This window comes from Stylophora pistillata, chromosome 10 (assembly GCF_964205215.1).
Source record: "Stylophora pistillata chromosome 10, jaStyPist1.2, whole genome shotgun sequence".
Classification (NCBI taxonomy): Eukaryota; Metazoa; Cnidaria; class Anthozoa; order Scleractinia; family Pocilloporidae; genus Stylophora; species Stylophora pistillata.
The window spans coordinates 17266156-17319000 of record NC_142528.1 but is presented as its reverse complement, the minus strand read 5'-3'; the positions used below and the strand labels follow the sequence as shown (position 1 = coordinate 17319000).

Genomic DNA, 52845 nt, shown 5'->3' with positions numbered 1-52845 from the left:
CAACTTCAGCTTGTGTTACAGGTATGAGACAGTCAGTAGCTCCTGAATACTCAGGTGAAAAGAACACGACATCTTGCACTCCTGAGACTGTGTCATGCCTTGAATGCCATAATTATAGGATGGCTACTATAGTGATCTTTAACATAATCAAGATCAGCAATGGAAAATCAAACACTTCTAGTTAAAAGTGTCACCCAAGTTGAGCAACCCAGACTCTGACATATCTGAGAAAAGGAAATCTACTAGCTAGAATTGCTACCTTTAATGAAAGACCACCAAACTTCAACCTGTTGGTTTGCTGGAGACAAGCCATACCTGTCAGCCTTTTCTACAGGATATTCGTCTCAATGTGTTGCCCTAGGACTACATACATTGTATTGCTGCGAAAGTCACATTTTCTCTTCCACAAATTGATCTTACAATCCTTGGACAACATTTCAAACTTTGAACTGTGTCTAAATAAAGCTAGTAAAAATTTGGTCCTGTGGACACATAGTTGACAGTAGTTTCATCAAACTACTGGATCTTCTTTCTTGCAAGTCATCAGGAACAACTTTTCTTTCGTCAAACAGGCAACCAAAAATTGAGGAAAATGCACATGCCAGATATTTCTGCAACCTGCGAGTCTTCCTGCACCTTCAACTGCTCTTCTACTTGGTGTCCTTTTCTGTTCGGTACTAGATCAATCAGCCTTCTTTTTGCAAGTGTTCTCAGGTGCATCTTGTAGGCATTCTTCTCGAGTAAAAGGATCAGTAACATAATGATAACCACAATGGAACATTTCTGTTATAAAATCACTTACTAGTACTCCAAACAAATCATCCCTCATCTCAGATTTTGGCTCATCCACTTTTACGTTAAGCTCTTTAACACAAGAATAACAAATGTTTGCAGTGCTGGAAAAAGCTTTAGCAGCCCAATTGGTACAAAATATCTTCACCTGTGCTAGTTATTACAGCATCGCCATTCCCACCATTTTGGACATTGAATGGCTAGTACCAGTCTCTCCTGATTCCTGCATACAACTCTTACTTATTTTTATGCAACTTTTACTTATTTGCAGCAACTTTTACTTTTAATTGTTTTCAAGAAGCAGGAACATTTATTTGTTTCCAGCAGCCATCATTAATTTTCCATAATATCTGCTATTTTATGTTGGAGCTTTTACTAATTTTAAGCAACATTTATTCATCTTCCATAATGTTCTATTCTTTTTGCATCAATATCTACTTGTTTTCATCTACATACATTCATTTGCACCAATATGCATTTGTTTGGAGCTGTCCCCTGTGGACCACCATACTTTTCAATTGGATTAGTACATCACATGTTTAAAGGCCACAACATTTCTAGAGTCAGTAACAAGAAGTGGCCAACTCCCAAAGAAACAGAGAAGATAAGATGGGAATATGCAGGCCACTAACAAAATTTCCTTTGTTTCATTCCTTGAAAAACTTATCGCTTACACAAATAGCATAATGGGAGATTGCAAGTCATGCAGTGTTTCCCAGCTTTTGGAAAATTGCCCTACACTGCACAATATGGAATCTCTGCATACTGGTCATTACTGAGCATAACAAAAACCTATGGTTCACTTTGCCACACCCACAACTTCAACACCTAGCTGTATTGGAATCAACTTTTGAAATAAAGGAAGCAATGACACCAAATAATATCAAGCTCGTGATTTTCAAAGAAAACAAAGAAACCATTGATCAAATATCTTGGCATATTCATTTGCATCAATATATATTTGTTTGGGGCTGTCCCCTGTGGGCCACCATTCTTTGCAGTTCAATTAGTACAACACATGTTCCAACCCTAAATGTACACGTATGAGCTCAAAGGCTGCAACATTTGTGGAGTCAGCAACCAGAAGTCGCCAACTCCAGAAGAAAGAGGGAAGATAAGAGAGCTTGTATTCCTTATGTTGATATTGAAACACGACTTGCAGTGCTTTGTTTACTACATGGAACATCATGCTTGAGATGTGTCACTCGTCCACCACTTAATGGATTAAGAATTACAAAGTAATGCATTCCTTAGATTTTACGCTCAATTTGATATCATTTTGAACCAAACTATGACAAGATTACACTATAGGTAAGTTTGTTTACAATAATTATGTAGCTTCATGCTGGTCGAGTTTGAGTGATTAATCCAACAAAAGCTAATTAAAGTTTATCTATTGAGCTAAGAAATACATTACATAAAAAAATAATTGCTTTTTAACCATGAGCTAGTTTTGTTGGAAAAGGAGGTGAAACAAGCGACTGAACTACAAACACACTAGCTGCACGAAATAGGCAATACCCAGCGTGCTCTGCTGGAGTTTGACCCATGTTCAAAATGGTAGATTTTACCACAACAGTATGTAACGACCGTTTTTATTTTTTAAATTGAGGTTAATTCTTTACCAAAGTAAACCTGGCAACTTCTTGCCATTTTCTGTCCTTTGTTACCGTATGTACATCACTGTCACTGTGTGGCAGGTATTAACTACCGCTGTATTCAAACTAGCTTCAAACTAATAAATTATCTTTAGCAGTGAACCAAACAACAGACTGTCAAAACTTTTTATGCATCTTTCTCAAAGGTTGATCTGAATAGTGTACTTGAAAAACAGTAGGTGTTTAACTTTAACACCACTAACGTAACGAAAGTGGTTCGCAAACCTTTAGGAAGGATTCATCCTGTAAAGCGTGATCAGGTGTGACTAATATGCGTCCCGACCGCGAGCATTCGATCGAATATCTTCCTTCCATGACTCCAGGAACCTTAAGTCTGCAATATTAGGACAAACAAGTTGGAAAAGAGTTAGAAATAGTCGTTACACAGAGATTCCGAAAGCCACTGAGATCATGTTTGAAGTCCAAAACGATATTCTATCACACCTACGTGTTGCCACCGCATCATCGTGTAAGCGAGCTATGAACTGAGCAACGGAATTTCCCTTTACAAAATCTAACTTACCCGGCCATCTTGAAGTTAAGAACTACTGGCAGATTGCAATTACTCAATGAAAGAAACGCTCCTCCAACAAGGTTAACTGGACTGAACTATTCATGCTAGCGAGATGTGGTCAAATGTATCACCTTAACACAATCACGTGTCTCCCTCCGGTGTAGGCGACGAAACCACAGTCTACAGTCAGCGGTTTTTGTTCTCATTTCATTTTATGGAGAATATATTGTTATCATTATGACTATCTTTAGTTTAATTGTTATTATTATTTCATCACCATCATGATAATTTTCTTCCTCGTAAATCGGCCTGGGAACGCATACTTATCTGTGGTTTTCGATTCTCGATTCCCGAGATCTCAGAGTGATCAGGCTGATTTTCTCAGTCGTGTTTATGCGCAGACGATTGGTACCTTTCACATCTCGATTCACCGGATTGACTCAGTTTGGGGCCCTCATTAAATAGATCGCTTCGCAAATCAAACGAATGTTAAATTTCCTCTTTTCAATTCAAGATTTTGCCGTCCAGGATCTAAAGGCATTGATGCCTTTGTTATGAGTTGGGCCGGAGAAAATCACCCTGCTTGTCCACCTATCTGCCTCATTTTCCGCGTTTTATTACATAGGGTAATTGTAAGGCGTCAGGGTCTCTTATTGTTCCATTGGGGCATTCTGCATCTTTTTGGTCGATGATTTGTCCACAAGGAAATCGTTTCGCTGAATTTATTTAAAAAATTTATTAATTTTTATTTATATATCAATTACTATTTGATACAATGAATATATGAAAGTTCATATATTTTGAACTGCGGTTATAGATACGTATGATGCACGATTCTCGCAGTAGAGAGCGCTATTTATGCAATAGCGAAAATCAGACCTGAAAAAAATCAGGCCTGTACGGGATTCGAACCACTGACCTCTGCGATACTAGTGCAGCGCTCTACCAATTGAGCTAACAAGCCAACTGGGAGCAGGCCTGGTGGGTTCACTCTTTTGTTATTAGGTGGATGTTTTCTCTTGTCTGTTCTTTGTCTGTTAGCATTATTTATTTTCCGATGCGTTCCAGTCGGAAATGTTGATGGAGTTCTTCTCGTCGGTCCCTGCGCACTCGATAACCACAGCCTCTTTAGCAAAGAGCACCGTTCTGGCTTCAAAAGCGGGTGGCACCGTACGCACCTTCCATGTAAGGTTCAAACGATGGAAACGATGGGCTTTGTCAAATTACGTCTGCTGTTTTCCTATTAATTCCTTTCAAGTCGCAGTTTACTCACAGTGTCTGCTTAATGAAGCTCCTTCTCTAGCTCCAATTCTTAGCGCTGTTTACAGCATTGATTGGGCGCAGCAGATGGCTGGTTTATCAAAAATGTCCACACACCCTCTGGTTTCTTCGATGTTTAACGCATCTCAGAGAATTTTGGGTAGGCCAAAGGTCAAAAAGTATCCCGTGACCCACGAGATGTTACAAGTGTTCGTGAAATCAAAGATAACAGATAAGTCTCCGTCTCTTCCTGATCTCAGATCAGTCGCCCTCTGCTTAATTGTACATATATAAATGTTGTGCCGCGTAGCACTAAGAACACAAATGATGGAACAGAGAATTAACTCTGAAGCGTAAATAAAAGTGCTAAGAGAAACCCATGAGAAACCCACACGAGGTAAAGAAAAAATTCTTGTGACCGCGGTGGGAATCGAACCCACGACCGAAGGGTGGTTCCCTGATACCCTTTGCTAGAGCTAACGCTCAGTGGATTTTTCGTGGGTTCACTCAGCACTTTAATTTACGCTTCAGAGTTAATTCTCTGTTCCATCATTTGTGTTCTTAGTGCTACGCAGCACAACATTTATATATGTACCCTTACTTTCTCTTCGCCGCGATTCACCATCTTAATCGACCTTGACTTTCTCTGTCCAACCTCATGGCTTAGTCGGCAGAGCAACGGTAGATCTAATCCGGAGGTCGTGGATTCGATTCCCACCGAGGTCACTAAAATTGTTTCTTTACCTCGTGTGGCTCCCCGATACGCTTTCCTAGGGCTAACGCTCAGTGGGTTTTTCGTGGGTTTCACTCAGCACTTTAATTTACGCTTCAGAGTTAGTTCTCTGTTCTATCATCTATGCTTAATTGGTTACGCGAAGTTTTCCGTTTAAGTGAATTATGTCACATAAAGGCCTGCGATGTAAATTTTTTCCCCTCGTGCGTTTCTGTTTCCCTCGAATCTTCCAAGACAGATCAATTCCGAGATGGGTCGTGGCTTATTCTCGCAAGGTCAGACCTTCAGACTTCCAAACGACTGCACATCCTCAAGGTTTTGAAGCGCGTTGGAGTCCCTCCAATGGATCTTGTCACCGTCTATAGCGCTCTGGTTCGCTCTGTTCTAGAGCACTCTTCTGTTGTCCGGGCTACCTGCCTTCCTCGCTTCCTCATTGAGCAGCTCGAGGCTATTCAGAAGAGGGCCCTGCGAATCGTATATCCTGACCTCCACTATTAACAGGCCCTTGTGCAAGCCAACATTACCAGTTTAGAGGATAGACGCGCCCACCTGTGTCTCAAAGTGTGGCACAATATCAAAAATAATCCGGCCGCCAGCTGCACCGTCTCCTCCCTCCCATGCGATCCGAGTGTCACTATTACCCAAAACGCTTTGGTTCTAGTTTTTTTCCCAGCAATGGCGAAAATCAACTTATGAGTTTGGTTATCTCTATTATAGAATTCTATCTATATCTGAATTGTAAATAATTTATAAATAGCCTCAAGAGCCATAATTGGGACAGAGAGCGAATCTGAAGGCGTGGCAGGGAGATGTGAATTTCACAAAAGTTATTTTTAGAGTTACAATTAAACGGAAGTCTAATTCCTGGGACGTCCGCACATCTTAATTGAAGCGCGCCAACCCTTTTATTTATAATATGCATTGTAATGGCGACTGTTGAATATTCACTAGCGACTAAATACAGGAATGGCTCCGACCTGTAATTGGATGATAAAATAGTAAAAGTTAATAAGTTACATCTTAACTCCTTGCACGTGAGTATTGTTTAACCGTGTGTCTCCAAGCGGAACAGTGAAATAACAATGCGAGCGAAAACACCGATGTGTCAAACAAGAAATGGTTACTTACATAGCGAGGGAGGGCCTTTCATGTTCTGCGAGGTCGTTCAGCGGTGATCCGGCGATGACTAAGTTATCCGCTGACAAATTCCTCTGACTAAACTCCATTGGTCAGTCTGGGCTCAGTTCAGGCGAACGATCAGAGACTGGAGCCATTCCTGTATTTAGTCGCTCCAATTGGAGCGACTAAATACAGGAATGGCTCCAACCTGTAATTGGATGATAAAAATAGTAAAAGTTAATAAGTTATATCTTAACTCCTTGCACGTGAGTATTTCCTTTTTTCAGGTATAGTAGAGTTGTTAAAAATTGCCAAGCGAAATTAAAGTAATCCGCGACTTTCTTCATTTCTGTGTTGTGCAAAAATAGACGAGGAGCCCGATGAATGGATTTGTCTTTCATGTGAATAATTTTCCCAGAAAGTCAATGTGGAAAGAGCACCATATAACCCCACGCAATAATTATGCATTCCACTTCTTTGTCTTTCTCAACAAAACTTTAAAAACAAAGTCTACTAGTCTGAATGCATAATTAATGTATGGGTTGATATGGTACTCTTACCAGTCAATATTCTACGAAGAAAACTCCCCCGATTGCGGTCAAGCCACATTTCCCCAGCAGAGCATACTGTAAATTAAAAATATCGGTCGGAGCGTCACATAACATTGCGTGATTTTCGAAACGTGACATGCAGTTGCAGCATTAAACTTTAGACATCACATGGCCTTGTATTAATTTATGAGGGCTCCATTCACAAGCATTGTAATGTTCAACTTAGGAAGAACTTGATAAAAAGCTCTTTCGATTCTATTTCAGTTTAAGATTTATTTCGCCAAAAAGAAATAAAAAGAAAATTAATAAACGCATGAGTCGGAGCCATTCCTGCCAGCGGTGAAATACAGGAATGGCTCCAGTCTCCAGTTGTCCACCTGAACTGAGTCTGCACTGAATAAATGAGTTTAGTCAGCAGAACGAGTCAGCAGATGACTTAGTCCTCTCCCGAATATCGCTCAACGAGAAAGGTCTCCCCTTCGTTATGTAAGTAACCACCTCTTGTTTGACACATCGGAGTTTTCAGTCGCATTGATATTTCCCTGTTCCGCTTGGAGACACACGGTTAAATAATACTCACGTGCAAGGAGTTAAGATGTAACTTATTAACTTTTACAAACTTTTACTATTTTTATCATCCAATTACAGGTCGGAGCCATTCCTGTATTTAGTCGCTAGTCACCTCCACGCGCGACGCCATTTTTTTCTCACATCTTTTCTTGGATGATGACTCTTGACATCACCGATTAAAGTTTGCGGACCTCTCGGAAAACCATCCCCCGACAAATGCAAGGGTCTAAATAACTTTAGTGAAATTCACATATCCCAAGGGCCTGACTGGGCGTTTCCGTCTCTGTCCCAATTATGGCTCTTGATAGCCTGTAATCCCAGTCCCTTTTAAACAAATTTTATTTCATTTCTTGTTGTAACTTATGTAAGCACGTTGTAATTCATAGTCTTTGTGCCACTATGTGTATTTTAATAAACCATCATCATTATTATTATAAGACTGAATAGTACCTCTTGTTTGGCCAGGTACACCGGCTGAGGATGCTGGGTTGGTGTAACGATTATAAGGTTGTACCAGAGGCACTCTCCCGGGGATAAGTGCCCTCGCTTGTTGATGAAAGTGATTTCAATCCCAGCAGCGGCTAGGCAGACTTGATGCCTTTCGACCTGTAATAGTTTCCATATGAACTCGAGAAGGTAAATGTAAAGGTGGTTTAAAGTGTCTATACGGCCAACGGGGTTTTTATTGTTTTGATATCTTTAATCTGTAAGAAAGTATTCTCAGAAAAAAAAAGTTCATTCTGACGCCTCTTCACCCTAAAATCGAGCCTTAAAGTTCCCGCTTCGGCCACGCTCAATGAAGTTGACCGCGTAAGGGAAGATTGGCGATGAGTGACGTCACTCCAGGAGCGTCTCGAGCGTCGTGTTGTTACTTTGCTTGACAAACGCTGTACTTTTACAACACATCTATCGGACATATCCATGTCGCCGAAAACTCTTTACCTTACTGAAAAAAACAGTGAAATGAACCACTGGCGGGATTTGGCGCGTTCCTGACTTGACGTCACGACCCATTCTGAACCCAATCTCTTTTTTTGCCCCGACTCACGGTCACCTTCAATGGGCGTGGTCAAAGCGGGAAGTTTAAAGCTCGATTTCAGGGTGAAGACTCGTCAGAATCCAATTTTTATTCAAGAATACTTTTTTACATGTTAGATACATACCAAAACTATGAAAACCCTGTTGGCCGTATAGACACTTTAAAATGGTCCCTGTCTGTTTGATCTGTGTTGTGCTCCTATAAAAAAAAAAATGGAAAAATTTTCAATTGAAATTTCGTACACGAGAAACTCTTGCAAACCATTATATTGGTCGAGTTAGGTCTCGGAAATCTATAATTAAGTGATTCATTCAAAAATTATGTTAAGCTTTGTTTACGAGTTGGAGATTTGCGTTCGGTAACTTGGAACGTTTTATTTGTGAAATGAAATATAAAATAATAAATAATAATAAAAACTTTATTTAAGTGTCAAATGTAATTAACTGTACAAGCACAGGCTAATTGGGGACACTAATCTAATCAACGATCGTTAATCAATTAACAATATAAATTCTAAAATCTAAAAAAAAAAAAATAATAACATTAATATCACGACCTGCAGAGATCGCAGCAGTCACTATTATTAACTAGACTGATACTCGCAACATCTAACTTACGTAGGGTGGTTTTCAACGACTGGAGGCTAGGTGATTGTTTGACCAGGTTGTTAAGTCTTCCATAGCGAAGGTCCGAAATAACGTATTGAGTGTTTCCCATTGTTAACAGTATTGAATCGAGGTAGATTGAAGTCTTTCTTTCTCAGATTGTAACTTGAACTATTTAAGCTAAAAATTTCGGCCACATTGGTGGGGGAATGCTTATGCTTAACTTTATACAGAAGGATAGCAATGTCTTGAAGTCTACGATTATACAGTGTAGGTAATTGTGATCTTTTGAGCAGTGTCTCATAGGTATCTGACTTTGTTCTATACACTGCTCTTAACACGCGTTCTTGAAGACGTTCAATTTTCCTGCAGTCAGAAGCTTTGCAAAAATGCCATATTAAGTGACAATAACTGAGTAAGGTAGGGTAGGATAGAAGACTTAAAGATGGTAAGCCAAGCTGGACAAGGAATAAGATTGCGCAGGCGCATAAAGACTCCCACTTTCTTGCTTGCTCTCTTACACAATTCACTGATATGATCACTAAAGTTTATTCTGTTGTGGATGCGGACGCCGAGTATTTTGATATGATCTGTGTTAGTTATGACCTTTCCATCTATGCAAATATCGTTAAATTGTCGGTAAACTGTTGTTTAAGGCTGGTCTTTCTCTGTTTGCTGTGTAACGATCGGTCTCAACACTGATACTACCTTGGTGGAGCACGAAGAAACAGTAACAATGTCAAGTAACCAACGTAAAGATGATAAATAAAAATAGAATGGTGTTATCGTTGTCACTTAATTCTATCGGACATTTCCATGCAGAACGTGGCCGAACTAAGTATCTGTGGCGTGACTTGAAAACGTTTCATAGGAATATGAATTATTCAAGTGCGTTGTTCACGCTGTCTACCAAAGAACAACTTTAGAAAATTCTGCATGTAGGCGAAATGTTGATCGGAGAGTCGTACCGTTTCTCCCTTCTGTCGTTTATGTTGGAGATTTGCTAACTTAGACAAACATGGCTTTCTTAGGGCAAAAAACATTTATTTGTCTTTGATTTGATTTGTTATCATCACAGTTTACAATCAAGAGACTGTAACAGGAGAGGAGATTTTACAGTCAAACTAAGTGATGCGTACCCCTTAAGATTACATTAATGTAATGATCATTTGGATTTTGAACCCGCCAGTCGTTTCAAGAATGCAGTAAGAAATTGATTATTTGATTATTGAACCCGCTAGCCGTTTCACGAATGCAATAATGGATTGATTATTCGAACATTGAACCCGATAGCCGTATCCGTTTTGAAAAGGCGCGGATCATTGCTCAAATTAGAAGTCCATTTCTGAAGTCCAACAACATTGTTCTATTTGACGAGGAGTCCTGAATATGAACAAACTGCACTGTAAAAACAATGCGAAAACAGTCTATCGCAAATATTAACGAGATAAAAAAAAGTCTTGCGATGGCTTCACTCGTAAGCTATTTTTTTCGACCATGAATACACACAAGAACTTCTAAAAGTTCGTCAAGATGTAAATAGGCGAAAAAGCTCTCGATAACATTCCATTTACAACATTTACAAGAAGTTCTACACAACACTCGAACTCACCTTTCCCGCCAAGTCTGACGCCATGTTGAAATAGTTCCGATCCATCATCACGTGTTCGCATAATCCAATCAGAAATGGACTTCTGATCTGAACCATGATCCGCGCCTTTTCAAAACGAATACGGCCATCGGGTTCAATATTCAAATAATCAATCCATTATTGCATTCTTGAAACAGTTGATGGGTTCCATGTTCAAATATTCAATTCGTTATTGCGCTCCTGAAATGATTAGCGGGTTCAATATTCAAATAATCAAATCATCAATGTAATCCTGAGGGGTACGCTTCACTTACTTTGACTGTAAAGGGGTGTTACGAAAACCGTGAAGACCCTTTGTGTTTAAGTTGTAATTTCTACGGTTTTCTGTTTATTGGATCTTCGTTTTCGTACTACGAAGACCGGGTCTTAGGTCTTAAGTCTTCGTTTTCGAGGGTCTTCGTTTTCGTAACACCCGATTTTAAAGTCAAATACCGTGCGCTTGTTGACGTGCAAGTTCTCGAGTAAATCAACTTCGGCTTTTACATTATATACTGGATGACGAGAAACTCTGCTCTCTCGCTTGAAATGAGATAGCAATAGCTTTATCGAGTTCATAAATTGTGTTTTTTCTTCAAAAAATAAGACCGGGAGGTGTTGTTGTTGCCACTTAACACCATAATGAAATTTCCACGCAAAAATTAGCAAATGGTAAACACCACAGCGTACACTATTAAGTTATGGATACATGCGGGAGGTTGCTAAGCACGAAAGAAGCGTAAGAGTCGCTCGAGGCGATAGCCGAGGGCGACTTTAGCTTCTTGAGTGCTTAGCAAACCTCCCAAGTGCATCCATAACTCAATAGTGTACGCTGTGGTGTTTACCATTTGTTTTATAACATAACATTGATACATTGTAGCTAAAGAGTTCCCTTTTATTTAACAAATCTTACGCGACCAGAAAAAACAAGCGTGCGCGGAAAAATAGTCTTTGCATTTGCTCACGTGAGCAGCGTACACCCATGGGCAAATGGGGGACGCTAAATTGACCAATCAGAGCGCGCGCTTTACTTTGGTTGTGTTATAATGGTATTTATAGCGTGACCACGTGACCTTTCCTAATTATCAAGCCCATTTTCAAGGTAACACCACCAGAATGTTCTAAAAATATTTATCATTACAATTGCCTGACTTTTGCCAGCAAATTTCATCTCCATCTGCCATTATTTTCCCAGAATGTTATGGCTTTTCCTGCGTGAATGTGCAAGCCAGATGTTACATGGCACTACTGGGGGTTTTGTTGCGCAGTGTCTGACTCAGGTGTCTAGGTCTCGTTTAAAACATTTCTGTATGCTGCAAATGGGCCAGCAACATACGTTCCCGCTGCTTTCTTTATCACCATGATTCAACCAAAATGTTTTTTTGCCGGAAACTTTTGTAAATGATAAACTAGACTCGTTACATGTACGAGTACGTGATGTGTTTGAGGGATAAAGATATTCTACACGTACATGTAACGGCCGAAGAATGTCACGCACGTGCAACACCAAAGGCACACCTTGCGTCGTTGCAGATGCCTTCCGTTTGCCTCACCAAGTCTGTGACCCCCAAACACATCAAGTACTCATGCATGTAACGTCCAAAAAATGTCACCGATGCACAACATCCTGGGGACACCCGCCTTAACGCTTGCTTCACATTATGCGTACATGTCGAAAAGAGATATTTATATAACTAAGATTTACCATACTTGTAAAACTCCTTGGGGAAGTCTTCTAATGTCAGACAAAACGCGTAGGAGATCAAGTATGCTCACTAATTTATCACTAAAAAGGAAAAGGTCTCGATTGAAAAAACAAAACAAAACAATACTGTCATCTTGCTAAGCCAGGTGGAGTCAAGGGCTGCTAAACCGAAGTGTGTGAAGTTTAGCCATCCGCATAAACAGTGACCAAACATATCATGACCGGCGTACAGGTATTGAATAACTTCTCGTACGAGAATAGAAGATTGAGAATGTGGCGTGCTTATGACATTTATGATTCGTAGATATTGGAGGTGGAAAGTTTTATAGCGCAGACCAGCTGGCACGGTTTGGAACACCCCAAGGCCCCACCGGGCTCGTCACGATGGAAACCTCTAGCAACCCAAATGTAGAAGCAGGTAGTTCTCTGCATCTTAGGCAGATATCTGAACCTGGGTCATCACGAAAGCTACCCATTCCGTCACAGACAGAAGAAGAAAGCTAGATATTTTCTTGTTAAGAGGAAGGGTGTATCAAGGTCTTTCAGTAGTTCGCTGCCCTCCAGTCCAAAAGCACCTTGACATCGGCAAACACTTGGTGAAGCTGGAAAAAGAGTCCGCCTACGACAAGGTCAAGAGAAAATGGATGGAGGCTGTCCATTCCGTAGGTGTTTGCTACGTTCATTGTCAGACCTCACTCACAGATCCGGAAGAACAATCCCAGGTAGACCTTGGAAGGGTCCTTCGGAAAACACGGAAAATAGTTGCCTTCTCTCAGAAAGCAATGAATTATCTCGTAAACGTGTTTTGGACAAGGGAGGAAACTGGTAAGAAGGTAACAGCTTCAGATGTGGCTTCCCAAATAAAGAATTTAAGAGACGACACTGGCCAGAAAATGTTCTCCAAGACTGACTGGTTGACAGAGCAGCAGATCGCTCGATACTTCAGCCGATTATCTGCCCTAACCAGAACTTGTTTACAGCAGAGGTCCCCCGCTGTAAGCATGACTGAGGACGAAGAGGCTGATGTGGATGATCTGGCCTCAGATGTCGAAACTAATCGAACAAGGCAGAAGATAGGGAGGGACCGTGAACTTTGCATTATTAATCTGACCTCTTTCAGTTGCCAGCTGCCGGAGGTAGATTTTTTGTTAACTGCACATAATAATTCGTCGTTTAATTTGTAAGTAAAAAGAGCTCAGCTAATCGTGAGAATTTCCAGCCATTTTTTAGTTTACAGTTAGCCCCATTCAGACTCTCTAGAAGTCCATGTCTGATTCAACTTTCGTAACTTTTTAGCATATGTGAAGTGGCAAAATGTAGACGAAGACCGCATGGTAGGGCACACTGAGCTATCATTGGGTTACTAAACATATAGACCTTTGCCCCTCGCTTTTTGTTCAAATTTATTGTCATTCTTCTGAAAACAACTGGATATTTTTCGGAATTTTTTCATCATTACCTAACTTAAATGGAAACTAGGACGGAGCCAACTGATCAAAATATTGCAGGCAACGTAAGATCGAGCTCGAGAGAAATGCATATTTTATTCATGTAGTTACAGCATGTTTAAAAGAAATGCAGATATTTTTATTGATCAATAAGCAAGCTAATAGCAAAGAGATCTGGAGAATATTCTAAAGTTGTTCTTTGGCAGACAGCGTGAACAACGTCTTGAATAATTCACATCCCTAGGAAACGTTTACAAGTAACGCCACAGATACTTAGTTCGGCCAAGTTCTGCATGGAAATGGACGATAGTAGTAAGTGAAAAGGATAACACCATTCTATTTTTATTTTCTGGAATAATGGGGTAGTTTATTGATTTAACATAGCTACTGAAATTTCCTTTCAAGCGAGAAGGCAGAGCTTCTTGTCTGTACTGCAAACGGAAACCTGTATGTCAACAAGAATGCAGCATGTGACTTTAAAATCTCCTCTCCTGTTACAATCTCTTGATTGTAAACTGTGATAATACACAGTCAAATTAAAGACAAATAAATGTTTATTGCCGTAAGAAAGCCACATTTGCCTTTTTTTAGCAAATCTCCAAAATAAATGACAGAGGGGAGAAATGTTCCGATTCTCCCATCAATATTTCGCCAACATGCTCCTCTTTAAACACAAAATTTCCAATTTCTACCAAGAATCTGGAAAGTTTCATACATTTCTCAGCTTCCTTGATTACTTATCTTGTTTAACGAGCTACAAAATGATGGTTTACTTGCCTGAAAAACGGCTTACAGCTACAATTGCGTGACAGGTACAATTGAGAGAAGCTTTCACAGTCGCAGATTTCAAAAGGCATTCCACACAAAAATATGGCAGTTCCCAAAGATTTTTTTAATGATTTTCAGAGATGAAATAATGGACTAGGAATGGGAATTCAAATTAGTGTTGTAGCTTTCTGGCAAGGGGAGATATTTGACCGCATAGTTACCAAATATTTGAGTGATTCGAAAAGTTTAAAAACACACTAATTTATTCACCCCTGTTGATTGACAAGCTGTCAATCAAATCAATTGAAACTTGTCCTGTACGTTTATTAAGGATGTACCAATATGTATGCAAATCGTCACAGTAATTTTCTTGATACAATTGCAGTAAGAGCTTCTTACATTTTACCTATTTTGAGGCAATTTTTAAGTGAGAACCTAAAAAATCGAGGGATGGTCTATCTCCCCTCGGAAATAACCAAAGCAGAAACCAGTTTGTCATTTTGAGTTTTGGGTAGATCCTCTAAACTGGCAAAGTCTCAATGAAATTTGTGAGATGGCATGTATCACGACTGCCTGGTGCTCTCGTGGACACGTTCTTAATATGTTTTTTAATAGTATTTCAGCATTTCAGTAGTTACGCATGCTTTATGAAAACCCTGTTAAATGTTTACCAAAATGCATTTCTTCTCCTGGGTGGAGAGAGGCACTGTGAGAGTGAAGAGTCTTGCCCAAGAACACAACACAAATGTCCTGCTCCCATGAGTAAGGGGAATAAGACTCAACTCTGAGACTTTTTGCAAAAAATTTACCAGGATCTTCAATAATTGTTCTGCTCACACTCAATGATTCTGACACTGTATGCAGGATGCGTTTCTCATAAGTACCTTGGGATCACCTGGTTTAATTTACAGTCTCTGTTGCTTAATGATAGAGCATGGGGCTGCAGAATCCAAAACTCTACCACTCAACTACTCATGAGGGCTCAGAATTTTTTTTATTTTTCCCACACTCGTGACAAAATAAAAAAGAACATCTTTCTCTAACATTTACTTTGTCTGATTTCAGAACGAAAACGCTCATGGGGAGATGCACGTCATAGAGTATCCAGTTTGGTGATTTCACCCAGACCTTCGTCCTCTTGGTTCCTAATTAAATTGAAAAAAAGAAAAATAAAATTGGCGCAAGACTCAATTACTCCATGTAATATGCATAATTTAAGGGAACTAGCTTTCATTCAATAATTAATTTTGTATGTTATCAATAATATTTTTTTGCATGCAAGCTTGTTGATACCTAACCCGACTGAGAGTTTTAAGAAAGTTGTTTGTTTTAATTTATAGTCGTTTGTGAAAGATTAGGAGGAGAATAATTAAAAAGATCTTTTTGTCGCATGATCTTGAATGTAGTTAACTACGAAGAAAGAAAGCCTCTTGTCCTTGAGAAGTTGGCAGAAAAGGTTAAGGGGAAGAGAGGGTGAAAATTCTCCTTCAAAACAATGGAAGAAGAATAACAAAGGAGAGAAGAAAGAGACAACAATTATAGGCAACAATGCAGAGATTCAGAGAGCACCAAAGTATGCTAGAGCTATCTAAGGCCATGCTCTACGTTAGGGCAAACTGGTAAAGGTTGCATTGGGGCCAAGTCGCTTTACCTCAGGTGGTGAACTCGTATGAGCGATAGGAGTGCAAACTTGCAGTTTGTCAAAACCTCCACGAACCCTAGAGGGCCATGCTCTACTTTGTTTCAGTACCCAACTGGTTGTATTCAAAGATAATCTTGATTTGTCGTATCATTGAGACACCTTGAAAATATACTAAATGGAAATCATTTTGCAAACAATATTTGTACCAATTCAGATATCAAAATAAAAAAGGTGGAAAAAAAGTTTTAAAATATTAGTTTGAATTGTGCCGAAAAGAGAGCATGTTTTGTAAAATAACTGAAATCTCATCGCCGTTCTAGTGTAGCAGAAGGAATTTTTATGACAAACTTATGCAAAAAAACTATTTGTGCTACATAAAAATTATGAGTACTTCAGATAATTACTTGATCAATAGATTTAGGAAGATGGTAAATTTTGAGCTTGGTTGCCAAACAGCAAAGAAAATTTAACAGTACAGTATAGCAAATTTCACAGTGGTAATAAATCCTTCCTTAAAAATAGACCCCAATTTATTAATGCTATTTGCACCAGAGATAATATAATTTATGAAGCCAGTAACATTTCACGTAGAACTTAACTCCCTTTTTTCAGAGGCAGCTGAGCCAAATGCCCTTTGTGTTGTTTGTTGCCACAAGCAAACCTCTTTGCACTCTTTACAGTTTTATGTGTGTCCATAATGGATTTGTGACCTACTTTCATTACTTCTGGCACAGCGTGATATCTTTCAGCCCAGCATTTGATTGGGTTCCCACAGACAAAATCAAATAGTGTCTAGTTTCCTAGACACAAAGAGAATTTTGGTAGTTGATAAACTTTTCTAAACAGGTGGAGGCTGTTCAAAAGAAGTCTTACTGACAACATATTATTTTGCCAATCATGATGCTGGTATAAAGATTTGTGGAAAGATCACAAGAATGAAAATGTTACCAATTTTTAAGCTGTGCTAGCAATATTTTCGGCACAATATTTTCATGGGGGTGGGGGCTGTGACCCCTAAATTTTTGTTTTAAAGGGCTCCTGCTCCGCTGCCTAGGGTTCTAGTAACCTCCCTGACTTAATGGTATGGTAGTCCTACATAGAATTGTTACAAAATCGAAGAAGAGCCTTGAATAAAGAGCACTATGTATTACCTCTATTTTCAGAATTGAAGTAATAGGTTCTATTTCTTGTGACCTTTACCCAAAAATCTTTTGTTGGCAAATCTAACAATAAAAAAACCAAAACCCAGCTTATTAAATACATTCCTAATCCTCCCAGCTTGACAAAAAGTTTTGGTTTCTTTCAGAAGACAGAGTACGATAGCAGAGTAATGTTCCTGGTCCAAGGTGCCAACAAATGAACATCAATATGGAGACAACATCAGTCAGTTTTGCCGCCAATGTTTGATATCGTCCAGTTTCTCACATGAACCATCTTATCTGCAAAAACGGGTTTGAGTGAATCAATTATTTGCTATCTTAGGAGTGAAGGGCTTTTACTCAAACAGTCTCCTTTCGTTTAAATACCTTGGCATTTTTAAATCCTACGTATTTTTCTATTTAATGTTTAGATTTTCACATATGCATTCCTGTTCACTTATACATTCACTAAAAGATGCCAATCTCATCTTCGTATAACAATGATGACATAAAGTCATTGAAAAGTTACGTGACATTTTTTAGATACTTTTCTAGTTGAAATGTTTAACGAAATCAATCCGATCAGACAAAACATTAACATTTTATATGCAAGAAAGATCTTACTCGCCCTTGAAGTCGTTTTTCATTCGTTGTGCGACCTACGTTAGCCTAAAGTTGTTGTTGCCTGCTGAAGGCAGAAAGGATCGGATCGGGTTTGTCCGCGGAACAATCAATCAATACTTTCCAAGTAGATTTTTACTTGGAAAGTATTGATTGAAGTTACTTTTACTTTCAAAATTACCTCGTATCAATGAAAACAAGTTTCTTCGCGGGATCCCTTGTTTTATTCAGGACGTAAAAAATTACATTCCAGACCCTATTCAAACTCATTTTATCACTTTTTTGAAAATTTGACTTTAGTAGAAATGTTCTAAAAAGGTTCATTACAAGCATCATTCAAAATTGACAAAGTGTGGGACATCGTTAGGATCAGCAGTGCTCTGCACAGACCTTGGAAAACCCTTTTCCAGTTTAAATGACCACAAGAAAATAAAATCTCCTGGTGGAGACGCTTTACAGCTCAAAATACTGTTCTGGTAATTACTTGACAAGATTCGATTAAAACTAAAATAGCGGCACTACAAGGTTACACGTTGAATGCCAGACCTTCATGGCCTTGTTTCCTTCTTTGAGAACAAGTTGTCTTCACTATATATCTGTTACTTTTAAATCTTAAATACGTATCCAAAGATATGAATATCTGTCGCAGATGGATGTTACATAGTTCTGTTTGAAACGTCCTCGCGCTAATTTTGGCAGGCGCTTTATGGATGTGTTTTCAAACATCCACACCGCAAGCGCCAATCTTTGTGGAGCATACGAAGACCAGACTGATTCAACCGTGGCTAAGCTGTCGTAAGCTTTTGGCTCCCGCTGCCATCAACGCCGACATCGGAATTTGAGGCTGTGGTTTTCGGCTTATCACAGCTCGCCCAACTTGTGGCCGCTGCACCAGCGGATAATTGTAAGTGTGAAAAGAACCTTGTGCATTGCGTGAAAAACCTGCCTGCTGATTTGGAATAGTGTTTCTGTAGTAAACCTGTCCGGAGAAACTTGCTGCTTTGGGTGGAGTATTAACAACACGTGGGAAAACAGGAAAGCGAGCGCGGGAAACCGCAACGCTGTGAGGATTGTATTGAAAACGAGAGTAAATAACACCTCTAGTTTGGCCAGGTACACCGGCTGGGGATGCTGGGTAGGGGTAACGATTATAAGGTTGTGCCAGAGGTACCCTCCCGGGAATAAGTGCCCTCACTTGTTGATGAAAGTGATTTCGTTGTCTTTGTGGCTGACCATATGCATTTTCCTGCAGTGGCTCGGCAGACTTGATCCCTTTCGCCCTGTAATAGTCTTGATATGAGTTCGGGAAGGTAAATGTAAAGGTGGTGTAAAATGGTCCTTGTATGTTTGATCTGTGTGGTGCTCCTGTTAAAAAAAGACGGACAAAAAATATTTATAGAGATTTGTACACGAGAAATCTTGCTAAGCACTGCACTGGTCCAGTTCTATTTGTTGTGACCAGGGATCGAGGATTTGGGGTAGTTTTGGTCTCGGAAATTTATAATTACATGATCCATAGAGAAATAACGTTATGCTTTGTTTACAAATTGCAGATTTCCGGTTTGTAACTTGAAAAATTTTATTCGTGAAATAAAATAGAACATGGTGTTTATGACTGATTTTTCTCTGTTTGTTTTGTAAGGATCAGTGACTTCACTGCTACCAACTTGGCGGAGCACGAAGAAACGGCAACAATGTCAAGTAACCAACGTGGAGTTGATAAAAAGAAGCGTTTCAAAATCTGCCGTGCCCTGTCAAAAATTGTTTCCACAAAGGAGGAACTGAAGCCTTTACCAAAAATGTTTAACACAGATCTAGGGACCAGTCATCATTAATGACCGGTCCGTCATGTTGGATAGGATGCTATTTATCAGGGATTTAAAACAGACCATGAATTAGATTCTGTGGCCTTAAAGACTGCGTTCGTAATCCTTGACTCGCGGAGACTTGACTTCGCACAGGAATAGCCGGTGGTCGCCTGCTTGACGCTGCATCACCATATAACTGTGCTCGCTGACCGGCAACCGAGTAGCCAGTTGTTTTTCTTTGATTGCCATACGTGGTTCGAGAGTAAGAAGAAACGTTTGGTGAATCTGATCCGAAGAAGAAAGAAAAGAAATCATAATTAATTTAGGACATGTATTAGCAAACTTCATGAGAATTTTGTACTCTGAGCTCGTACATTTTACATTCTGAAGCCCTGGATTAGCTAGATATCCTGTTTTTTGTTGTGGTACTGTAATTGTCTGCAATCCTTGTCGATTTGAAGCTGCAAACTGTCTCTGGAGATTTGAAATGCTAGCATAAGAATCTTTTTTACGCCCGTTTATTGAAGTCTGGCCTTCATTTACTCCATGTCCCAAGGCTTCTGTTTTCTTTTGTAGAGAGTTACCAGAGTTTGTTGTCTTCTCCTTTTTGGTTCTTGCATGACCATCGACTCCAGCAGACTGCTTTCCTTTCAAGCCAGCTGAACTAACGAGTTGATCGGTAGCCATAATGACGCGGCCATCAGCAGATCCCTCGCCACTTCCACTTCCACTTTCCTGTATTGCAGAATCTAGAAAGTTAAACAACCTCTTCACGCCATCTTTCCTCTTAGGAGGAATTTCAGATTTCTTGGTATGGAGTTCAGTGGTTGCATGTTGGTTACCATTATCTGGAAGCGCGTGGATTTGTTGATAGAGCCACTGAGGTGAGGGTCCAGCTGAGACTAAGGGAAGACGTTCAAATTAGTGGTTTCAATAAGATTAATGTAGGATCATGCATACAGCTGTTTCGAGAGAGGTAGTTGCACAAAAGTGCACGTGATCATGTTGAAAGGTAATCAGGGAATCCGGTAATCAGTGAATTTTAAGAAGTAAAATTCTTAAACAAACTCATCAAAGTCGCGATAGTTCATCTATTTTGTCAGATTTTCCTGAAAACAGGTCAAAGAACCTTGATAGCGTGACCTAAAACTATCCACAATACATTTCGGGGTAATTGCATATACATTTACGCTTTTTTTTTTTTATGAGAACCTTTCTCGAAACAGCTGTAGAAATAACCATAGCCGCCAAACTATCGAGTTCGTTCTCTACCATCTCTACCATAATCTGTTCGATACTGACCCGTAATCAACATCTATAGACTACTTTCATAAATGGCTGCCGAATTAATATTCTTTTGTTTAAATTTCAATTAGCCTTGGTGACCTCGTTCTCCAGTACAAAATTCAATAGAATACATTATCTCAAGCGAGACCGGAAGAGCTAATTTCAATTTAAACTAAAGAATATTAATCCGGCGGCCAATTATGAAAGTGGTCAATATTTATGCAATTTCAGCATAAATTACTTTGGGTTAAACACCAGGCCCTGGTTGTTCGAAGGGTGGATGACGCCATCTACTGAAGAGATCTCTATCTGGGTCCAGTTGTATAGAGGGCGGATAGCACTATCCAACGGATATTTCGCTACCCAGCGGATAAGTGATAGCAAAAAGCACTACGCTATCCACTGGATTGAGATTTATCCAGTGGATAGCGTTACCGAATCTTTGAACAACTGGGGATAGGTGGTTAACACAGTACATTTTGTTTTTCTATGAACAACAGGGCCCAGATGATCAACCTATGACTCTTCGGCGAAGACACAGAAAAACGATTTTAAGCACCACGGAGCTTCCTAGTTTTGCTCTTGTTATTTTGATTCGTTTCGTATGTTTGTTTGTATTCTTTGTTCACCTATCCTCACACGATAACCGATTACATCCCTAAGATTAGAAACTGTCAATGAATTTACCACTAATTTAATTTTGAAAAATTCGATGCTCGCTCACTCACCCAATCTACATAATGATCCAAACAAGAGGAGAAACGAGATCAGGAGATGCATCCCAATGAGTGTGGCTAAATCCAAGCTTCTTTTGAATAGATCTGTGTGAGGAAATATAACGAGGGTGCACAACAAAATAAGTGAAGAAATTTTGTTTTTTTTTTTTATAAGAATTAACTCAATAGTGAGTATGTTATGTAGAATGCAAAACTTTCTGCTTCCTTGTTAGATCTTTTGCTTAAGAGAGAACTTTGATCGGCGATCTACCCTCAACAGTCATACCTAATATCGGCTCCTATACCCAAATTGAAGACGTACTAAGAAAGAGAAATTCCTTAAAATAATGAGGCATTTTGAAGAACAAAAAACAAAGGCGGTGAAAGAAAACTCAAGTTGAGGATGTAACTTGACGATCGCACGCTTAAGAGGCAGGATTTTTCCGTAAAGCCTCGGGCCTTACATCGCTGGCATACTGATATGATTCTGCCTGGATAACTCCAAAAGTTTTGTTTTGTGTTTGTTGAACCGACTTAAAATAATTCAGTAAAGTTCCCGGCTTTATAAACATTCTGTTCACTGGTCAAAAATAAAGATCTTCCTTGAGAGTCATTTTGAATCTGTACCCACATCTTTTTTCTGTCAGTGTTGTTTCTCGGTCACGGAAATTTGTCTTCGAGGTGCAAGCTGTCAAATACTTTATACATAAAGTTCATGCAAGTGATTTTTACGACATGCAAACCTACTTTTACATTTTCTGATACAGCAGGGTGTGGCACATAATATTAAAACAACACCCGCGAAAATAATTACCCCCTAAATGAACGGCTCTCAGAAACACCTGTAAGATAATTAAAACAATTTTTAAAACAGAGATTTAGACGTGAAGAGTATTTCTTACTTTTGTAAATCCTTGGAAAAGTGACTTAAACTGATTCCCTGTAAGAGCCTCCTGCGATAACAGCGATCTAAATGTTATGTCTGGGATGAATAAGTCGATGAATATAGCCGACAGTAAATTGCGGGGGTAACCAAAGTTCCGTAAACATCAAATGACAACATTTCAGCTCTTGGGGTTATCTGGTGGCCTGCTTGTTCGACAAATAAGCAAAACCTAACCTGCCAAATTTACCTGTCATCGTTAATTGTCTCCACAGGTCACATGATCGTCGATACGTTCTTAAGTGCTTTTAAGACTTTTTAGTATGATAGAAAACAAAATTTGGCGGGTTTAAATATACGTTTTTCCAATATTGACTCATAGCATTAGAAAAACAGGCTGTTTAGGATACATTTATGGATTAAAAATCAGTGATGGACCAATCAAACTTGTATTCATGTCATCTCTTTAACGTTTTAGGTGTATGTTACTGTTTTCAGATGAAATTGTGTCGATTTCTTTGACGACCCTCCGGGCCATATTGAAGGAGACCGGAAAAGCGTTCAGTCAGGCCCCCCCCCCCGAGTGATGCATTCTGGAATAATGTTACTTTGACAATGGTCCGCTGTCAACCAATTAGATATTCGTACCTATGGTAACAGGGCGCGGATAGTATCATCAATATAAAGCAAAAGTCTCGCCAACAAGCAGATCGAAGACATGTTTACAATCCTTGACGTTTCAAAAATGAACATCTTTTAATTTTTTAATTTAGAAATGAAACTTGAATTCACCCACTTCTAACCTTCTGATAAAGCTTTACGTCAGTGGTAAATCTGAAGCAAAAAGCAGAATTTAAGGAATATTTCAATATCTTAAAATTCGAAAACTGGAAGAACAATACGAGTGAGTGTCGCATTTTGTGCAAACCTACTGACTAATCGGGTTGGTACTATGAATATCAAACACTCTTTGTAATTTTCTGGAGACGAACAAATGTCGAAGCTACTGAGGAAACCTACATCCGCTAAATGCAATGGATTCTAACAAAGTGCTAGTAAGGTATCACTTTCGCAAAGTTGTTCTCTTTTTTAAATCATAAATTTCTTTCGTAGCTCAAAACGTAGGCGCGATAATTGATATATTACAAAAATCCGAAAAGGCCGGAAATTGAGAAAAGATACTAAGAAAATTAAGTTTACATGACTCGGTTTGGTCCTTGCACAAATATTTGTGAAAATTGCCCAGTATGAGGCTTAAATTGTTCCATTCATTACAGATACGAACCAAAACCTTAAGTGGCCTTTGGCATAAGATAACGGTAAACTACGTGATAAGACTCGTCGGAGTTTTTCAGTCGTAGGCGGTATTGTAAAGTTTCAGTAGATTGTGAAGTTGCTTGGCAACCTTTTAAGCTGAGAGGCTATCCGATCTTACAAGTCGCCGTCTGATTTGTTGACCAATCGACTATGGCCACGCAGAACTCACAACTACCTCGCAACTAATTGCTCGATTCAAAAATCTATTTCTCTCCCTTTGCGTACTAATAAAATGGTTAATGCGGAACATGGAAATCCGAACATTACATTGACCATATGCCAATAATAATGGCCACGTATCAATGGCAGTTAGGCTCAGAGTGATTCTTTTGTAAATAATGACTAGTAATGTTGGTGATGAGCATTATTAAAAATTAAATATTTAGTTTGTGTTTAGATGAATGCGGATTTTTCGTGAGAAAGAAAACAATACAGTGACATATTTCTGCCTAAGCAGAGATTAGTTAAGTCAGTGACGTTTCCTCGAATAAAAAGATTTCTCTCCGTAGCAAATGTAGATGTAATGCTGCTCAGTTGTTGCTAACTGCTGAACATCACGTCTCTTCTTTACTGTTTTGACAGTCTTATTTCATTTTGTACTTGTTACAGGTACCAGTACAGCTTAATTACACCAATGTATGGGAAATTGAACATTCCGGCACGTAGAAGCGTTTTCACAATCATTTGGAATTGACTTCATATGTCTACATTTTTCAATTTAAGCTTAATGTTTTGTAGATGTAAACCATCAGAAATCACTTTTTCCACACAGATATTTTAAGTATAGATAGTAAAAGTAGCAAGTGGCCAAATGCTAAAATTCAGTCTCCCGTCCTGGCTACCACCCAATTCAAAGTAATAGACATGATAAATAATCGATTGATTGCATAAAATGTTGTTTACAAATAGCAGGTAGCTCTTTGTGGAAAACTTTAGTAGAGTTTATGGTGCCTTTGCGAGCTCAGCAAACTGATCAGTAAACATCTTCACAGGAAACGGTTAAAATCGAGGAAACAAAACATTGTTTTCAAAGGTTAGAGAGAGTGCTTTCAGTTTATAGACTCTAGAGTTCAGTTTTTGTCGTTTTCTTTTCCAAAAAAAAAAAACAACAATTTTGAGCTTCCGGTGTGAAACGTGATCAGCTTTTTACAAACATTTAAAGTTTTTTTCAATTTGAATCCTGTCCAGTCATGTCAATCAGTTTTGTTCCTTTGGATGAGTTGTTGGCAGAAATTACTCACGTAGTTGTCTCACAGAGTATATAATCAGCTCGAGTCGATCGAGTTGTAATGGTTTGAAATGTGCTTTATACAGCAACTGGCCAGGCATCTGAAGAAAGTGATGGGGAACCTTTTTTCTGCAGGAAATACAGATTGCGAACTGGTTCCAAAAAATAAAAGACCAATTATAGGTGAGGTAGAATTATTTATTCTCATCGAATTTCAATGTACAGGACATACATCTGAATCAATCAATACCCTAACATGAAAATGGGTTTATCTTCTTTGAAGCTCAGGATGTTTAAAATAAAGAGACATTGCATCGTATTTCTAACAAAAGTTACAAGGGATGTGTTTAATTTGACGTTCCACGAAGTTTCAATTTTCGTATAATGGGATGCTCTTATGAAGTAATTAGCAAAGCCTGGCGATTCAGACAAAATGATGGGTAAACTGGAATATTTCGTATATGTTTCTTTACAAAACGGTAACCTCCATAAGAAAGTTGTGAACTTATTTTCACCTGCAGCCAAATTGATCTTATTTTTTTAACTAAATATATATATCAGGCAATAATATACGTCTTACTATTTCATAAAATTATTTCTAGCTTAAAAATCATATTGGATCGGCAAATCTTGTTTTCCCAGCGATCATTTATGCTAAAATATCTCCCAGTAAGGGCCCATTTGGCGATTGTTTCAATACATTCGAATCTTTTACCGTTCTAGCTTAGCATCCAAATATTGTAATAATTTCTGTCATGAGACATAACTTGATGACGCTGAAAGACGACCTTTTTCAGTCATAGACATCGACAGGCTCCTCAGGTGTACTACTTATGAGCTTATTTTGGTTGACATGACCTCACTTTTTGCTTTCCTAGGAATTCTGTCAGTGGATTGTGATGGTCACTTTGCCGATTATGGAAAGTCATACATAGCTGCGTCATACGTCAAGTTTATCGAGAGCGGTGGTGCCCGCGTTGTTCCAATCCGGTATCTTTTTGAGAGACCAACACTGTAACAACATTAAGGACTAAATCTGTAGCAATATCAATGCAAATTTTTACTTTTGAGGTTGCGCAAACTGGCTGGTTTCCAAGAGAAAAACTCTTGTCGATTGCTTGTTATTCCTTCCAGCTGGACCGGAGTATCTAAGGTTGTGGGATCATACTGATTTTATGAGCTTGATAGTTTTGACATTCTATTTTTGTTTTAATCTCAACGGATAGTTTATAGTTAGAAGATACTTTTTGAAAAGTTCAGCTGTATATTGGTTTCCCCTGACAACCACACATGACTGGCGCAAAATTCGCACCACCTCCTCGGCCCATCATGTGAAAGTATAAAGTAACCGGCGGTTGAAAACTTGCGTTTCCCCGTTCCTCAGCCTGGCTACGCTTATTTATTTTGAAATCTGATTGTGGGTTAAATTTTATTTTGATTCAAATTCTATGGGCTACATGGTTTTTACCACACTTAACCAGTGATTGCTATCTTCTTTTATTGTCACATTCAAAGTTCACTTCCTTAATCCATTCAAAAGTAACGATTTACCAGAAGAAGAGCTGCAATCTCTCATTAATAGCATCAATGGGTAAGTTGCAGCGGGAAGGCCATTAACTTGTACCATTGCATAAATGAAGGTTCCTTAAATCAATGTCTTCAGTGTCGCGCTCATCTTCTTTCCAATAGGGTCATATTTCCAGGTGGGGGAGCCAGTCTATCTGACTCCGCTTACTTCAGGGCAGGCAAGATGATTTATGATTTGGTGATACAGGTGAGTGGGCTCTTTGCTGGCCAGGTTAATAGGTTAAAGCAACCGGTCATTATTGATCGCCTAGGAGGGGAGGTGGGAAGGGGGATTTTGGTTGTCTCACAAAAAAATTTACCGGATCCCCTTAAGGCTTTGTATTATCATAATGATGACAGTCATTATTCTACACACTCCTCCCCTATAAACTCTGTTAACGACGACTGATCCACCCCAGTGTAGCCCTTGAAAACCATGTGATCCTTTCAGAATCCTCCGGCCCCTCTCTGAGGTCTCTGAGCTCTAAGGTTGGACTCCTTACGGGGACTCCAATTTCTGACTATTGCTTTTACCAGGTTACCCTTAAAAATGAAAATGTACTTAAATTTGGAAAAACCGTTGATTGTAATAACAATAATAATAATAATAATAATAATAACAATCTTTGATTAGGAAGTAATTTGGATATATCAACAAAGTTGAAGTGGTAAATTGGCCACCGTAACGATTACAAAAGCTGACGTTTCGAGCGTTAGCCATTCGTCGGAGCGAAGAGGAATGGCTAACGACGAAGGGCTAACGCTCGAAACGTCAGCTTTTGTAATCGTTACGGTGGCCAATTTACCACTTCAACTTTGTTGATATGTCCAAACTATTTCGTTACTCTCACCGACGCAGCCCCAAACAGTTTCTTTAGAAACTATCAGCTTTTATTAGGAAGCTCCATCACAATAGTGATTTACATAGAGGTCCTAAATACTAGATGTGTATTATATAAAAATGCAATTAAAATATAGAAATTTGAACTAAATATAAATATTAAAATGATTACAACGTATACAATACAAAAATTAATTTAAAAAAATTCTTAGTTATAAAAAGCAGTAAAAAGACACTTCTTAAAAATTGGAAAACTTGCTGAGTTTCTTACAGTTCTCTGTAACTCCTTAAAGTCTTTGAAACAGTGATACCGCGAACGATGTTTTCCCCAATTGTATTTGATTTTGGGGAGCTTTATAGTATCGTTATTGCGCGTATTGTAGGAGTGCATATCACTCTTTCTTACAATGTCCAAAGAATGATTAATTTCGCCATTAATACACTTGTATGCATATATACATCGATGACAATTCCTACGTTCTTCAAGATTCAGCCATTGAGAGACAGTTATGCGACAGTTATAGATTCAGCCGTTCTCCAAGATTCAGCCATTGAGAGACAGTTATACGGCTTGCGTGCGTAAGCAACGGTTATGTGGACAAGATATTCTCACTCCTTGGATATTTGGATGTTTTCTGTAATTTTGTTTGATGTCTGTAACAGGATAATCACAGTGATCGGGAGAATGAGAAGGATCCGTTATTCGTGTGGGGAGCCTGCCTTGGTTTTGAGATGCTGCATGTCATTATCTCAGAGTTGACAAACGATGAAATGTTGGAGTCATGTGACGCTGAGAATTATTCCATTCCTCTGGAATTCACTGCAGGTAAGAAAATGTTAGCAGACGTAGAAGAGATTGTGTGATCAGCCAATTGTTGCCAAAATCTAGCACTGGAAGGCGAACTGCCTGTTAACTGAAAAAAAAAAATTAGATAAGTGCGATTAATTCTGCTCAAGAGGGAGTTAGTGTTATGGCAAATTACTGTAATAATCAGTAACTTTAGAGGGACTGACCTCTGGTTAAAAAATGTGATAATATGAGAGATTTTTTAAATAATAGGAAAAATCTTCTTATTGCTTCGCGCAATACCACAGCTGGATCTATCTACATTTAGAATATGTCTTTGTTTACGTAAATTCTCTCGCAGTCAGAGACTCATATTTTCCAAGCTTATGCAGGCTTCTATTATGTAAATGAACAAGGCTTAAAACCAATTCAACGGATGAGTTTTGTGCTTGAGTCTGAGGGGGGACAAGGTAGCTTGAAAACGACTGGCTGTTTGTTTCGGTCAATTATTATGTGAAAGTGTATTGTGATCGTTCGGGTGAGTGTAGTCCTGAGAAGGACTGTTGTCGGTGGTTGTGACTGACGTTTCGACAACCTGTGCGGAAGTCATCATTAGAGTCAAGTGAATAGTTGTTGTCAGTGGAATGTTCTTATTTCAGTTCGTGTAAAATGATTGGTCAGTTTTGCTGTGATGTTATTGGCTGTAAGACTCAAGTGGCGTAAGTCGGTCGTGACTGGTCTCTTTCGATCCGTCAGTAAAGTTAGGTCATTCTGTTCGGTTCGTTTGTAATGTTTATTTCGTGTATGAGGCGTTTGTATGGAGCCGGTAGTAGTTGACACCTGATTAGGGGAGTCTGTTCTAAGTTAGTAAACCAGCTTTCCAGAGTCAGTCGTCGAAAGTAGTCAGTGCTGTAGGTTAGGCATTGCGCAGTCCCAGTCAATATTGTGGTTCGTAAGTCGATGATGTTCAGCAATGTGATTGTTGACGTCACCTTTCCTCGTCGCCCGTCTGTGTTCATTCACTGAGTCTTGTTGCGAGGTTTCTGCCGGTCTCTCCGATGTAGGATGCTTGCCAGTCGGCTTGACAGTTAGTTTAAAATAAAGACGTGTTCCACGTCTGGTATATAGAATTGTCTGGCCTGCTTCTGTTCTTACTTCCTTTAAATCTCTGCAGTTTACCACAAGTGGTTTAAATTTCTGTGCAATGACAATTTTAGTTACTAATTATAGTAATAATTTAATAATATTTTATTTACTTATGTAGCGCCCTTTAACATTATAGGATGATCAAAGGCGCGATAATAATAATTAAATTAGTTATTACGAATCTATTTGATAGATGTCAATCAGAGGCAACAAAAGACAACAAAAACTTCGTTTCCTCTTTCTTTTACATACAGAGGCATATAAAAGTCGAATGTTTGGTTCTTCTCGAGATAGGGACAGAGTAATGAAAATTCTTAAAGAACAAGCTGTAACAATTAACATGCATCAGAAATGCGTGACACCTCAGGTAGGTTCTAAGTAAAATTATTGATAAATTGTTCCATCGAATCTTGTTCGGTATTTTCCGTGTTTTTTTTTTCTGCCCACTTTGTCTGCCACCCCACACACGAGTTGCCAGTTTCATGCTGTTAACTGGAAAAAGCTGAATATCTTTTTTATGCTCACAATCAAGAGAGCCTCCTATTTCCCCTTATTATCAATTTCCTTAGTTAAAACTTGCTCCTGATTCATAGAAATTCTATGCAAACAAGAACACTGTCGGATTCTTCGATATCCTGTCAACCAACGAGGACCGGAAGGGAGTGGAATTTATCTCCACCGTTGAAGGTACCGTATTTTCATATCAGAACCTTGAGTAAATGTTTTTTTTTTCTAAATGCTATAAATCGCATACTTTGGTACACATTGGCTTTACCCTGACACAACCAAAAGGAGAGGCAAGAATAGGCTATACCCGTGTCAAATGATATACCTTAACACACTCGAGCCTACCCTTATAATCTGATTCAAAGCTAAACAAGAGATGGAATAAAAGTTTAACTTGACTTAGATTCTTACATTTAGAGAGGCAGACATAAAATGGTGCATTAGGGATGAAGTACAGGTTATACATGCTCTATCTTCTTTGGGGTTGGGAGTAGCAGTTGGATATGGTAAGGCTGGAGAATCGTCAGCTCTCAGAATAGGAATTTATTACAAGTAAATTTTACAGGACAGCCACCCTTACCTTCGGCGTTTTTTATTGCTGCAGGGAAGGAAATACGAAAAGAAAAAAAAACAGGGCTCAGGGTAATATCTTAACAGAGAAATAACAGGAATTATTATAGAGATACTGATGAAATACCAGGATTTTTCTTTTTACTAAAAAATCATATCTTCATCGCGCGCTGTGAAGATACTATTTTTATCTTTCACGTGTGAGGATATTGGTGTCGCCATGGTTACTAACATGATAAGCCAATTACAAGAGAGCTTCCAGCTCAGGCGGGAATAAAAAAAGTTGTGTTTTATGTGGAAATTTGATCAGTGTCTATGAAATAAACAGAGACTTACATGGCCCCTTGGGTATACGAGTTTTATCTTCTCGTGCTGAAAGTATTTCTCACTCGTTCGAAGATAAAATTCGTATTCCCGCGCGGTGGATAAAACAGTGGATAGCGTTGAAGGCGCGCTCTGATTGGCTAGTCAAACTCCAAATATCCTTTGCTATTTACCTCCGAGCAACACGGGAAAAAATGGCGTCCCGGTTTGCATCCGTGACAAGCGAAGAAATCACTCAAGTTAATTTTTGGTGGTGTATATTATCTCACTGTTTTAGTATATGCTAAAACAACTATTCACCTCAGTGTTGGTGGTTGGCGGTTGATATTTACCTCGCCGCTTCGCGGCTCGGTAACTATCCATCACTAACCACCTCCACTTCGGTGAATAGTTGTTAATTATAATAGGGGCAGTTTTGAATTGTCATGGACAGCTGATATTTTATAAAAACCACAGGCAAGAAGTACCCTGTATACGGAACACAGTGGCATCCGGAAAAATGTCAGTTTGAGTGGACACCAAAAGAAGAGATTGACCATTCACCAGACGCTGTTTTTGTTGCACAGTATATGGCAAATTTTTTTGTTAATCAAGGTATGGTACTTGGTAAAACTTTCTGTTTGTCAAATGCAGTTTAAAACATTGATTAAGCAACGTATAGTTAATCATTTGCGTTAACAGATAAAAGAAAGAAAAAGGCCTCTTCCGAAATTTCCTGTTCCTCAAAAGAGCGTTCCCTTCCAAAACGACCTTTTGATAATACAATCTCCTCCTAAATTGGGTTTTGAAGTTTCTCGAAAATTAAGATATTTCAGCCTCAGCACATTTCTGCATCAGGGTTGCACGGCTTGCATTCGGTCCTAGTGGTGAATAAATTAATTTGTTTGAATCAAGTTTTGTAATGACTTTTAGTCAATAACGTTACGTTTCTCAAACACCAGCTAGCCGGCAAATGAGCCAATCAATTAAATCTTTAAACTCAAAAAAACTACTCAATTTTGTTTCTTGTGATTATTTTTGATTGGGTATTATGTGTCAATTCGTCAATGGTTATTCAACAGAGAGCAGTACTAGATAGGAAAATCTGCGCACAAGTGAAAATGAGTTGTTGGGGAGGAGAGGGTAACGATTTCTGCCTCAAACGACTTCAGGCGAGGCTAGATAAGGCCACACTTAGTCTCTGTATGTAGTCTTCGTCTCTTAAAATTTTCCCTGTATTATTATGTTTGCAGCTCGACGGAACACCAATCACTTTCCAAGCGAGGAAGCAGAAGAAAAGGCCTTGATTTACAATTATAAACCGGTTGATACTTCAAAGATATCTTCATTTGAACAGTGTTATTTCTTTTAAGTAGCTTCATTTTACACCGGCTGCGATTTCCTTTGCTCATTTCTGCACGTTAAATAAAGTTTTAGGTCTTTTCCCTGAAAGTTTTAAAGAAATTGTAGTTAGTAACCCAAGTAAGCTCAGTCAATGACTACATCGATAAGGTTAGTTGTGATACGACTCAGACACAAATGAACGGTGTTAACAGTTTGTCTCCTAACAGTAATTAGCATCTAATTTCTCCTTACAATATCAGCCTTAAATTACACATCAAGGTCACGAGAATAAAGAAAATGATCATTAACTTGATTGTTAAACACATTCTCTATGTCAGCACCTAAAGAAAATTTACGGAGGACAGCATAGAGAATGTGCATACAGATGTTAGGATGTGAGGGGTTAAAGGAAGTGTTAGTTTATTCCCTAGTTGAAAGTACTTGCATTGTATGATGATACATGTGTAGGGAGAATTAAATTGAGGCAATCTTCCGAATGAATTCGAAACAATACTGTACTTTCTCCCTTTAGGCGCACACTATGGCGGGTTAAATGGGTTTTTCAACAGATCATGTCGTTGCCTTCGGTCATTAATTTTTAATTCGCTGGTGAAACGAGAACTGAGCAAAATAAAGCAAAGTTCTTTCTTTCTCCTTTCTGTAAATGTAACTAAAGCAAAAAAAAAAATAATGATAATAATAATAATAAATAAGCGATGCTTCATGGTGAAACAAAGTTATCTCCTCAGTTGTTTAATGAATGCCTGAGTATTACAACAGTTCTGCAAAAGGCCGTACCTGGTTGAAAAATGTCTATGGTTAATTTACCAATATGTTAACGATACTTGAATTTTATCATGGGATGTGCAAATCATCCTCATGGAGATATCAAAATTTGCTCAGTTTTGCTACTTAAGGTATTTTTAAGGAATCACACGATAGCTGTAGCAGCACTGAGCTGATAGGGTTCACTCAGTTCGACAACACAGGATTTTGGGAGAATGAGATTTCTAGATGGGTCTAGATGAGGTTAACTGGCCCAACTCATCGATTCTTTCCCGGGTCTCCATTTCAAGAATTGTCCCCCATAATCGATGCTCCCTCTTAGGACGAGATAAGAGATTACAGTAAGTAAAAGGGAAGAAAATCCATGAACAACAACGAAACTAAACCAGAGCACCACTAAAGACATACAAGATGCTTTTAACTTTAATTCAAAGTCTGGAATTTTCATACCAATTCCTTTTATTTACAACAAGGTTTATTTTATTTCTTTATAAGAAAACCCAAATGCATCAACGTCCTCATGGGATATTTTTTATAAATATCTACAAAACGGATTATTCGATGACGAATACGAGGATTACACGTTCTGGTATTTGATTAAAAAAAGTTACACGTTGAGAATAGAAACACTAAAGCGTGGTTTTCATTAGCGACAAACGAAAGCATAACACGCGAGACAAGGAAAAATTGTGGTCCTTATGCTTGCGTCCAGACAGTTTTCACGTTCAAAAAAGAGCTGTAATCGATACGTTTGTGGTTGCGCTCATGCTTGCGTTGCTAGTGAAAACCAGGCTTAACTGGCGAGTCCTACACACGAACTATAACTAAGTGGTCCAAATGACTCTTGGAAAAAGCGACCCTTTTAGTGCAAAGACAGTCTGGCGAGTTAATCATTCTAAAGAAGGCACGATGAAAAATCAGTAATATCCATCAAGCAATATGCTAGATATTTGTTTGAGGACTACCGGTAAATTACAAATACTGTACCTCGTAACATTTACACATATGATCAAGTTATAAAAATTAAAGAAAACTGTTTAAACAGCATTACAAATTCCGCTTATAGCTTTTAAACAAAATATTTTCTCGCTATAAATTATTTCCGATGTATAAATTATTCGAACGATATAAATCATCATATCAATTTCAGCTGGAGTCGTGCTTTACTTTTTAGGATGAAAATGACTTCATGAAATAACATCAACGCGTCTCTGTTTTAAAAATCTCCTTTTCATTTCTTCTTGGGTTTGTTTCACGTCAACAGAAACCGGTTGTTTTTGTTGGAAAAAGATCTCTGCTGACCTTCACTAGCAGCTGCATTCGCAACCTTGAGACGTGCTTTAACTGAGTCCTCGCCATTGAGCATGCGCCTCATCTTGGCCTCTGCATCCTCTTGTCGCTTTTGTCCTTCCAAGTCCCTCTCAGCTTTCTATGAGAAGCAGAAGTTAAAGCATACTAAGTATTAAAAGGAGGCATAAATTACCAAACATGGCAGAAAGTCTCTCCAAGCCCATACTTATTTTTTCAACATCGGCTGAGCACTTGGACGCAATGACCAAGTTCGAATAGTTCTTACTAACAACTCGTGAGAGGTCTAATGAAATAAATTGATTGGACGAAAGGACAAAAACCTCTAATGCTTGCCATATCTTGTATCTCTGTGGCTGGAAAGAGAATGTCACTGCTGCAAGGCTCCTGAGAAACCTTCTACGTGCTTCAAGTCAACTTAACTAAACCAATTTCGGACATATCAACAAAGAGGGTAAGTACCTGAAGAAACTGTGCTTCTGCGTCGGTGGGGGTGTAAAAAGAATAATTTGGTTTTGTCAACTGTGTTGATAATGTAAATCAGTCACCTTAAATAGTTTCTACGGCTGAAGTTTCGAGCGTTAGCCCTTTGTCAGAACGAATGAACAAGTCTAAAACTTACCTATGTTTTTCTGTAAACATAGGTATGTTTTTCTGTAAACATTTCGTTATTGCGGTTTAAAGGCAGGTCACACTTTGGGCACTTCAAAAAATTAAGCCCAGAATATTCAGGTTTGTCATTATTAGTAATGCACGTTCCGCGATCTCCGCCATCCTCATTTAACTATTCTTGATATTTTTGGTTAGTTTCACCCCTCTGCGGTGCCGATCCACCTTCGAAATCTTTACAAAAGGCAATAAAACTTAGGTCAAACAACCTCAGAAATTCAAAAGTTGGCAACAAGGCATTGGTGGAAGGTACATGGTCCCAGTTGAATTTGTGGCGATAAACGTGCGCCCAGTTCCTTATTCGAAAAACTGTTTCTACTGATAAAGTTAGGACTTAAAATAAAAGCCATTATTTGACATTTCATTACCTTGAAGTTCGCAATGAAGTCAACGAAGGTCTTGAAGAAGTCTGAAGGTTCCACCACTCGGGGATTTTCTCCAAACAGGGTGCACACCTGTGTATACACTTCTTCCATCTTCCGATAACGTTCAGTGACGCGCTGGACTTTCTTGAAAGCCGCATTGTAGAATGTCTGAATGATTAAGCATGTTAAGGAGTGCGTACAAGCATAACAAGAGGTAACCAAATGTATCTATTTTCCGGCATCATCATCGACATCAGTCTTTAAAATCAGTCTTTAAAATTTTTAAGAAAGGAGGGCCATGGAAAGGTCTTTGGTCTTTAGAATCTAGTAATTGTCGTTTTAGGACCAAAATAGAGTCACAGATTAAGGTCACAAGAATAAAAGAAATGATCACAAGCTAAAGAAGCTTTGATTTTTAAACAACTTGAATTTCGCCTTGTTATCAACCTAAGAAATATACAGAGAACAGTATGGAGAATATGAATACTGACGTTAGGGTGGAAAAGGTTAAGTCTCTTTAAAGAGAGCCATAACAAATTAAATCAAAAGATATGCTGATGACAAAGGATACGAATATGATGAAGTTATCAGGTTGTTTGTCTCTCTCAGACTTTGTCAGATCCAGCCCTTTCCGTAATCCCTGCACATCGGCTGCGAGGGTCTGCATGGAGACTGAAGAAAGAAATAAACAGTCTTTTAAATCATCAACAATTCGAATGTGTCGTTATTCCATCCATTCAAAGGCCGGGGAAAAATCGCTCCATTCAATTCCATCCATTCAAAGGCCTGGGGAAAATCGCTCTTGTTTGATTTGAAACACAAGGTGAGGCTTCAGAGCTCAGTTATTTGCAGACGATTAAGTAATTGGGCTTAGGCTTTGAAGCATGGCGACGAATGTATAGTGTTTACCTGTGGTTGCTCCGTCCAAAAACAGTTCTTCGGCGAAATCTTTTATTTCTGGGAACTTCTTGTACACTACATTCACTATATAAGCAAGGAATGTCTGCCTTCTGTCAGTAGTACGAGTGTCTTCCAGCTGAAATTAAAAAATGGATATTTACAGCACCTCCAAAACGATGCGGGAGAGCCTTCGACTCTCAAATCAAAATTTCTTGTTTTTTCCCCAATTCTTACATCGGATCGTGCGCCTACATTTACACTATCGTAGTTCAAACAATTATTTCCTAGCATTTGAATTAGCGTCGCACGTTTGAACCAGGCTTAATGGCACTTCAAAAAACGAGGACACTTTGAAAGAAATTGTCGGTTTGATTTCGAGAATTCCAGTATCTTACCTTGCCCAAAGATTCCAGTTTAAAGCCATAGGCCAGTCCTCTTCGGCTGCTGTTCATGTAGTTGCCGTATATAAGTATAATCTTGAACGGATATAAATAACGCTGTTATAACACTAGTTCATCAGTATTTAACAGGAGGAAAATCAGAAGAAGGCAGTTTTACTTTATCTAAAGCTGTACCTTAAATAACTTTTTGAGTTTCGCACTGTTGACTATAGAAGTCGCCGCTCTCAAAACTGCGTCCACTTGCTAAAAAAGAAATCATGAAAATGAAGAGAAAGGTCAAACAACACTCGCTGATTTACAACCTTTAATATATAGAGAGGAATTGTCATCGGTACTCTCGTGTCTGTTTTAATTTTTAAAATATCGTGTGCATTCTGCATATCTACGTTATATTTTGTTGAGCTTGTCTGAGGAAAGTGCAAACAAACATTCGTGGAGAACTTAGCTTGAAGTATCAAGTGCAGAATGTCACGACTTTGGTCTTATCGCAACTTTAAGCTGTTTGTCTCAAATTATGTGACCACCGCAAAAAAACAAGAGTCTTAATCCAAAATACTGACTCACCGGTACAACAGTTCTCATTAGTTCGTCAAACACACCAATAAACGCCATGACACTCAGTTTAGCCTCGTATCTCTCCACTTTGGCAATCTGTGAGGAAAAAAACTTACCTCTTAGCTTCTTAATCAACTAATAGAGAGCTAACTATTTTATGCTTACAAGGTCTGTCATATTTTTATTACAGACAGTTTATCAAAACTTTAAGCATGTTAACATTTAAACTGAAATGATATAGATGAAATAGCTTTAAGTTGGCCTACCATTATGATTCGAAAGCGATTTTTCTTGCTAAAAAATTATGTTCTCCGTTAAAACCAATCTCAGGTGGTGGTAATTAATGCGAAGGGTACTTGAGAGGTAAAAATCAAGGTGAAGTTGTGGAAAGTGAACAAAAGTCAAGATTTCAACTAGAGTTTATTGCACGAAGCAACATGAACAACTCACTGGGAGAACAACGCTTTACACTAAAGCATGATGGGTAACAAGATCAAGGCACAAAATCAAGATGAAGTGAAGTGATTTTGAATCAGTCACCCCTCAAGAAGCAGACGGCCCAATAGCCCCGACAGCCCAGTTAACTGGTCACTTTAACTGCAGTGCGGCAAACCCTGGCATTCACCCAGGTTGTAAAAAGAGTTTGATCGAATTATTCTCTCACCTCAAAAAGAAATTGCTCAGCTTCAGCCAGCTTTAAGTACTCATTTGCATGCTTAGCCAACCCTGCCAACTAAAATTAAAGGGATAAAATAGAAGAAAATTCATAATTGAAGACCTTCAGTTATATAAAGGAGAGCAAGACTCCTTCTATTTTTCATTAATAAGTGCGTTCATATTTCGCTACATATGGCTTCAATTGCATTTCCTTATGTGCGTCATCAATATTCAATTTCTTTTATTAACAGAAGCAACCTTGTTATACTATTGAATGAAGGAAATGGATGGCAAAACTTTATTTGTCCCTTGTTCATCTTTCTTTCATCACACAGATGGATTTCGAAAGTTTTCTAGAGGCCTGTTTTACAGCTGACACATTTTATCACTGGCTCACCTCTGCTTTAGTTGGTACAAACTTGAGAAGTAACTCAGCATGTTCAGGTGGCAATTCCACCAGGTCACATTGGTCTATCAGTTGACCAATTGTTTCCGTAGAGTGCTGTATGCGGCGCCGAGCGATAACTGCATAAGAACCAAACAGTAAAGGAGATTTGTCGAGATTTGTTCGAATATAGACTAAATTCTAAAAGATTGTCTTGTTCCTAACCACGCTGGCTGCATTAAATTCATTAAATTCAGTGTTTTGTTTTCTGGTGCGGTAAGGTGACAGTGGCTTAATATTGCTTTGTGTTTACACATAGCAAGCAAAGCAATGCGAAATGGCAGAAACACCATTTCACCCCCCATTTAACAAGTGTACAACAAAAGCAATGCTATCTAAAACTCCCTACCAAGGTTCCTTGCCCTTTTAGGTTCAATAACTGTAATCTGTTCAGCGGCTCGTTTCAAAGCTGTTGAGTTAAGTGAAGGAAACTTTATTCACACACAAAATGATATACGATGAATATATGAAGTTCATATATTTTGAACTGCGGTTATAGATACGTATGATGCACGATCCTCGCAGTAGATAGCGCTCTCTACTGCGAGGATCGTGCATCATATGTATCTATAACCGCAGTTCAAAATATATGAACTTCATATACTCATCGTATCTGATTTATCATCACGGGTTTATTACGAATCAACTTAACGGCCTGCTCCCAGTTGGCTTGTTAGCTCAATTGGTAGAGCGCTGCACTAGTATCGCAGAGGTCAGTGGTTCGAATCCCGTACAGGCCTGATTTTTTTCAGGTCTGATTTTCGCTATTGCATAAATAGCGCTCTCTACTGCGAGGATCGTGCATCATACGTACAAAATGATATGAAAGATGATTTTATTCAGTGAGTGACTCAGGCATACTCGGAAAAAAGGAATCCGAGTTCTCCCTAAAGGTTTCGAAACTCCGACCGAATAGCACTTCGGATGCTCTCTATCACTGAGCTCAGTATAGGAGACTCGTGGTAAGCTAAACCGTTTAACGAGGTCCATGGTGACAAACTACTTGCATTCTGCAAGGATAGAAATGTCGAAATGTGATGTTATCCCGCAATGATGGTGTAAATGAAGATGGTTAAACCCAAACATTACATGTAAATAAAAACCACTGAGCTGATGTAATAAGTTGCTTATGATTTTTGAAATTTACGTGAAATAGCAAGTGTTTTCTCGTGGTTTCGTTATCAGAGTAAAAATTTCAAGGCGAGGCCTCGGAAATTTGCGAAAAGTTGGCTGTCAGACCGTTTTCGGCAAAGTTCCTTTAAGTACCTTGTTCTTTTCTAGCGATGAGATCCTCAGAAGCTTCATTCATTTTCAGTTCAAACTTTCGGTCAAAATCGGCAAAGTCAAGGACTTCCATAACTTCCTCATCGCTAATTCCCTGTTACGGGTGAAGAGAAAACAAACATTAAAATCCAGAAAGCCAAGCAATTACACTATCTAAACGTGTTATTTACTACCTTAGTTCTTATTTTTCAAAACCTCTTTTAATGTTTTTCTCTTCGTCCAAGACTAGGACTTTTCATTCACAATATTACTATCTAACTAGGCATTTTGAACTCCAAATCAAAGATAATGTACCGTCTCAGGGAGGAAGGAGTCTATAAATCACTTCAAACTGTAGAAGCCCTGTAGCTTACAAAAAATTTGCGCATTAAACGAGTTTGGAACAGTTACAAATTACTAGAGTGTTTTACATCTTAGTTTGGTAGTGATTGGCCAACAAGTATCAGAAGTAGACCTACCTTAAAGAATGCTGTTGCATCAGACTGAGATGATATTGGTGTCCAATTTAGCATCGGAAGACGAACTTTGTTAGCAGCTACACGTCGTCTCATGGAAGGAGTCCCGTCTAAAAACATTAAGAGATTATAATTGCTTACACTCCCTAACGGAAATTAGAGCACGAAAGTTTGCTTGGGGAGTTTTAACGGCCAAATGGCAAGAAGAAAGCTCCGTCGCCTTCATTTTCATCGAAACGGTACAAAACTTCCACACGAAATGTTCCCAGCTGATAGGAAACACACCTATGTGTCGATATGTGACACCAAAACTTTATAAGATATTTACAATTAGACTCTTGATCTTTTCTTTTAGACAAAGGAGGGGAGCTAAAGGTCCACCATTCTTGCCTTCACTTACCTATATCAGGGGGAGGGGGTGGGGGAGGCACCAGCATTCCTGGAATGAAACGAGGCAAGTGTTGCATGATTAGTCACAGTCTTAGTATCCACATCAACATTTACACCATGACTAGCGCCTCCTTCCCTACCGACATATTTTGATGAAGAGAAGTCTACACGTTCCACCTGTTAACACATAGCAGTTCATTAACATCCCTAGCGGACCTACGTAGCAAACTGGAAAAAACTTAAGTTTCGAGCGCTATGCGTTCTTCAGAGGCAAAGAAACTACCTTGCTTCGACGAACGTCAACTTAGCAAAACTTGCTGCGATGGTCTACCTTCATCAACTTCTAATCCACAACCAAAAAAGTATTTCGCCCATTCGCTGATAATTTTGCCAACAATAGACATAGAGAACCTACCATTCGGAACTGGTGGGGGAGGGGGTGGTGGCGGTGGTGGAGGGTTTATGGGTGGGGCCACTGCTGCAGCTGCCTCGGTCACACTGGTAACGAGTTCATCTGGCAATTCAACTTGGTCAGCCTCGTGCTTGACTTGTTTCTAAAATTCAACATCAATAAGTGGACCCTGTGTTAAGCTGATATTCTATCGAGCAGACACCTTTAATTTTCCTGCCACGTTTACTGCAAGTAAATGTAATCAGCGGACACCTCTATTGACCGAACGTGGAGACCGACATTGGGCGGTTTTGATATACAAACACCTTATTAAGTAATAGTAATAGTAATAACTTTATTGAACACTCCCTGAAAGGGTTCTTCAGTGAACAGTACAATACAGCAAGAATAAGTGGAGATACAATAAAATAAGAATAAGTGGAGATAAGAGTTTAATTTCTTATCAGGTTACAACTGCATTGTACGATTATATTCTTCATTGTCAAGAAAAGTAACTCTATGTCTCCATTAGTGCCAAGTTAGTAAGGATACTAAATACTAAATACAAACTTAGTCATCTCCAGGTGTTAGAAATTACATCATTAAACACTGTGATGAGCGGGCGTCCTTCACCTTACATTAACATTGAGTTACTGTAAAGATGAAAATAAAAAGCACTGACCACAACATTCTCCAGGGTCGTTTGTAGTTCTGTAGCTCGCAGTCTGTATTCTTCAGATCGCAGATCGAGCTAAAGGAAAAAAGGGAACGTTTTCAAATAATGAAAAACCCTAATCAACCATCTGCAGCAGAAAAAAATTCGGAGCAAGTCCTAAAGGTAAAAGGTAACATCAGAATAAACTATGGTAAAGATATACTCGCTCAGTTGTCCATGAATATCAATCGTAACAGTAAAAAAAAAAGGTTTCCTACTGTTAGGGGTGTTCTAAACTGAGTTCAAGCTAAAAGCTGACTGTTGCAGTCTTCTGGTGGCCAAACGCTATGTTGTATATGTTTATATGGTTACTTAAACAGAAGACCGCATTGTTGGTTTACCGACGTAGTAACCTACTTGGGATGCTGGGAGAACACGAAAAGTTTGTAGATCACTCGCTTCTGACTTGTGATTTGCAACTGACTTTTCTCGTGTTCTTCCAAAATCCTGCGTGGGTTGTTACGCCAGTTTTACAAAAGAAATTTAATTTCTATGGGTTTACCGGTGTTCTAGACGATAGGTTTTTGACCAATCACGGCGCTCGTAGTGTCTCAGTTATTTTACAAACAGCACCATGTACTGATGTTAATTCGATGCGTCATTACATCTTGACGATAAAAAGGTAACGACTCGTTTCTAAAAGAAAAAAAACACTTCTTACCTCTGTGTTTCGTGTTTTTAGTGCACTATTTTCCCTTTGTGATTCCTGTAAAGAAGCAAATCAGCAACGAAACCCTTTTTTTAGCCACTACTTTGATATACAGACAATATTCATCAGTTTTCAAATTTTCCTTCATTGAAAAAATCATAGAACTACTGATCAGACTTTCAGTCATACGAATGAAGAAATTCACAGGCCTCTAACCTCAAGTTTTGTTTGCAAAAGATCGACCTGTGAGAAAACAAAAAAAAACATAATCAAAGTGCTTACCAGGACTAAATTAACTCAGTCAGGAGTTTCGATACAAAAGCCGGTTACTGCAGGTCTGCCGTCTGTCAAGTCTGCGAGCAGGCTCTCGTGTTTGGGTTTCGCCTTACAGCACTTCCGGCTATTGCAACATCGGCAGCAATCTTGTTCCCAGGCCCTTTTCCCTTACTTAGGGGTGGGGCGGGAAAAGGCTCTCGGCAGCCGCTAAAGGAAGAAGTTACTGAGACCCAGTAATCGAATGTATTTTAAGTCATGACATAAAACCGTTAATTCTTTCCAGACATAGTAGAAGAAACAGCATTATGGCTTTTTTACGTTTAAGGAAAGTTCTAAGAATTCTTAACGCTTTAAGAAAAAGAAAACTAAGGAATCCATTGATTCCATCAGAACGCGTGAAATTGTATGGAGGTCGACTGATGGGTGTGGTCATTTTGATTTCTTAGGAAATAAAATTTTGAGCTCTTTTATCACCACATAGATTATGCAGGGATTTTTCGGCATCGAGAATCTTTTCAGACGCAGTCAGCGCTAAGTGAAGCTGGAATTTCAATTAAAACATGTATGGGGCTTAACAAGATGCTTTCTCTTCGAGGAACGATTGAAGTAATCCAGCAAAGTTTGAAGATTACGTTTTCAGAGTCTTTATAAGTATAAGGAATACATTGTTAATTACTCCACATGATGCATCTATCTTTGCGCATTCTTCTTCTACTAAATCAGTAATCACACTCCGTCTAATGTAACTTCTTACCTCGTCTCTCAGGTACTTGGTTCGTTCTCTGAGAGTAACAAACTCGTCCATAACAGCTTCTACGTGAATGTAGTTGTCCTGCCATGTTTTAATCGCTTCTCTTACAGAAGAAGCATCCATACCTTCCAATACCTGTAAAAAAAAAAAAAAAACAGCATAAACATCTTGATGACGACAGTACACTTTGATAAGAGAAGAGAAAGTGTAAATAATACATACCCTCTCCAAACGCTCCACGTCAAATCCAGCATCTTCGATTTCTTGCTGGTGATAAACCTTCTTGTTGAATGTTGGTGAGATGCTGATCACTGAGTTGAACAAATTCAGGCAGAGTGTCTGAAAGAAATATTTGTGGCATCTTAGTCGGCATAATAAAGCATTAACATGATTAACTCTTTTGTTTTACCGACTCTTTTGGTGCCGTTACCCCTTTTAAAGCTGGTAATCGTAATAGAATGCAGCAAAGTAACCTTGTTTAATCAAACAACGCTTGCGATGAATTGTCAAGAAATCAAGACATCATGCGCAAAATCGGTTGCAACATCTAAACGACTTACATGGTGAGGTGCAATGAATATATGAAGTTCATATATTTTTGAACTGCGGTATTAGATACGTATGATGTGCGATCCTCCCAGTAGATAGCGCTATTTATGCAATAGCGAAAATCAGACCTGGAGAAAAAAAAAAAAAAAAAAATCAGGCCTGTACGGGACTCGAACCACTGACCTGTGCGATACTAGTGCAGCGCTCTACCAATTGAGCTAACAAGCCAACTGGGAGCAGGCCGTTAAGTTGATTCATAATAAACCCGTGAAAGTGATAAATGAGGTGCAATGAATATATGAAGTTCATATATTTTTGAACTGCGGTATTAGATACGTATGATGTGCGATCCTCGCAGTAGCTCCCTGCTAACAAGCCAACTGGCCTGCTCCCAGTTGGCTTGTTAGCTCAATTGGTAGAGCGTTGCACTAGTATCGCAGAGGTCAGTGGTTCGAGTCCCGTACAGGCCTGATTTTTTTCAGGTCTGATTTTCGCTATTGCATAAATAGCGCTATCTACTGCGAGGATCGCACATCATACGTATCTAATACCGCAGTTCAAAAATATGTGAACTTCATATATTCATTGCACCTCATTTATCACTTTCACGGGTTTATTACCAATCAACTTAACGGCCTGCTCCCAGTTGGCTTGTTAGCTCAATTGGTAGAGCGCTGCACTAGTATCGCAGAGGTCAGTGGTTCGAGTCCCGTACAGGCCTGATTTTTTTCAGGTCTGATTTTCGCTATTGCATAAATAGCGCTATCTACTGCGAGGATCGCACATCATACGGATTTGCATGGTGTAGGATAAAACCACAGGTAGCCCAAGCTCTGTCACAGGTTCTTTCACAGTGAATCATTAAAGAGTTTGTATAGTAGTTTAGTTGGACTTGCTTTTGAGCTCCGTAAATGTAAAGTTGTGTGAAATAATCAAAGAAATAAAGTCTTACCTTCGTAGAGAGTAGTCTGTGTTGTTCTCCTCGCGATTTGAGGCCGTTTTGATGTGTTTTAGCTTGACGCCCTAAATTATGCACGGTAATTTAGGGCATCAAGCTAAAACACATCAAAACGGCCTCAAATCGCGAGGAGAACAACACAGACTACTCTCTTCGAAGGTAAGACTTTATTTCTTTGATTATTTCACACAACTTTACATTAACGGAACTCAAAAGCAAGTCCAACTAAACCACTATACAAACTCTTTAATTATTCACTGTGAAAGAGCCTGTGACAGAGCTTGGGCCACCTGTGATAAAACGTCTTTTCAATATTGCTTTGAAACTGGTCTAGACAACTCGCGCCGTTTTCTCATCTAACGAGTTTGTCACTCGCGTTTTTCCGATTTTTTCCCGCGCTCCGGGATCCAGTTGGACGGATAACATCATTCTGGCGAATGAGTGTTAACAACCCGCGCGTACTGCGCTATCGACCATTGAGAGCTATCCTGTGAATAATCCACTCTTAGAACCACCAGGTTTACTTGTGGCTCTCGTTCTCGTGGTTCTTTGTGATGTTTTCTTATCTTCTGAGTCGAGTGTTTTTAACATGAGCCACCAGCTCGGAAGATTGGGCAACCACTTCCAACATCGATTTTAAATAAAATTTATTTTAACGGTGCATGGAGATGTTTAAATAAGCTAGGCTACATTATATACATAATACATCAGTACATTGCTTGATTTTCGCTCTCTTGTACCTGGAACTGAGGTGATATGGGCCTCTTGTATATCAAGTTCACAAGTGTTTCAAATGTACGCGTCTCCCGAGTGGTTCGTGCATAAAATCTGACTGCATCAATAACTTTTTCATAATATTCTGACTGCATGCAAGCTTGTGTTAACATCTGGAGGGAGAAAAAGATTGTCAACATAATCAGTACATACTATCACCTAAGCTGATCTAACGAGTTTGTCTGATTTCGTCTGATTTCTGTAGCCTGCATAGCGTATAATTTGAAGTTTTTGTAATAGTTTTGCTCACTTATTTCGTAAATGATTCCATCATCATCATTAGGCGCTTAGCTCCCTTTAAGCCAGTAAGCCCGGGCTTACAAACTTTTCTCGGATTCATACTTGACTTTCCCTACCTTCCCCGGCCGAACTATACTTACGAGGTATGGAGCAGGCTTACAAGCCAAAAATGACTTGCTACGCCCCTGATCAACGTTATCGTTATCGTTATTATCATTATTATTACGACGTTATTTTTTTAATTGGGAGAATTTGTGTTTTATATTGTGAAGAGCAAATACTGGTGCTCAAATAACTAATATCAATGAAAATTACATCAAATGTGTAGTTTAAAATTGGAGGAAAGCACACAATCAGATGACAGAAGTATAATTTCAGTACGGTGGGTACAATTTCAGTGTTTTAGCGGAAAGTGGAAGGTCTCTATGGAAACGGAAATATTTCTCTCTTTTCCTTTAGTAATGCACTACACAGTCAAGTTAAGTAAAACTGCAAGCAAAACAATAAAAAAAAAAAAGATGTTTACAGAACCCAGTTAATTGATGGCATCTAAAATACATAGTCATTTTAGAGTTGTTCTTAGAAAATGTAGTTCCACACAGACTACACCATACCTTAACAACCAGAGCCTGGGTTTTTAGACTGTTTATATTTAAACAGAGGATGATGGATTTTAGGCAATCGTCCACACTCATCACTGACTGAAAGCCATACTGTAGAAAAAGAATCAATGTTACTTAAATAAAATATACAAGAAATCAGAAAATGATGGTTAATTGAACAAGCAATAAATTGAACTTTGTTATTATTCAAGACAGATATAACCCACATGCGGATGTTAAGAAAATGCAAGGGAGGTTTGTACAGTCTTGTCTAGTGAAAGGAGGGGAGGGGCACTTATAATCCTTAAAAGTGTTTTTCTATGCCCTAAGTGGATTTTAATGCTTAGGGTAAATCAATAGAAATTCAGTCTGGTCTCCATTTCATTTAAAAAACTGCCTTGGATTTACAATCACAAAAAAAACTTCAGAAACTCAATTAAAGGATTTTGACCTATCAAAGTGTGAATAGTAAAACTACTAATAATATTAAAAACCTAAGAAAAATTTTGAAGCAGTTTGAGTATCATGGTATCACACAATGGCTAAATGAAACATTTCAGGGAAGTAGAGAGTTCCTTATCCTTTTAGACACACCTTGTTTCTCATTAAAACTCTTATACACATCAGACAGAGATGTTCATCAATCTAAAAGGAAGCAAAACATTAGACCTTTCTGCTAGGTGTAGAGGTTGGTGAAAGAATGAATAAATAAGAGACAAGGGAATGAATGAATGGATTAAACAATGAAAAGAAAGGGGAATACAGGAACATGCAACACTTTGCATGAACTTCCCTCAAGTAGAAAAAAAACACTTCAGTATATATTACACTGCCATCATTGATAAATCAAGAGCAAAGACATTTCAAAACTAGATCTCAGACAAAATTTTACACTAACATAATCTCTGGCCAAAACATCTGGTTTCCCTTTCTTCTTTGGAATATCTTCGTCTTCTGATGGTGGTTGATTTAAGTGGAGGAACTGGAGGAATTCAATCAATGCAATGTGACCTCTGAATGGATCATCTATAAATTCCCGTAGCCATCTGGAAGAAAGAGATCACATCAAACAGATCATGAAGATAGATAAAGTTTGCACTGGAGTCAAGTGGCCCCTCTGGCCAGAGTACATCCTGCTTTCTGTAGAAAAAAAATCTGTACTTGAGCCTAATTGGCCAGCCAGCGCTTACTCCAGTTTCCTTAGCATGAAGTGACTGGGAGTATTACTTCTCCCCCCAGGATGGGGATATGCTTTAGTCCATTGGAAGGTTACCCCCCAGCATTTCATCAGGCTTTTCCCAACAGTTAGCCAATACCCATTTCTACCGCTGGGTGGAGAAAGTTGTGTGAGATTTAGGTATCTACTGCTGAAGAGCACAACATGTTAACCTCATGGCCAGGTCTCAAACCTGGACCCCAGTCCAGCTCCAACATCCTGGTTTCTGTGGCAAGAAGTAACTAGGAGCAACTCCGTCTCTTGTCCATCTCACGGTTACACCCCCCCCCCAGTATGTTATCAGGCTTCCCTGACAGTTTGCCACAGTCGTGAGTGGAGAAAGGCACTGTGAGAGTTATTAAGTGTCTTTCCCAAGAAAAAGTAAGAATCAGATTTTTCATGGACGGGTAAGTCTGCGATTGATAATAGAAAATATCATATTACATATAAACAGTTTTAATAAGATGCCATTTCGGTTGCACATTCAATATTTTTATCCCTTTCATATACATTAATCTCCATCAACAATTAACAAATACTGGCTCACTATTTTGACTACACTCACGTAGTGTTTGGATGGGTCCGAAGGTCCACCTCCAGGGATCTCAGTACCATTTCTACAGGCTCCAGACCCTTCAGGAGTTTCTTGTTTAGTGTTTTATTGAGTGCTATATCCCTGTGGGATTTTAACTGATCAATATAAAATCCTGAAGTATACTTGGGCTGCATCAATTCCTACAAAACAGAAAAAAATCATATCTTGGTTGATATTGAACCTTGTGATACAGGAAAAATATATATTGGACAGTTTGTATCAATTACTTGAATAAATATTAGATTACAGATATTTCTTGCATATAGAAGTCACTGATGCAAACAAATTTAGTCTTACCCTCTTACACTGAAACTATCATAATGTCTCATGCATTTTGGCGTTATTATTCAATACTGATTTGGAGGTAGCAAACTTCTGTTTCCATTAAGTACCTAATAGAATTATCTTCATATTATCTACTACTTGTGTCCTTTGTGTTTACTTAACTAAGCATTTTCTAGCAATGAAAAAATTATTGCTCAGAATAACAGAATGCACATTTCAGCTACTTCCTTTTTTCACAATTCTATGGGGGAACATGCCCCCATAACGCCCTGGAAGGTGATACCTGTTGCACCACTAAAGGGTATACGCTCAAAAATCTCACTCTTTCCAGAAAATCAACTTGAGAGCTCTTATGAAGATATTTTTTGCACTCCACACAATGACTGTTTTGGTTGACAACGCTAAAAAAAAGTTGGGGGAGAAATTTACAGCTTGAGTTGCCAATTTGGTGAAGAGTTTTTGGTAGTCATGCACTAAGCTGTAATGTTTTTAGTTTATAATCTTAAATAAAACTGAGATCACATTTGTACATAATATATTCAGAGCTCTTTCCTTTTCTTTCATGAAAAAAATTGATCACTTCCTCATCAAGCATGACCAGTTAAGGGATGTGCTGCCAAGGAAGAGGTAAAGGGCATTCTGCCACTCTCTTCTGCACAGCTAGGGTATGCATGTCTAACGTTATTTCAGTTGGATTTTTTGAAATGGGAAAAAAAAGATTTATGCTTATTGTCCTCTATCCTAAACGAGTTAGTTACAAGGTATATACCTTTTCATCCTTGGCTCCATCAGGGTTTTTGAAAGCCCTGTAAGTACCCTCTGGACCAGGGAAGGTGGAAGTTCAAAATAAAACAGGCATGACAGGTCTAATTATGGGGAACCTGTCATGCTCCGGCAGGTGTCAACAACCCATACCACTCTACAGTATCCATAGACATGTTTCAGTTACATTATTGATCTTTGAGCACAATTTTTTTTAAAGGAGCAACATTATTTTGTAGTCACAGGTCACAGTAAGCTTTCCTGAAAAAGTATTTTGTCCTCAGGAAATAGTACATTTTAACTTAAGATGCATAATGTTATCAATAAGTGTGTACGAATAAGCTTGAACTATTTAAAAAGAAAGTTAAAGTATGTGAAATAATGTTCCAAAAAATTAGGCACTTCATTTAACATCCATTGGAAAAAAAATTCTCCTCTTTAGTAAACTTGCAACGAACAAGTACAAGCTTGCATTTTCTTGATGGCATTAGAATGAGTATGATGAGAAACTTTTGTTCTTTAACTTTTGATGACAGAGCTTTCAAATATTCCTCGTTATCAACTGAAAGCTAATAGTTTTACCTGTTACTAAGGTTCTGCATCAATTAATTACAATGTTACCTTTAAGTACACTTTTGGGGTCTCAAAAGAAAAATCAGAAGTGTAAAGTATTTCGAAAACTTACAGTATTAGCGACCAAAACTGCTATTTGGCCTAGTTAAGAACTTCGTTGCAACCCTTTTTTGCGATAAAACACGAAACTGTATTCTATGCCACCTGCAAGCTTCCCAATTAGGCTCTCTTTCAATATTAACCACAGGATATTTATAGCAAAGTCAAACAATAAAAATATTACTGGTTTCCGATCACAATCATCACACGGCGCAAATATATCAGTGTATACCACAGTTTCTCAGTCGTTAAAGTAAAATAAATGACGACGAAACCGTGGGAAAAGCAACGAGTGTAATCCAAGCAATAAGATCTTATTGTAGTGTTATTCTTTGGAGCGACAAAAGGATTAATTAAAGTTTAATACCGACATCGATAATATGTCACTTTCGACTGACGTACGTGTCATGGAGACCATGTTATGCTTCTTAGCCATAAAACAATGACTTTTCAAAATAATTTTACCAAGCTTTTTACAGGCAATATCAAACACATTTTTCCTGTAACTTTTCAAAACTGGGTTCAAATTTTCACCCACCGGACTAATTTATACCGCTTGAGTCTGATTCCCTTAGTGATAAAATATTGAGTCACTATCGGAACATTAAATAATACGGAAAAATCTAGTTACCTTTGCTTTGATCATTTTCCATTTGTTAGCCTTAGGACTTTTAGCGAGCTCCGCAGCTCTTTCCGGAGGTAATGTCATCTTTTCCTACGACAAGAACAGGGAAAAGTATTAAAAAGTTGACAAAGTGATCAATAGTTGTTTACCTTTCGTGCACCGCACAAATATAGCCCGTCGAACCTCTCGAATACTTTTCAATAAAGCTGAATTCCAACTCACCAATAAAGTTGAAAATCTTCTTTCGATTTCTTCATCGTCGGGTAGTTCTTCGTCGACATCAAATTCTATGATCACAAAATTCGCGGGAGTTACGCTAAAAGCGCACTTTAAATAAATTTTGTTTGTTTCACATGGTCTACACTGTAATCGTATGTTTGCCCCAGCAGAATACTTCTGGAAGCTCACCTTTGTTTGAACAAATGACTTCACTTCAACGTTTATCACAAAGTCCACTAATAATGGAAACAACAGCAATCTTACCTGTATCATCGCCACCTGACGAACTCTGCGACAGAACAGCGCTCGACGACGATCGAACAGAATCGAACATGCTTAGCCTGGATCTTCGAACCTCGCCGTTCTTCTTTTTGTTTTTACCTTTTGCACTCCTACCTCGATCTTGCACCATGCTGTTATCCGTTTGCCAAGCTGTGCTACTACAAAGGATCAAACTGAATACTCCAATGAGAATTTTCACTGGCCGTCTGTTTTGGTTCGTGTCGGTTCACTTTGACCTCCCTGCGGGAGTGGGGCTAGGAAATCTTTGTCCCCTACTTATATTGCATAGACTCTGGGCCTGACTGGAACCTTCCAAATTCAACTCAACCTTTGACATTCTTTATCATGAGAATGGCGAAATACTTTAGAACTATTGACGCAAGGTTTGGAAACGTCATAAAGACAGGAATATATTTTAATAAGCTGAGAGTTGTAAGTGGCATTAGCAATAGGATCTAATTTAGAACCTCACAGTAGTAATGCTATGACTTGATTTGAAAAAGAAAAAAAAAATCGTAATGGAGGTGGGGAGAGGGGACAAAAACTCAATGCGAAAGTTGTGCTCATTGGTACATCACACATAAAACGGAATAGAAAATTATGCACCGTGGAGTATTTCTCAGATTTCACTCATGCACGCTATGCAACGATGAGACTTGAACACAGACGTGCAAATCCGCCACTGGAATTCTATACCATAACGAAATTTTCCTTTCTTTAGAAATTTCTGCATGTGTGAAATTCCTGTGATGATATTTTTTAATCCTGAAACGAAAAGGGACCTTCCCTTGCTTACAAAAGATGCCCGCCAAATGAGAACCAGAAGAGAGCCAAGTATGCGTGACTTGAAAGAACTTTCGAAAGGACTTTCGAAACAATGGGAAATTTGCAAAAGTGCTCGAAATGTTTTATTTGCTTTGAAGCTGGCGGCGGCCGATGCTTTTTGTTCAGCCGCGCTTTTTCGCGAGGCTTGTCTGGTGAGCGCTGAAGAAGCGATCGCGTTCGGCACTCGCGCCCGCTAAAGTCAGCTGAGTACGGCTGAGTCATAAGTAATCATAACCGTTCAGTAATTAATGATTTGAAAGGTCATCTCTCCTTGATTTAAACGAAGTATCAACTTGTACCTGAGTCTATGGTTGAATCGTTGTTTTCTCTCAGTTTTTCTGCATACGGTGGGAGTAAATGCTTTTAATTTTTCGCAACTAGGTTGGAAAACGGAAGTGGCTTTTTAATCAAATTTAACCGGAATTCGACGCGACGATAATGGACACGAAAACTTGAAATTTATCCAGAGCATTCTTAAATAACTTTCTTTTCGCCTATGTAGTATTTGGGTGTTTAGATTTTATCATCTTCAACTACGCCATCCGCCTTCATTCCAGCAATAGGACGAAAAATGACTGTTGCGTGCCAGTTGTGACGTCTTTCCTGCTTCGGCACAAGTCCACCCGCTAAGTGGATAGTGTGAAGAGGAGCTAGGAGTCTTAATGCACTAAGCGGGTAATATAGATGTACATGCAGTCACACATCTTCTTCACGAGCCGAGCCAGGCAACGGGGGCAAGATTTGTTATTATTTTTTCTTTGCTACTAAGCAACACCGTACAAAAGTTTTAAGTCTGATTAGATAATTAAAATTATCTCTTAGGAGTCTTAAAGCTGATCCATTAAGTCATCGCTAAAAATAAGGATTAACTACGGAAACTCCAAAATCCTTGCCACACGGTAGAGAAGCGACATCCAATTCCAGCAAAGTTCACAACGTGAAATGGAAAATAATTGTTTTGAATTTCTTTTTATCTTGCGAACAGGCTCTCATAAGCGCCGCGGCACAATCGGCTAAGCCGACGGAAATTCGAGCGCGCGAGAAGTCTGTGAGGGGTCTGGGCGCTGCTTCTGTCAGTACTCTGATGAGAGCCCACTAGCAGTTTAACTTCTTTCACAATGAAGATTGATAGGAAATTTGAAATTAGCTG

The 52845-nt window shown here is 38.8% G+C and overlaps 3 protein-coding genes, 1 long non-coding RNA gene and 1 other non-coding gene across 7 annotated transcripts in view; 2 read left to right on the top strand and 3 right to left on the bottom strand.

Annotated features, from left to right (window-relative positions):
• The window catches only part of LOC148722040 (uncharacterized), an 11909-nt gene extending 8794 nt beyond the window's left edge, over positions 1 to 3115 (bottom strand). Inside the window, exons 1-3 of one of the 2 annotated variants that reach the window (XR_015992630.1) lie at positions 2974 to 3115; positions 2676 to 2784; positions 1 to 732 (exon numbers count right to left, since the gene is read on the bottom strand). The exon at positions 1 to 732 is cut by the window's left edge and continues 376 nt beyond it. This is a non-coding gene — a long non-coding RNA (uncharacterized LOC148722040). The remainder of the gene's footprint in view (positions 733 to 2675; positions 2785 to 2973) is intronic. The other variant, XR_015992631.1, reaches the window with a different exon arrangement.
• Positions 3116 to 4038: 923 nt separating this feature from the next.
• LOC111329730 (uncharacterized) lies at positions 4039 to 4563 on the top strand. The gene has a single exon (XM_022934495.2). It carries the CDS (start codon positions 4039 to 4041, stop codon positions 4516 to 4518), a length of 480 nt encoding a protein of 159 aa, XP_022790230.2. The 3' UTR covers positions 4519 to 4563.
• Positions 4564 to 17944: 13381 nt separating this feature from the next.
• On the bottom strand, positions 17945 to 22257 carry LOC111329704 (uncharacterized). Its single transcript, XR_015992709.1, has 5 exons — positions 22234 to 22257; positions 21615 to 21707; positions 19974 to 20501; positions 19681 to 19884; positions 17945 to 19156 (listed from the first exon to the last, which is right to left on the bottom strand). It is a non-coding gene; the product is annotated as an uncharacterized LOC111329704 (transcript).
• A 2512-nt stretch (positions 22258 to 24769) lies between these two features.
• On the top strand, positions 24770 to 32830 carry LOC111329701 (gamma-glutamyl hydrolase). 2 transcript variants are annotated; one of them, XM_088735652.1, is made up of 10 exons: positions 24770 to 24835; positions 25117 to 25213; positions 25909 to 26020; positions 26571 to 26621; positions 26720 to 26804; positions 28101 to 28263; positions 29625 to 29737; positions 29964 to 30057; positions 31228 to 31365; positions 32004 to 32830. In XM_088735652.1, exons 2-10 carry the CDS (start codon positions 25144 to 25146, stop codon positions 32120 to 32122), a joined length of 945 nt encoding a protein of 314 aa, XP_088591778.1. In that variant the 5' UTR covers positions 24770 to 24835; positions 25117 to 25143; the 3' UTR covers positions 32123 to 32830. The 2 variants fall into 2 exon arrangements, with proteins under 2 accessions (XP_088591778.1, XP_022790202.2); XM_022934467.2 differs by lacking the exon at positions 24770 to 24835 and having other exon boundaries at positions 25052 to 25213.
• Positions 32831 to 33285: 455 nt separating this feature from the next.
• LOC111329710 (formin-like protein 3) lies at positions 33286 to 51449 on the bottom strand. Its single transcript, XM_022934477.2, has 27 exons — positions 50853 to 51449; positions 50592 to 50656; positions 50376 to 50459; positions 47996 to 48165; positions 47113 to 47260; positions 46809 to 46859; positions 46227 to 46325; positions 45339 to 45485; positions 43314 to 43430; positions 43095 to 43226; positions 42281 to 42307; positions 42077 to 42121; positions 41383 to 41451; positions 40725 to 40863; positions 40320 to 40358; positions 39923 to 40029; positions 39447 to 39558; positions 38530 to 38589; positions 38133 to 38260; positions 37743 to 37811; positions 37088 to 37174; positions 36698 to 36766; positions 36518 to 36598; positions 36132 to 36258; positions 35794 to 35894; positions 35226 to 35390; positions 33286 to 34309 (listed from the first exon to the last, which is right to left on the bottom strand). Exons 1-27 carry the CDS (start codon positions 50998 to 51000, stop codon positions 34133 to 34135), a joined length of 2763 nt encoding a protein of 920 aa, XP_022790212.2. The 5' UTR covers positions 51001 to 51449; the 3' UTR covers positions 33286 to 34132.
• Between the last annotated feature and the right edge of the window lie 1396 nt (positions 51450 to 52845).

Coding starts and splice junctions, on each gene's coding strand:
- LOC111329730 (XM_022934495.2), top strand. CDS start 4,039: ATGTTGATGGAGTTCTTCTCGTCGGTCCCTGCGCACTCGATAACCACA.
- LOC111329701 (XM_022934467.2), top strand. CDS start 25,102: ATGTGCTTTATACAGCAACTGGCCAGGCATCTGAAGAAAGTGATGGGG. Junction 28,264..29,624: donor TCCTCTGGAATTCACTGCAG/GTAAGAAAATGT, acceptor TTTTACATACAG/AGGCATATAAAAGTCGAATG. Junction 30,058..31,227: donor ATTTATCTCCACCGTTGAAG/GTACCGTATTTT, acceptor TAAAAACCACAG/GCAAGAAGTACCCTGTATAC.
- LOC111329710 (XM_022934477.2), bottom strand. CDS start 51,000: ATGGTGCAAGATCGAGGTAGGAGTGCAAAAGGTAAAAACAAAAAGAAG. Junction 48,166..50,375: donor GGAAAATGATCAAAGCAAAG/GTAACTAGATTT, acceptor TCTGTTTTGTAG/GAATTGATGCAGCCCAAGTA. Junction 43,227..43,313: donor ACGTGGAGCGTTTGGAGAGG/GTATGTATTATT, acceptor TTTTTTTTACAG/GTATTGGAAGGTATGGATGC.